Source organism: Micromys minutus, assembly GCF_963924665.1.
Source record: "Micromys minutus genome assembly, chromosome: 3".
In the NCBI taxonomy this organism is placed as follows: domain Eukaryota; kingdom Metazoa; phylum Chordata; class Mammalia; order Rodentia; family Muridae; genus Micromys; species Micromys minutus.
In genome coordinates, this window is record NC_137972.1 from 17585357 (window position 1) to 17657445 (window position 72089).

Genomic DNA, 72089 nt, shown 5'->3' on the forward strand with positions numbered 1-72089 from the left:
GCTTGCATGTCTAGCACTCTCAGAAGCCAGAAGAGGGTATCAATCCCCTGATAGTGAATTTATGTTTGTGCAGTGTCAAATGGGTGCTGGGAATCAAACCTACGTGCTCTGAAAGAGCAATCAGTGCTCTTAAATATTGAACCACCTCTGCAGTCCCTTTACTTTAAAATTTTAAATGATCAAAGTGATTCTAACATATTCTGTAGAATTATCATTTAATTTGTGTCAAAATTAAAAATGTGTTAAAGAAATATGTTAACGAAAATTTATTCTTAGATATTTGTGAAACTGCACTAAGAGAATTATTGTTGTACTGTGAATTTCACGATATTAATTTTCTTTCCAGGAGTGTTTTCTGGGCCCTGCCGTCCTAATTGGATCATGCATGTGAAGAGCTGTTATCTATTTAGTTACTCAGAAAATTCCTGGTATGGAAGTAGAAGACACTGTTCCCAGCTAGGTGCTCATCTACTGAAGATAGACAACTCAAAAGAATTTGTAAGCACACACTTGTTATTACCTGTGGTCTATATTCATCTGGGTAAGAGAGATTCCTGCACTAACAAGGTTCATATCATTCCATGCCATTGCAAAACTTGCATGGTCTGGAGGGTACATAATGCATGATTTTATTTTTAATTAGTTGATTTGAAAATGAGTCACATTTTACTTTAAAATAAGCAACTTCAGGGCTTACAAAGTAGCACTTGGCACTAAGCTTGACCTGGATTTGGTCCCTAGAACCCGTATAATAGAAGGGCAAAAACGACTCCCACAAATTTTTCTCTGACCTCCACATGAGTACTGTAGCATACCACACAACCCACAAGCACAAAACGAACGAAAATGTCAAAGCAAGTACTTTAAAGCACACTTTATGAAAGTCTGAATTTTTTGGTAAGGGCTCTTCATGTTTGTATATTTGTACTTCAGTTTTCAAAGTGGAAGTATAGGAGGAAAACTGCCCACTTGTTACCTTAATAGCAAGGAAGATATCAGCAATGACATCAAACACCTGCCAGTCTTTTTAAAATATTGAGGAAGCAAAGAGGTCATTTTTGTTTTGTTTTGTTTTATTTTGTTTTAATTCTGATATGTAGTTTTCATCTTAGCCCATACACATCTGGAGCAGAAATACGTTCTAAGTGGCAAAGAGGATTAAAAAGTAACCCTTTTATATACAGTTCAAAAGAGAAACAACAGTTGTTAAAAGTTGAATATCAGATATGAATAACAAATAAGCCAAAAGTTTAGAAACCCCTATTATATTAACGAGAAATTGTACAGAAACAGGGACTACAATGCCTGATGAAGGAAGGGCAGGTAAAAATGACTGAACCCATCCCACAATACAGGTCTAATTTTTACACTCTGTTCTACCCTCACTACTGTTTTTATCCATCTGTGACTCCATACTCTATAACTGCAGTTCTTGTCAGAGTTAATAAAAGCAGGAATACAGACAGGGAAGACAATCATATTAGAAATTCACATGGCCTTTGATATCAACCTAGAATTGGCAACGAATCATTCCATTTTTGCAACCAATTTTCAAGAGTCTTCATTGAAACCCGAATTGTTTTAATCACAAAACAGGCAGTGCAGAGCTGGGGGTGTAGATCTGTGGAAGAGAGCCTGCTTGCCACCTGCCAGGCTCTGGATGTCATCTACAGCATTGTGTTCCTTTGTAAAGCTATTGTAACTTTATATTTGTCACTTGTACAAAAACTATTGGCCCATTTCCCATGAAACTTCTTGGGAGCTGGACACTGCTGGATTTTGTATAGTTTGTTGAAATACAAAGAATATTGATAATATAAGCCTATTTCCTCCTTTAGTTGTATGAGTGTTTCTCTGCATATATGTATGTATGTATGTATGTATGTATGTATGTATGTATGTATGTACGTATGTATGTATATGTGTGTGTGTGCACTGAACCTGCAGAACTAGGCTTACAACCACCCAACACATACCAAACGGGAGTTAAAGGCATGCATTTTAACACGGATATTGGGAATTCGAATCCAGATCCACGTGCGTGTGTTTGCAGCAAGCATTCTTACCCACTGAGCCATCTCCCTAGCTCACATCTTTTATTAACGTTATGAATCTGTCCTTGATGGAAAAATTGAAAGTGACTAAAACATCTCTCTAGACGTTAACTGACATTCAGTGATTGACAGTCCTCTCTAGATTGTCATCTTCCATGAACATCCTTCTGTAAAAGGATACAGTCAGCTCTGAATGCCTGTAGCATTGTTTCAATGCGCTTTATTTTTCATTTTTGTTTTACTACAGGAGTTCATTGAAAGCCAAACGTCTTCTCACCGTGTTAACTCATTCTGGATAGGTCTTTCCCGCAATCAGAGTGAAGGGTCATGGTTCTGGGAGGATGGATCAGCATTCACCCCCAACTCGTAAGTTCCTGTAGAGACAGGCAGAGGTGGAATCCAGCATGCAGTAAAAAACCTGTTTCTATGGTATGAGAAAAATGAGTCATGGCGGAGGGAGGAGAAAGGGACGTAGGGATGAAGAGAAAAGCTCTGAGGGAGACTGTAGAGAGTGCTCGGCTGGGGTTGACTAAGGGATTGCTGTGGCATCTGGTCCAACTATTCCAGTGGGAAGAGATGCTGCTATTCACTGCAGCCTTGGCCTTTAAGTCCATACCTTAGAGGACATGAGACATTAGACAAAACTCTGTAATTCTTTAAGAGCTTCGTTCTTTATCCAAATCTCGGAATAAAAAGAGTGGCTATCTCTTAGAATGGTACAATGAAGGGCACAAAGGTAAAATCATTAGCATAGTGTTTTATCACAGAGCACATGAAAAAAATGACATCTTATGTCATTATTTCAACAGCGTCTTACATTTGTGAGGTTACAATTTCTTCTTCATTGTGTACTGAAGTCTTTGAAATTTTTATTCATCTCTTCATTAATATTTTTAAATATGAAATTTTATCCCCCTTTCCATGTATATTCATGTATGCATGTGTTTATCTTTTCTCCCATAAATCTTAATGTATAAAATTCAATTTAATTAAATTTTAATTATTTAAAAATGTTGCTAATGTTTCTTTTTCTCCCTTATCACTTCTTTGACTAACATTGATCCTCATAATTATCAATACTTTCCATCTAGTTTCTCTTTTCCATCTAGTTTCTCTGTGTTTAACTGAATTCTTTCTCTAAGTTCTTACATTAGATGTTTAACTCATCATCACTTATCCTTTGCTTTGGGATCATTTGGTTCACATGCTTTCTGACTCCCACTGTGACATAGAAATAAATTTCTCAATTTTTCCATGCTTCTCACATTCCCACCTATCCTTTAGATTTCAGGCTTAGTTCCCCTGTGATCGGAGAACATACTGTGTTTGGTGGTGATTCTCTCTTCCAGGGCAGAGATTTGTATCGAAATCATCTACATGGGTCCTCCCATATTTATTTAAAAGTTTAAATAGATAATTTAAAGCCATGTTAAAAGGCCTTTGTAGATTTAGAATTCTTGATTTTGTAGATATAGAATTTAGTCTTCCTATTTGATCTTACCTTCCTTTCTCTGTACTTTATTGATTTTTGTTTTGATTTTTGTTCATGTCTCATAATTCTTCCAATATGTCTGTTTTGTTTTATATTTTAAATTTTATATTGGTTATTTTCTTTATTTACATTTCAAATGTTATCCCCTCTCTGGTTTCCTTTTTAATTCCCCCATTCCCCCCTCCCCTGCCACCATAAGGGTGCTTTCCCACCAACCCACCTACTTCCACCCCACTGCACCGGCATTCCCCTACACTGAGGCATCAAGCCTTCATAGGACCAACGGCCTCTCCTCTCTTTGATGCCAGGCAAAGCCATCCTCTGCTACATAAGAAGCTAGAGCCATAGGTCCCCCCCCACCCCCATGTGTGCCTTTCATTTGGTATTTTAGTCACTGTGAGCTCTGGGGGGTCTGGTTGGTTGACATTGTTAGCAATATACAGCAAAACAGTATCCAACATCAAACTAAATGTAGAGAAACGTGAACTAATTCCATTAAAATCAGGGACGTAGACAAGGCTACCCATTCTCTCTGTTTATTCAGTAAAATACTTGAAGTTCTAGCCAGAGCAATTAGACAACAAAAGGAGGTCAAGGAGATAGAAATTGGAAAGGAAGAAGTCTAAACATCACTCTTTTCTTCATTTTGGTTTGATTTTGTCACTTGCAACTCATTTTGCTTCCAGTATTCTCAATACTATTAACCCCTAGAGTCCACTCAGGACCGTTGTTGCAAAGTCTGTACCTGCTAACCCTGCGCATTCTGTTTTTCCCCATGGATCATTCAAGCTGATTTGTTTTCTTAAAGACCTAATTGTGTCTGACAACTGCTCGTCACCATTGCATCATGAAATACTTAGGGCTTTTTGTATCAACTTGAAGTTCGTAGAGTAACATCTCCTTTGCTTCCTGAAGATGCTGGTAGCAATGAACAGCCCACTCCCCACCCTCATGCTGTGTTAAATCAGCAGAACGCAGCTACCTGTCCTCTACTAACTCAATCCAAATGCATTCATTAGCAATCCACAGACCATACTTCTTTCTCTTTGGCAGCGTTTATTCACCTTGATTTGTTTTCCCATCATAACCTCACAATTAGATGAGACTTTGTAAATTTATAACACAGGCTTAACATTTTAAAATGTTACTACTCCTGTGTCCCAGGGTGGCAATGACTTAATCTCTGCCCTCAAACTACTTGAATGTGAGGAAAATTTTCAGAGATTAATAGTCAATATTCTCCCGGGTGTCTGGGTCAAGGCAGATTATCTTATGCCTATCATTTCAAGAGCAGATTTTCTCAGTCTATCAACCACGGGATCAAGGAAAGGCAGCCATTCAAGGTAGCGTTCAGTAGGTGGTGAATTTTGGACTATGACCCAATAGTATTCCTTGGGTGTGACTAATTAGCATGGATCTTTATTTAATGAAACTTTTAATACTAGCATTTCTTAGGGGGGGGGGGAGTGATTTTCTTACTTTACTTATAAAGACAAGTCTATTACCACTTGAAGATTCATACAATCTAAGTTAAAGATTTCTTTTAAAATAATTTAGATGCCTCAAAACTATTTTTATCAATGTTCTTAAACTTTCTAGTTTCATGAAAGACCTCTCTGGGTCTCTGATTGTTTGAATTGCCTCACCGTATTTCCTATTAACAGGTTTCAAGTCAGAAATACAGCTCCCCAAGAAAGTTTACTGCACAATTGTGTATGGATTCACGGGTCAGAGGTCTACAACCAGATTTGTAATACTTCCTCATTCAGTATCTGTGAGAAGGAACTGTAAAATGTAATGTATATGAGAGTGTAAAGATGGTGTGGGCATGCACACACACACACACACATACACACACACACACACACACACACACACCACCACCACCACCACCACCACCACCACTACCACCACCACCACCATCACCAACAGCAACAAAAACATCAATATCAACAACAACAACACAGAACAGAATAGGAAAGATGAATATTAAAAATCAGAAAATCAGACTTTAACCTCAGCTGAGAACTTGGCTGAAAAAGATAAGATTTTTGTACTTGACAGCTTCATAAAGAAGGCAGCGTTATCTTCCAGTTAGTAAGCCACTGGATGTGGAGAGAAGAAAGCTCAGAAATACAGATAATATGTGAACGTGAGGCACTCTAACCAAAACATCACAACCACAACAAAACCCCCACACAACAGGAAATGTAGAGAAGGAGGGCTGAAGATTCTAAAAGTCAGAGGACCAGCATGCCTACCGCTAGTGTCTTCTAGACAGGGCATGGAGAGTGTACCTAGGAAATAACAACAATACAGTTGGTATGCAACATAGATGTACACATTTCATAAGGTCCCATTCCCCACCTGAAGGAATTAATAATTCTCAGAGGAGGGGGGACAGAGCTTTCTCTAGAAACAAGCCTTCTGATAGGTTACTGAACCCCAAGCACTGAACACATGTACAGGACAGTATCATTAAATGAACTAGTAAGACATACATATATGTTAATCAAAAATCTCTACTGAAATACACACTGTGTTTGCAGTATCATTAAATGAACTAGTAAGACATACATATATGTTAATCAAAAATCCCTACCAAAATACACACTGTGTTTGCATGATTTGCTCAGTGTCTAGCGTTAGACACAAGGAGAAGGCAAAATGCAGTTCTAAATTGAGAAGTGAAGAAATGAGGGAAGAAAATCTTCACTACAAATAAAGCTTTTATCTTCATCCACCTGGATCGCTATTAAAATGATCATCACCTCAAAGTATTAACCTAAGCTTCTTCCTCAACGGAATAACCCAGACAGTCTGCCCACCTTTTCTGATAGCAAAATCTTGTATGACTAAGGTACTGCCCTTACAGGAAGCATTCTCCTTATATATTGTAGTGAGAAAAATAAATCATATCTCATAGTGAGTATATTAAAAGTACCCAGTCAGGATTAGTGCTTTAGATCACTGAACATACTTCATCTTTTTATGATATACTACTTTGTAGTTAACAACCAATTTTATTTTGTAATTTCTTTACAAATGTATGACTAGAATGTGACTCTGTTTCCTAGTGTGACCCATCATGTTAACTTCTAAGATTGTCTATTATTTCTCGTGCAGATTTCCAAATTACTGGGATCTGTTTGTAGCTTCCTCAGATTAATCAATATGTGGGCAGAAATTGTGCTGAGTCCACTGAATTGTTCACTTGAAAATGATTGGTTTTGTCACTTTCATCTCAATTGAAAAACTGCTTATTAAAGTCTCTTTGGCCTCTGAATAACCTGCCTATATGTAACAACCACTAACCTAATTTTCCTTGATACTACATAGGGAAGATGTATACTAGATAGTTTTTCACTGAAGCACAAATTTCAGTTCTAAAGATTTTGAAACTTCTCTGAAAATACAATTTTGTGACATTTGCTCTCATCTTTTAATATGCAGATTTGAAGTGTCACGTCTGAAAATACAATAGAGGAGAAAATGATCAATATGCGAGAAGTATGACTAATTAGCTCCAGTAGTTAAAGCACAGGAAGGGATTTCGAAAGACATGCACTTTGTGTGTGCATATGTGTGTGAATGTGCCCAATCACCTGGGCACATCTGGAGACCAGAAATCGACAGACAACCAGTGTCATCATCACTTGCCATCTCCTTTCTAGTTGAAAACGGGTCTTCCATTGAACTAGATTTCACTGTGTCCTTATGCTCTCCAGCCAGCTGTCCCTTAGCCACCTGTCTCTCCCTCCCACCCAACCTTGGGAGAAGTAGAACACTGTAAGTGGCTTCCAAATAGATGTGATAATCCCACACTGGATTCTAATGCTTACACAGTAGCTACTGAGCCACCTTCAGAGCCTAGGGTGTGAATATTTTAATTTTAGTTTTGGTTTAGTTGACTCTTGGTTTCCAGAATTGAACAGGTAAGTTCAAGCAACCATCATCACTGAAAGAAATCAATCTGGATGCTGAGATCAAGATTTCCTTCTAAGAACAGACAGCTGATAAATCACTGTGTGTGTAGCTTAAGGAGCAAGTAGAACCAGTGTGATGATATGAGGGCTAGTCCAGGGTGTTCTGTTGCCTAGCATGCTGACAACTTACATGGAAATGTACATGTAAACAGAAACCCATACATGTGTTCAAAAGAATGGGAGGGGATACCAGCTGTGGAACTCAAGTTTGGGGGATGAATTGCAGATGGCTAGATTTGAGAAAACACCTAATGAGGGGCTTCTATAATCCAGTGACCTGGGCATAGCACTAATTTTGAGAGTTGTCTCTTATCTTTATCTCTACAATGTCCTTCTATAATGTGTCTCAGACTTAGCTCTGTTGAATTCAAAAACACACATGTCAGGTCTCTACTAAAAGTTCTCATTGACTTCATAACATATTTCAGAGTAAAACCAAAACACAATAACAAAAAAGTGCTTAAAATTAATTGTCTCTAAGACCTCATGTGCTCTAAATCCCTTTATTTGTCTAGGTACCACTGGCCTCTCTACTCCTCCAGCAAGGTCGCTAGCCTTACTATGTAACTCAGCCCCATCTGCATGTTTCCTACTCAAAGTCTTTGTGATTTCCTTCTTTAAACAAGCCTGTCTGAGATGGATGCAGAGCATTCTCTCTTACTTCCCAAGTCTGCACACATATCTCCTCTTAAATGAATGAGGAGTCCTCTGGGTACTCCGTTTCAAATCCTTCCATTATTTTTCTTGGGCTTCTTGGTCCTTTATATATTTGCTTCAACATTTACAGCAGTCACGAGGTTTTAAAAGAGTCAGGGACTTCTGTGCTCAAAGCAGGCACCTACTGCATAGCGTACTTAAAAAAGCATTTCACTGTTGTTGAAATGAATGGTTAAGGAACATAGTACAGGTGTCAATATAGATGGTCAAAAGTTAGCAAGGATCTACTTGAATGACTGCAGTAGGGCAAACACTTCTGGTTACTGTTTTACTGAGCTTTGATAAACTTAGAATTCCTTCTGTTTTCCCACCCTATTTGTAATTTCTCTCCTCCCCTCACACAACTCCTCACATTTGCCCCCTCTCTTTACCTCCTTCTTCTCCCTCTTCCTCTATTCCTCCTCCCCTTCTTTTCTCTCAGTCTTCTCCCTTCCTCTTTCTATCTTCCTTCCTTCCTTTTGCACAGAGTGTATCTATATAATCCAGGCTGACTTTGAATTTGAGAAGCACCAGCTCAGCCCTGTGAATGCTGGGGTTACAAATGTGTGCTATCAAAGCTACTCTGTAATTTTTAGAATTGTCTTCTTAATACATCATTACATTCTATGGATCACATACATTGACCTTCAAATTTCTTACTAGTCCATTGCCTCTACAGCACTCTTATACCCAACCTAATCCAAACAGAAGTATTTTTATCTTCAACTTTAAACAAGTCATTATTCAACATATTGTTTTTGTTATTTCTTATGTCAAAATTATAATAATTGGATGAACAACTTTCAGCTCGAAACACACATGAATTCAAAATCTGTGGTTTCTGGTGGTCTTTTATATGTTCTGGCTGCTCAACTGTTTTAACATTAGCTGGTATTTAGTGTGCTTGTTTTAGCCAGGCATTACCCATGTCGAACAACTTTGGTAGAGTGATCAAAGTACAAGAACCCGTGTGTGTGTGTGTGTGTGTGTGTGTGTGTGTGTGTGTGTGTATGTGTGTGTGTGTATTGTGTGAATTAGATATTTATTCACACAGATAGATGATTAATAGCTATTAGATATATACATACATAGATAGATGACAGATAGATAGATAGATAGATAGATAGATAGATAGATAGGTAGGTAGGTAGATAGGTAGGTAGATAGCTAGATGATAGGTAGATAGATAGTTAGATAGGTAGGTAGATATTTACCGGCCTGACAGCATACCTTCCACTATATGATAATACAGTATCTCCCTTAGAGGACACATCCCTCTCCTCACCAATGAATATGTCAACGCCTTGCTCTTGAGCCAGAACTATGAGAAATGTTTTTTTTTAATTGTGTATAAATGATCTTGTCTCAGGAATTCAGTTGTTGCAACATACACACACACACTCACACACACTCACACAAACACACACACACACACACACACACACACAAACATGGTAAATAGTAGAATTATATTGTACTGGTTCTGGAGTAAGGCTGGACATAGACTGAGACAAATTTCTCATTTCTTATCTTAACAACTGTAGGAACAACTAGTTGTCCTCTCAAAGTTGCACAGTGGTTAGCGTCAGCACTGTAAGTCTGGACTGCTGAAAGAGCATGGGATTGTTCCTGATCACAATGTTCCTGGTGTGTTATAAAATGTTAAACCAAGTCTGGATACTGTGAGAAGAAAGGATATGAAATTGCCAACAGGGGTGAACTTTCAGCTAATCGGACCCTAGCCAGCTCTGCGACCTCTAAGGAAATCTCTTCACTTAGACGGCTTTCAGTTTCTTTTTGAGTAAAATCAAAGAATCAAATCGATCTGAGGCTCTCAGGGGGTCTGCTGCTGGAACGCCCAGTGAATGACGCTTTGCACTCTGCCTTTGGAAACAAGAGGAGTCTCCCCTCCTTCCCAGCTCTGATTATGCTCTGGAGTCAGACCTTCAGTGTTACTGGGAGGGTTAATCATTCCCACCTCGCAATTCTAAAAGACTGTAAACAGATGCACACAGCTTCTGAAAGAGGCAGATATTTTAGTAACTGTTCACGGACCGCCCAGCCAGAAAACACATGCAGTTTTTTTCCTCAGCCAAACTAACTTGGCATTCTGAATACAGGCTCAGAGAGGAGGGGCCGGGCCTCTCCGTGCAGGAACTGGAGTCAGAGGCTTCCCTGGCAGCCTGCAGGGTGAGACCATTAAGAATGCCTCTCAGTGCCTGGTTTCCTGAGGTATCTGAGGATAGACAGGCGGCCTCCAGGAATCTGAGCACACCTCGCCGGCATCTCTGCAGAACTCAGGATGCAGGCCAAATACAGCAGCACAAGGGACATGCTGGATGATGATGACACCACCATAAGCCTGTATTCTGGAACCTCCACTGTCCCCAGACCTGCAGAGCCCAGGCACTCAGGTACTTCACTTCTGTCTCCTTGACTCCAAGCAGATCAGAGCCCTGGAGAAATTCCCGAGATAAGGCACTTCTCCTAGGCATGTGCGAGGCAGAAGGAAGGGAGGGAATCTTCCCACGGCTTACTTACAGTGATGGGTAACTGCAGTGTCCACGACTTGTCTACATGCTTGTAACATGTGAAAAATGGAACCAGCATGCACACAGGGGTCTGATTCTGTGCGCTGTATTGCTGGCTTAGCAGTTTGCAAGGAGGGAATGTGAGCTTTCCAATTAGGTAAAGCAGGGAAAGGCGAGGGGGTAACTACCTTAAAGCAACATTGTTTCCTTTTCCTTTCTCACAAAGGCCAAATCAGGCCAGCTTGTTGTTGTCCGTGTGGACTGTCACCTGTGATGGGATTTGGACGTTTAGGCTTAGAAAAATGACCATCTCATTTTGTCAGTTTTGAACTCTTGACTTTAAGGGAGAGATGATATCCAAGGAGGCTCCGGTATTAGTTAGAATCTTAGCATCCTGTCCTGAATCTGGAAGACCTTGGAGGAGCCATGTCAGAGTCGGGTATTGGTTTTACCCCGTTATATCAGTGTCATCGGAAGTAAATCCTAATGTTTCCCCTTGGGTCTGAAATGCTGTGATTTGGGGCTAAGACTGAACCTAGGGTTTTCCTGGTAGAAAACAGCATCAAACTGAGCTACGCTGTAGCCTTAGCTTAATTCAGCGGGAGACAGTTGTTCGCTGGCTTCAAACCTGCAGTCTTCCTATCCCTGTCTCCTCAGTAGCTGGATTATAAGGATTATAAACTGGCACCAACATGCTCTGTCCCCTTCGCTCTGTTGATTTAAAAACGTTGAACTGATCAATCATATTTAGAAGATATTTATTTTAGTTTATGCCTTAGCTGTTTTTGTTACGGTTATTTGTCTTACCATAAGGTAGGATTTTCTAGTTCTACCCATTTTTATAAGCCACCGATAGAGAGCGGAGCTTATCTGCTTGGCTTATAGCGGACACTCGACTTGGTTCTAGAGCTATGACGCCACTTGCATGCTGTATGTTCAAGTTCTGATACCAAGTAGGCCACTTACCACAGCGTGACCTTAGTGTCCTGGGGGTCAGTGCCATTGCTTATAATACATTAATGATGGGAGGTATGCACTAATCCACATGTTGTGCCTGGCATTGCGTTAAGTGCGAGAGGCACATTTGTTCCTATTAACTTCAGCTAACAGTATACAGAAATAACAAAAGCCCTTTTCCTCCATTCCATACACTTTCTTTTTATCAGTGATTGTCCATCTGAGGTTTACTGATATGGCTTCTTGTTTTCCCACAGAACTACCCAGGGAGCCGTATAAAGGTTATTGGGGATTTCCAGCTTCCTTCATCTGGAGCTGGCTGCAGGAAAAAGGGTGGATGGGGCAGGAAGTGGGTAAAGCAGTTGGGTAGGCCTTCCTCCAGCCGACTCCATCAACAGTCAGCGCCCAGGACCTTAGTTCCAAGAGGACAGCATGCAATTTCAGTTTCTCACCTTTGCCTAGGGAAGGGCTACTGAACTCATGAGCAGGAACAGTGTGTACAGATGAGATCCTGGAGACTGAAGGGAGGAGACAGAGGTGGGGTGACATGAAACATTTGGTACAACACTTGGCAGCCTCCTTGTAAGAAATGGAAATTGGAACAGTGGGAGGGAAGGTTACAGGGAAGTGGCTCAGAGGCTAACATCTGGAAAAGGTTTCCTCAGCCTCCCTGTGTGATATCTTGGTCTCTTCTTGTGATACGCAAACATTTAAGGAATATCATAATTTTTTTCGTAAGAAAACTTTTTTTATGCACCTCTGCTGTAGAAATAACAGTGGAAATCAGAATTTGGGGCAATTTCAGATTTGATATAATATGACAAAATACAAGTGTGGGCATTTTTTTAAACTGTTTCTTTTGAACCTTTAGAAATAAATACCACAGGTATTTTTGTGATTTTTTAATGTTATCCATATAACAACTGTGCCTATCGAAAAATACAAAACAGTTATGGAGACAGAAAGTCAGAAGTCCAAGAAAGAACTGTACACCCGGTTTCCATAAAGTTAGAGTAGGTATACCAAGGACTGGGCACACAGTTCCAAACATGGCAGACCATCCGCTAGGAGTTATGAGAGAAGCAGGTTTACAACTCAGCTTCATATAGAATAACATCTTACTTTGGAGCACGTGCAATCACATGAAAGCCTGGTCATCTGTGTTTAGGGGGCAAAAGAAGACCCCAAAAGATTTGTAGCCAGTGGCCATTGCATGTAGTTGATTTTAGGATTTTCCGAATCATAAAGAAGCAAGAGTGGGAGGTCCAGGACTGAGGATGCTCTCCAGAGAGATTAACGGGAGGAGATCTTAAGGAACTCTGTGTTTTCAGAGAACTCTTTGCAGTAAGTATGGCTGAAGCACAGAGTTGAGGGGTGGTTATGAGGAGCAGGTCTGGAGAGCTAGGGAGGGTCTTTGGGGCTCCCTGGAGTGTTTTAGGTCTGTTCTAAGTGAGATCAGTGAAGAAGACAAAGATGTAGGGAGACAAATAATTTGTGTTAGAAGCATCTCTATGCTATGGTGATGGACTGAAGAAGAATCCACAGACCTGGATGAGTCAATGTCCTGTTTCATCTCTAGTCCAGGTCCTTCCTCAACTGCGGCGGGGAGAGTAAGAAGAAAGGGAAAAGTGGTAGATATCAAGGGGAAGGAGCTTCAAGGATTGCTTCAGGTTATTAGTGAGACGACGGTTTATGTGAGTCCAAGGCTGACCGAGTACTTAAGTATGCCATAGGTGCTGCTGTCAGAGCTTGTGTAGAAGGTGCTGTCATGACCTGCAGGGAGATGATAGGCTGATGAATTCAAGCCTGAGGCCGAGGGTCTGGAAGGTGGGACACATTTGGAACTTTCTAAAGACACATATATCTGAAGAATCTGAGTTCAAGGCTAGAATTTTTGGCTAAATGTAGATGTGTTAAGAATATGGGATCAGGGTAAGAATGTGGGGCTGGATACCTGTGTAGCTATCATATCTGAATACATGAGAAATGAATAAATTGTTTAAATAATATGAATAGAAATTAAAACTTGCATGAATGAATAAGATCACTGAGGGAGGATGTAGAAAACCAGAAACCTACCAGAGAAAACCAGCTGACAAGGAGACAATGCAGGGAATACCAGCCACAGCCTGGAGGACACAAAGACCCAATCAGCGGCCGTTAGAAAGGCACGGCAGAGAGTGTGTAAGCAGGACCTGGGTACAAAGGACTGTCTGGAACATTGGAAGAGCACACTCAGCATAGTGGGAGACACAATGGAAGGCAAGACTGGGATGTGAGAAGTAACATACTGCAGAACATTTACGAGGAGACTAAACACAGCTCAGTATTTCAACAATGAGGAGAGAAAAATAGAAGTTTAGTTACCTTCATAGTCATCATGTATTAAGGATGACACTCCCTGCCTACTCAGAATGTTCCTCAGCACTAAACTTTTCCTGTCTCAGGCTCCCAAGAGTCAGGGTCCCTGCTGTGAGCCAGCACGCCAGGTCAAGCTATTGCTTAGTTTATAGTAACATCTCAAAAAGAGGCTGATGATAAAGTAAACTAGTTATAATTTTTATCATCTCATTTCTTTATCTTTTTTTTGTTTAAAGATTTTTAAGTGATTTTTTAAAAAGGGTTTATTCTGTATACAGCAGTCTTTTGCCTATGTGTATGCCTGCAGGTCAGAGGAGGGCATCAGATCTCATTACAGATGGTTGTGAGCCACCATGTGGTTGCTGGTAATTGAACTCAGGACCTCTGGAAGAGCAGACAGTGCTCTTAACCACTGAGCCATTTCTCTAGCCTGTTTCTTTATCTTCTTTGTAAAAAAGTATAATGTGTTATGGCCAAGGTGCCACAAGATTGGGTAAGGACATTTTAATTTATTTTATTATTATTATTATTATTATTATTATTATTATTGAGATTGGAAAGAGTTGAATCACACTGCAAATTAAAAAGAAGCTCAGGATGGCCAGATTACCTGAACAGCATCAAGAATAGGGCAACAATGTGAAAGAAGAACGAGAGTCCTGCTGCAGTAGAAATGCTATCCTACGGAAAGGATACTTATGGCACTTCCATAAGTAATAATTTGAAAACCATATTTAAGATTCAATTCAGTTTCTGTTTTGTCCTATTCTAATTAAGGCAGTACTGTTTCATTTTTCTTTCTGCTTTTTAGTTGCATTTCTACACTTCTGTCAATGCAGCAATAAGGCACAAGCCACATTCCCACAGTCTCATAAATCTTTCAGGCATACCTACTAAATATTAAACACCATGGCATGCACTGGGGAGGTGCTATTTTTCAAGGCATTAGAAAGCACAGAACAATCTAAATCAACAGTTTGCTCTGCACATCCCAAGAGAAGGTTTCAACTGTTGCAGCTCTTACAAGGCTCAGCCTGGAGTGGCTGGAAAAGCAAGATGGAGCACTGGGTGACTTTTCCACTCCATGGCCGACTGTGGAGAGGACATCAGAAAAGAACAAAGAGCCTGGTGCATAGTGCAGAGATAGTATTATCATGAGGCAAAATAAAGTCAAATAAGGGTTTGGAGGGGGAAAATGAGATGGTGATTTGGATTGGGATTTAGATCACTATAAAGTGGTTTTGAAAATCGAAACAGAACTTATCAGGAAGGATAACCACGGGGGCTACTATTTAGCTGAAGATGGGCAGTCTTCATAGGAAGAAATGGAACGCACAAAGTACAGAGCCAAGCTCTACCACAAGTATCCAGGGTGGTCTTGCACCAGTTTGTTTCAGCTTAAACTCTGCATCTCTTCTAGCTTCTAAGGCCCCTCACCTTCCAGGGATGTCCTCAGGAACCTTGTTTAGTAATGCCTATTTTGCTTTTGATGCGCTCTTGCTTTGGGAGAGTGTGGAGTTTTCCTCTGCTGCCTGATGAAGAATAACTCATCAAGTATGACAATACTTTTCATCCGCCAAGTTTCCTGTAACAACAAAAGTGTTTGTATTCAAAACTTGACACTGCCATTCTAGCATTTTACGGCATAGCAGTATTTAGAGGACACAGGAAGATGGTGTTCTATATATATCCCAGCATTCCTGGAGATGTTTATATCATTCTTTGGCCTATTTACACCCCTTCCTAAACATGCCCCAGGAGACAGCATAGGGATGTTCTTTTAAAACCCCCAAACTACAAGAAAGCCAAGCCAAAATTAAACACCTCCCAGGCAACTTGTTTTTGTGAAAAAAAACAAATCTTTTTAAGGTGGAGATGGTCCCTAGAGAGATAGTTCAGCATTGTTCAGAACATTTAGGGCAGAATCAAGAAACTTTAGGCTCACAGCAAGAAGAAAAGCATCCAGAGGGGTGGAAAACATCCAGGAAAAAAAGAAACTGCCATTCTATCAGGAGAGCTTGGTTGCAGAAGCAAAGGCAGGGAGAAGAGTGGGAACAAAGGGAGAATTAACTTTAAGAGCTGCACAGGCATAGAAGAAGGGTTCTGTGAGGAGAGCATCAGAGCAACAGCACCATACTTGAGAAAACAAGAAAAGGACAGGTAGGGTTTGGTTAATGAAGAGTGTGTTCTGGATCCTTCCTCTCAAATGCAGGAAAGCTACTGGAAGTCATTAAACCAGGTGGGGTCATAATGAAATTGTTATTGACGAAAAGTGCTTGGAAATTTCTTCTAAATAGAACGTGAGCTGTCTATTGAGATGACTGTTAAGAAACATAAGTCACATTTTAAAATATAAAACAAAATATACTCACATGGCTCCTCTCTGAATTTTGGCATATTTTCCTTACTCTGTGTAAGTTCAGGTACATAGGCGTCATATTTCTTATGTCCATGCTAACTTTCTTGCTTAACTCAGGCAATGGCAGCTAGCTCACAACATTGTGCCTAGAATATATCATATAAAAGGTCTCTCTTGAAGAAAGTGTGAATTTTTTTCCTATTGTGATTTTATTAAAAGTGGATTTTTTTTCCTCATACAATATTTCTAATCACAATTTCCTATCCCCCAGCTTTTCCAAGATTCTCCATTCCTTCTGTCCCATCCATATCTATACTCTCTCTGTCTTCAACTAGAACACGAGCTAGAACCTAAATAATAATATAAAATAAAAAATAAGAAAAAACAAGATCAAAAAAACTGGAATAGGACAAAACAAACATAAGAAAAACAACCAGACAAAAACCATAAGAATCACATATAACGTAAGAGACACATACACTCACACAGAGAGAAAAACATAGAACTGGAAGCTGTAATGTACATGCAAAGGTCTTTTAAGCTAAATAATAACAATGATAAAATTAAAATAAAGTTAATGGCCTGACTAAACATTATGAGACTAAGAAATTCCAAAGTTGCTATTGAGTTTGTTTTGTGTTGGTTATCTATGCGGGGAATGAAGCCTACTCTTAAGAGAGCTTTGTTGCCACAGTGAGATTCCATTGGGGAAATTTTTCATTTGCAGAGGTTGTCAATTGGAATCAGCTTCTTCTGGATTAGGGGTAGGGGCTGTAGTCAGTTCCTATCTCAGTGCTGGAATCCCAGCTGATGCAGACCTTTGCAGGGCCTGTGCCTTTTGCCAGTCTGTGAGCAGATATATGTACTGGTCCAGCTGTCGTTAGAAGTTCATGCTTCTCATTGGTCTCCATCCCCTCTGGCATTTATACTCTCCCCAGCTCCTCTTCTGGAAGAATTCCTGACCCTGAGAGGAAGGATTTGATGGGGGAGGCATCCTATTTATGATTAAGAATTCTAAGGTTTCAATCTCTGCACATTGGCTGTGCGTCTCTTTTTCCATCTGTTACAGGAAGAAATGTCGCTGATGATGGTTGAGTGAGGCACACACCTCTGAGTATAACAGAGCATCATTAGGAGTCATTTTATTGCCATGTTCCCTCAGCAGAAATGTCGTATTTAGTTTTCCCGTAGATCTCTTGCCAGTCTAGTCTCAGGTTCTGAAACATCTGGGCATTGTTGAGGATGGATTCCATCTCATGGAGTGGGCCTTAAAACTAATTAGATAGTGGGTAATTACTACAACTTCATGACATTTTTACATTAGTGAATCTTGAATGAAGGTCATCATTTCATACCAAAGTGTTTATAGTTGGACTATTGGTCTTTATCTTTCTTCTTTGGAAAAGTGCAGAGTACATTTCAGTTCTGTGAACACTAATCAGTAATGGTGAAGGCTTTCAGTAGGCAACAGCCCAATTTCTGTATGATCAATGAGTTGTATGGGTATCGCCTTCAGTGATAGGAGTTTATGGAGAGCAACCAATAGTATATTGGTACCCAATTTTTAAATTGAATTATTTGTTTTTTTGACTGGGTTTTTGAGTTCTTTATAGAATTTGAATATTATCTCTCTATTGTGTATTCAGTTGGTAAAATGACAGTTTCCTTTGCCAGGCAGGAGCTTTTCAATGTCATGAGGTGCCGATTATTAATTGTTCATCTCAATAATTGTGGTAAAGGTTTTCTGTTCAGAAAGTCTTTTCTTGTGATAATTAGCTCAAGATTATTTCCCAATTTCTCTTTTATCAGATCTGGCCTTAGGTTGATGTCTTTGATCCATGTGTAAAGTTAATTCTTATGCAGAGTGATAAATGCAGATACATTTGGAGTCTTGTCCACCCCACTTTCCAATGTGACTAGCATCATCTGTTGAAGATGCTGTGTTATTTTTTTCAGTGTGTATTTCTGGTTTCTTCATCAAAAATCAGGTGTCCACAGATGTGTCAATTTATATCTATATCCTTGACTAGACTTCGTTGACTGATGTGTTTGTTTTATGCCAAAATCATATCATTTTTCCTCCTATAGTTCTTTACTACAGTTTGAGAGCTCTCCTGGGCGTTTTGCATTTCATATGAAGCTGAAAACTGTCCTTTCATATTCTGTGAAGAATTGTGCAGGAATTCTGATAGGGATTGCACAGAATCTATAGAGTACTTTGGCTAAGACTGTCATTTTTACTATAACAATCTTACAGGGTCATTGGAGATCTTTTTATCTTCTAATGTCTTACTCAGTTTTTTTCTCTTCAGTGTCTTAAAGTTTTTATTATATGAGTCTTTTGTTTTTCTGGTTAGAGTTACCACAATATGTGTTATGCTTTCTGAGGCTGTTGTGAAAGGCACTGTTGCCATGATTTCCTTTTCAGTCTGTTTTTTTTTTTTTTTGGAGATAGGAAAGCTACCAGGTTTCTATATCAATTTTGTATCCTGCTACTTTGATAAATTGTTTATCAGTTGTAGAAGTTTGTTGGTGGAATTTTTAGGGTCACTTATGTATACTGTCATATTATCTGCAGATAAAGATGCGTTGGCTTTCTCCTTCCTATTGGTGCTGATCTCTTTCAGTTGTCATATTGCTGCAGCTAAAACTTTAAGTACTGTGGTGAGCAGACATGGGGAGTGGATAACTTTGTCTTATATCCTGTTCTAGTGGAAATGCTTTGATTTTTTTCTCTCCATTCAGGTTGAAATTGGCTGTGAAATTTTTATAAATTGCCTCTATTATTTTGAGGTATATCTCTTTTATGCCTTCCCGAGTCTTTCCAGGACTATGCTCGTGATGGGGCGTTGACTTCCATGTAAGGCATTTCTGCATCTAATGAGATGGTGTTGTGGGTTTTCTTTCATATGATGGATTGCACTTATTGATTTATATATGTTGGACCAGCCCTGTACCTTTAGAATGAAGCCCATTTGATCATGGCGAATGGTCTTTTTTAATGTGTTCTTAGATTCTGTGGTGATAACATTCGAAGCTATGCACATTGGGATAATTGGTCTGTAATTCTCATTCTTCGTCGAGTTTGTCTGTAGTTTACCTATCAGAGTAACTATGGTTTTATAAAAAGAATTTGACAGTGTCCCTTCTATTTCTATTTTGTACAATAATTTAAGGAATATTGGAATGAAATTGTCTTTGAAAGTAAAATTTCATGCTTCTGGATCTGGCCTTTTCATGATGAGAGACTTTAATGAATGCTTCTATTTCACTAGAAGTTATAGGTCTGTTTTCATTGCTTATCTGGTCTTTATTTAACTTTGGTGCATCATATATATTATATATCAAGAAAATTGTCCATTTCTCTTAGATTTTCTAATATGATGAGGTGCACATTGTTAAAGCATGTCTCTATGATTCTCTGGATCTCCTTGGTGTCTTCTGTTATGTTGCCATTTTGTTTCTAATTTTGTTACTTATGTCTTTTCATTCTCTGGGTTCAGTTAATTTTGATAAGGGTTTGTCAATCTTACTGATTTTCTCGGGAACCAACTCTTTGTTTTATTGACTTTTTAAAATATTATTTTTATTTCTATTTTATTGATTTTATCTTGTGTTTAATTATTTCTTGTCATCTACTCCTTTTGGATGTTTCTCCTTCTTTTTGTTCTAGAACTTTCAGCTGTGTTACTAACTTACTGATATCAGATCTCTGCAAGTGTGTTTTAACGTAAGCACTTAGTGCTATAGCATGCCTCCTAGGACCAACCACCTTTAGCATTTCTCATAAGTTTGTATATGTTGTATTTTCATTTTCATTCTATTCTAAATGTTTTTTAATTTCTGTCTTGACACATTTTTTTTAATTCAGTAGTGAGTTGTTCAGTTTCCATGAGTTTGTAAGCTTTCTATTGTTTCTGTTGTTATTGATATCTAGCTTTAATCCATGATGCTCAGATAGGATGAAGAGTACTGTTTCAATTTTCTTCTATCTATTGAGCCTTGCTTTGGTCCCTGATATGTGATAAATCTTGGAGAAAGTTCCATGAGCTACTGAAAAGAAGCTTTATTCTTTATGTTTGGTGAAATGTTCAGTAATATCTGTTAGGTTCATTTAGCACCAGTACTTCTCTATTTAGTTTTGTCTGGATGACCTGTCTATTAGTGAGAGTGGTATATTGAAGTCTCCCACTATCAGTGTATAAAGGTCAATATGTAGGGGTCAAGGAAGGAGAGACTACAATTTGAGGTCTGCTACTGATCTGGGAATAAGATTGGTGGTTGGAATTGGAGAATAGAGGGGAGAGGGAAGATGGCTTGCCTAATTCCCTAAAACCCTTGTGGGTTTCCAGTGAGTTGGAAGTGAATTTGTATATGTGTGTTCTTTCTGATTTAGAATTTGATTTGCTTTCTTATTTAAATGGAGCATAGAGAGGATAAAATGTACAGGTTCTGCTTTGGTTTTGTTTTATCACAAACTCCACATATTATCTGCACTGAGAAGAACTCAACTCTGTCTGTTGCCTTTGGTCATAACCCAAATAGATGATCTCACGGAGAGCTGGGACTCCTGTGACAAGCTGCTACTCCAATGTGACAGGTCAAACAATAAAAACACAAGTCACGAAGAAGATACTGTCTATAGTGTTTCTGTCTAATTTTATATTTTGTTCAACTGGTGTGACGCTTGATATTTTTGTACCCATTTCTGAGAAACTGACAGTCATGTTCCTTTATAATTTAGTTTGGATAAGAGATAAATCCAGTAAATGAATAAATATGTTAACACTCTTACAAGTTATGAGTTTCATGCAGGAGACTCCAAAAAATAAGCAATAAAACCATCATTTCTTGTGATAAACATATCATTTGTTTTCCTAAAGACACATAGGTGGGACACTGAGGGCAGGAGATATTTTATAAAATTAAGAACAAATGACTTGATGCTTGGTAATGTTTGAGATTTTTGGGGTTTTGGGGTTGTTTCTTTGCTTGTTTTTTTTTTTTTTTTTTTTTTTTTTTTTTTTTTTTTTTTTTTTTTTTTGTCAATACTGGTTGGTCTCTAACTCCCTAATACATTTAAAAATGACCTTGAACTTCTGATCCCTACCTTTTCCTATGCTGCTGGGATTATGGGTGAGTTCTGCCTAGCTTTGCATTCAGGATATGTAACAGTTGTTCACAGTCATCATTTTTATTGGTGGTTTGTTTTTTGGGTGTGTGTGTGGGGGGGTCTCACAGTGGAACCCTGATTAGGCCTGGAATTTTTTATGTAGACCAGTCTGGCCTTCAAACCCATAGAAAACTTCCTGCTTCTGCCTCCTAAGTATTAAGACTAAAGGTCTGTACAACCACACTTGGCTTCCACAGTAAAAATTTTGGCAAGCATAAGGTTCTAAAAGCAACCATTTAAATGTCATCATAAAACATTACATAGACCACGAGGAGAAGACAGAAATGGCAGGAGTGTGAATTAACTAGATGTACGAAGTGAGACTTAAAGGGTTTTGTGGCCCAGTCTCTAAAGACAGAGGGCAAAGCCCTGACTGCCTTTATTTTGCATCTAGAGGGTGCTCCAGCCTCTGTACCTGATGACAACTGACTGTAACCCAAGAGAAAGAAAAGGCTACCCAAACTCTCTCTTTGTTCTCTACAGAGAATGGGACACCCTCTTCAGTTTGGCGCCCAGTGGCCCTGACCCTGCTGACCTTGTGTTTGGTACTGCTCGTAGGCCTGGCAGCCCTGGGCCTTGTGTGTAAGTCTATGCTCTGTTTCCTGGTTTCTCAGTTGTTGCAGAACAAGAATGTCTAGTAATGAGTTTCCTAAAATCTTAATTCTAGAGCCTCGGCGTCTTTCTAAAGGCAATTGTTTAATTGACTAGGAGTTGACATATTGAAATACAGTAAGCATTTTTTAGCTAGAAGGAAACATTGTGTTTGAGATAAGTATTGTAACTGTTTATGTGTCAGTGTGTAAATCAGCACTCTAGAGAGCAGCAGCAATGCAGAGGAATATGGTTTCCACAAACATCCACCTTCTATACAAGGAGCATAGGAGTGTTCAAGCACCATTGTCAAAAAGTCTGGCAAATGATACAGTTATTGTGGCGGGGGGGGGGGGGGATCAAACTCGGAAAACAGCATGTGTAACACCTTTCCATTTCAAAGCTGCAAAAGAAAATTTCTTGATGGGCTGTGGTAAATTGGCTTCATTAGACTAAAAACATACAGCCCCTTCCTGAACTGCTAAAGGTGACTCCAGGCAAAAGCCCCCAGCAAAGCAAATCAGGGTCACAAGTTGATTCTGCTAAAGTAAATGTTAAATCTATGAACTTCAATTTAAAACCTGAAAAGAAATCCCATTAGCTCTATTTACCCCCCAATTTACATAATCTTCATATAGCTGCATTGTCATCACCTTTGCTCTTAGGAATGTAAAATAACTTCCATGACTTATGATTTATTTCTTGAGATTTAGAAAACTGAAGTTCAAGCCTATGTTGAAATATTTTTAGTTGAGCGACATCAAAGCAGTGACTTGTCCTCACGGAGCCCAACTGCAAACCCACAAATATATAAACATTAGATTGGAGCATTTCAATAATGGAATGAGCACACAGCAAATACCCAATAGATGGGTAAATTCATAGTTTTATATTTTGTTTTTAGGGGCATAAAATATTTGTTGAGCAGGAAAACAGATTGGAATTAAATTCTTAACTTCCAAAGTTAAGAACCACTATTATGGCTTCCCATTTTCCAAGAGAGGTGGACATATGGACATATGGATTTGCCTGGGAAGATGCAATTAACTATGCCATTTGATGTGGCAATATGAGCTCTCCATACTAAGCTGTTAAACGATACACTTTTTTGTCTCTCCGATGTATGGAAAAGGGAAACAGGCATATGAGCCGTGTAGTCTGACTTGGTCACATGACTTAGTTTTTCAGTTCTATCAGCTCTCCAATACCCAGCAAGACAGCATCATGGAAAAGAATGAAAAGCTGGGAAACATGTCCCGACAACTACAGTCTCTCCAGACCCAGAACAGAAAACTCATTGAAACTCTGCAGCAGGTAGCTGTAAAACTGTGTCGTGAACTTTACAACAAAAGTGGAGGTGAGCATGTCCCTGTCCCTCTGGCTTCTAGAAATTGTTCTATCTAAACCTGGATTTCCTATCTGGGTAATGAGAATCATGTATTTTGTTACAAGTACTTTTCCTGCCATCTCAATAAACAGGATGAGCTGCATCATCATGATCAGACATTGGGCTATAATTGCTTATATGAGTCTTTGTCATGGTGTAGGAAGGGATTCTTAAATATGGGCATTTAAAACATATTAGTCCATTTAGAGTAATCGAAACAGCACCATCAACAACTAAACACAGGGATATGCCTCAGTTATGTTGAAACATACAAATTCAGCACAACAAAAGCTTCTTTTCCTTTTTTTTTTTTTTTTTGTTGGATATTCTCTGTATTTACATTTCAAATGTTATCCCTTTCCTACAATCCCATCTCCCCTCCACTTCCCGTTGCCTCCATGAAGATGCTCCCTCTCCCAACCTCTCTCTTCCACCTCAGCCCCTTGGCGATTAATTCAAAGTTCAGAGAGCTTGAAATAATTTAATTGTGTTAGCTCACCATGGCTTATTTCTCAAAAAAGATGAATCTTACGAAGGACCAAGGGTAATGAGAATGACAGTAACAGGCAAGCCAAAACTATCACCGATGTCTGTGACCATCACATCAGGGTCCCCTCGACCTGCCACCATCTCTGCATCTCCCCATCTCACTCTTTAAAGCTGCATCGTAGAATACCACATCCACGTCAGCCTTCCCTTCTGCCCTCACTACTACACAAGCATAGGAAAGAACCTCAGTTTCATCATCATTGCCTCCCACACCACTTCCCCATTAGCAGGCGGCCGAGCAAGTGATTTTTCTCAGTAAACACTGTCTCAAGGCATACTTCTCTAAGTGATTGTTTTCCACATGACTAGTGACCTCATTTACCCTAATTCTCTCTTTTCTTGTTTCTCTGACAAGCCAGTGAACTTGTTTTTCCTTTGTAGAATTCTAAATCATCAAAGAGATAATCCAGTTTTCTCCTCTGGGTAGCACAAAAACAAACAAAAGGCAAATGAACTTTATGCAATTTAAATATAAAGTGATATGTAAAAGTTAGGAACTAGGGATAAATAATCTAATATGTTAAGTCCAATATGCAAGAAAGAAAGTCTGGGTCACAAATTAAATTAATACTCCACATGCCTATAATCTACTGCAAAAATCAGCCTAATAAAAAATGACCATGTATTTTTGGATAATGTGGTTTTCCCACATCATAAAATTTATTGATCTGCCTTAGAGTATTGCCTGGTTGAATATTTTTGCTTCATTGACCATGTTGTAGCTGTTGTCACATGATGCTTCCTACATAGACAGAGACATTGTAAGAGAAACTCATAGGAAACAACCATGTTTAGTTTGGGAACACTATACCCAATGTCTCACTAGCTCTACATGTCAGGAGCAAAATATCTGAAAGCAATATGTTTTCATGACACACATTCATCTAGCTAATCAAAAGTATACATTTCTCCTGAAACACGGCCACATGTATATATGTGCTGTGTCCTGGGAAATTTTCTTCCTATCTTGCGTCACTTAATAAGTCTCTGTAACTAAACAAAGGGTTAACAGAAAGCATGATCTAGGACTCAATATGTAGTGTAAACAGTGTTCAAATCTCTATCTCTTCCAGAATAAAATAGCAATGCAAACATAGATATGATTAGATCTCTCTCTCTCTCTCTCTCTCTCTCTCTCTCTCTCTCTCTCTCTCTCTCTCTCTCTCTCACACACACACACACACACACACACACACACACACAAGACTTAGATGCAGGTTCCTGACTCTCAAAGGCCAACATCCAGTCACCCATACCATGATAAACGTGACACTACCACATATTCATGTAAAAAGTATACACATATTCCATCTCACTCTCAACTCTTTGCACTTCCTTGTTTGGCTTGGAAGTGCCCACTCTCCAAACACACGTAGGTACAACATCCACAACATACAGTGTGGGTACAAGGGACCCACACCTGAGAACACCTGACAATTTGAAAAGGGGGAAGATTCATTTAGCTTCCAGCTTCAGACATGTCCGCCCATGATGGCAGTGAAGGCCACCGTGGGGCAGCTTCCATCACGCCATCCTTTAAGCAGGGAAGAGGGTAGACACAAAACGTGCTGTGTACAGTACAGCCGTAAGAACATGCTCCAGAGACTGACTTCTCACTTGGCTTCTGTTTCTGTCACCTCCCACTAAAGTCATCAAATTCAGAACCAGTCTAGGAATCAATCCATCAATGATCTCAAAGCCATCTGGATCCAATCATGTCCCCAAAGCTCGCCAGCTCAAAATTATGTCTTTGATGTTGATAAACCCATGGGAAGAATTTCACGTTCAAATCATAGTACAGTCATATGAACCACCTCATGAGGGAATGTTCTGTCCACATTCTTCATGGCATAGGCAAGGAAGCTTCATTCATTCATCAAGATCCAACACTGTATATAAGGACTGTCTGTTTTAATTTTCACTGGATGTTCAACTTGGATTATAGATCATGTCTGGTGTAGAGTGAGTAGTACAGGTGTTTATTCAAATATCTAAGGGATTTAAGTTACTTCTTGTAATATAAAATACTCTTTACTTCCAAAAGAGGAAGCATCAGATATGACTAGCCATGCAGAGATAACTAACCAATGTGTGTTTTCTTTTTTCTTCCTGTCCTTCCAAGGACATAGATGTAGTCCTTGCCCAGGAAAGTGGAAATGGCATGGGGACAAATGCTATCAGTTCTATAAAGAAAGTAAGACCTGGAAGAGCTGTGAATACTTCTGCCTGGATGACAATGCCACCATGCTGAAGATGAGCACGCAGGAAGAGCTGGTAAGTTCCCAAGTCATGCCAAGGAGTCCCCTTACCCACCCCAAAATAAAAGAACAAAAATCAGGAGAACGTTGTAAGGAGCCAAGGTTCTGACCCACAGACTTCCACACACGCTCACAACAAAGGACAAATCTTACTTCTTCTAATACAAGTGATCTCTGAAGTAGATACAAGCTGTGTTCTCCCCTAAATACTTACTGCCTTTTCAGCCAATGGACAGGCAGAAAAAGTCCTAATTTAATGTTTGGGATGGAGTGGAAAGAGAACAATATTGGTGCAATCTCAGAAAAAATGAGAACAGTACCCCTTGCCTTTCTGTTTAAAAGCTTGGAATATAAAAAATAGTCAAATAATTGTAATAAGTTACAAATATACATATGTACATATGTATGAATTTTATGTGTGTGTGTGTGTGTGTGTGTGTGTGTGTGTGTGTATCACTTCTGGAAGACTGGCCAATATAAAAATCAAGCTCCAAATTGACACACGTGTTCATGGGACTCATATAACCTGCATTCTATTTCTTTCCTTTTGAAATCTCTTATGGTTTCTTACTAGTTTCTTGCCTTCTAAAAGTACCTCAATTTAAACACACATATATAAAGACTCAGTCAATTGGCTATCATTCAAATATGAAAGAAGGCATAGACTTTTTTTTTGTACAGCTGCACACGAAAAAAAATGTTTCCATATATCAGTATATGGCTATATGTGTAGGTAAGAAACGCACACACACACACACACAGACACACACACACACACACACACAGATATTTATGAAAAATGTACATTTTGTTTTTTCTGCTTAGTGTGAGATCCATGTTATCCTATTTTAAATCCTTTTCTTTCTTTACTTCATAATTATGTTCTTATTCATAGTTTCTTTGCCTGATACTTGTAGGAGTTAATGTCTCCATTTTTGTATTTCCAAATTTTTCTATTGTTTGGAATAATTTTGCTTTTTGTGGATCCTTCTCTCACTTGTTTTCATTTTTAGTTCATTAATCAAGAGTAATAGTAATAACCTTTAATGTATAATTAATTACAATTAAATTACTTTTGGGATACAGGGATTGAACATAAAGCTCAACACAACTCAGGCAAGCATGCTACTAACTGAGCCGTAGGTATCCCAGGCTACCCATTATTTTTCCTCTGTCCCACTGACTCTGTCTCTCTCTCTCATCTGTGTTTTGAGACAGGGTCTTGCTCCTGACTATCTTGGAGTGGACTATGTAAAACAGGCTACCTGAAAACTCAGAGAACCACCTGCCTCTGCTTTCTGAATTCTGAGATCAGTAGCACACACACTACATTCAGTTTCTCTCATATTTCATGTCAATTTTGAATTTAATCTCATACTATAAGAAAAATGGGTCAGACATAGATTTTGGTTGATCCAATGCTTGTTTTGTAATTCTATACTTGTTAAGATGAAATATGTTATATCTATGTGTTCTACACTCCCTGGACAAACCTCAGAAGGACTTTATGGCATTATGGCAGGTGTCTTTCCCTCTTAAGTCTCTCTTTCTCTCTCTCTCTCTCTCTCTCTCTCTCTCTCTCTCTCTCTCTCTCTCTCTCTCTCTCTCTCTCTCTCTCTCGCTCTGTGTGTGTGTGTGTATGTGTCTGATTAGGTTTCCATGTTATTCTCCTAGAAGCTCTGCTGATCCCACATGTCCCTGTACTCCTGATGGAAACATCTCAAAGCTGAAGTTTTTCTTGTGTGCCTTTCACAGGATTTTGCCATGTCCCAGAGCTACTCTGAGTATTTCTACTCTTATTGGACAGGGCTCTCCCGCAATGGCAGTGGCAAAGCCTGGCTGTGGACAGATGGGACACCTTACTCCTTTGAACTGTAAGCCTTCTGGACATTCTGTGGGAGAGGTATTTGATGAAGACAGATTAGCTGTGCAGTTTGGCAGTAATTACAGAGCATCTGTTTTGTTACTGGCTTGCAGGAGGATGCCTAGAGGTGCTTGTATTGAAATGGCTTAGAAAAAGTAGTGGGAGCGAGAGACACAAGGAGTTTTCAAATAATCAGCAGATGGTTTCTTAAATGATTTCAACAGTGTGCATCTATGAGTCATTTTTCCAGGCGGTGGATGAATAAGAAGGGAGAAAATGTCTACTTTGGACTAATAATGAAATAGAAACCTAAGAGACTCAGATGTAATAGAGGTCATCCAAGGTCATTCAATCTGTCAATAGCCAGGGGTAGGCTATGGCCTCTGAGATGTCTTGTCTCTCCTAACAATATAGTGTAAACTTAAAAATTATTTATTACAGAGCTTTCAGATAGGGTGTGCATGAATGTAATCTCTTTATGAAAGTTTATTACATTTAAAGATCTGTTTGAGCAGGTTCCATTTTCTGTTTATAGGACATAGTAAAGTAACCATTTGTATTTTTAATTAAATAAACTGAATGGTAGAAAAGGTAGATAACTTTACATTGGCAGTACAATCAGAGGTCGTGTTTGCTCCAAGAATAATTTTTATTGTTCTGAATGGCCGTTTCCTTCTAAAAATGAGATGGAACCTGAGAGGCTGCAAATAGAATCGTTGGCTCCCATGTCCTCAGCCAAGGTACACTAGGGACTCAGATTTTCACACTTTTTGTTGTTGTCTCTTAATATGCCATTTTAGAAATAAGCTCTTTTCTAGAAATAAGCAATTAAATTATTTTTTTCTCTTTCTTAAGGTTTGAGATTATCATAGATCCCTCCAACCTAAGAAACAGAGACTGTATGACCATCGTTGATGGAAAGGCTTTTTCTAAGGACTGCGAAGAGCTGAGGAGGTGTGCCTGTGAGAGGGTGGCAGGAAGAGTGACACCCGAGAAGCTATAGTAGGTGACAGGTCAGCTCCAACCACCAACAAAAGGACTGTCAAAGGACACCAACATGAAGGAGATTCAAAGCTTTGGTAAACAGAGAGGCAGCTGCTGTGCCTCGTACCTGAGAGGTTCTCCTGGTTCCAGCTCAGCCTCATCCAGGCCTGGGCTTCCGTTCTTGCTCACATTTTCCAAATACAAAGAGAACCATGAACCACCAACTATCCCCAGGAAGCTATAGAGTTGTCCCTTTTGATTTACAGAACACTTTCAGCTCTCTCCCTTCTCAGGGTTTGTTACCAGCCTCTGCTTCGTGTCTGTCTCCCTCACTCTTGGCAAAGTGAGAAACATAAGAAAATGGAAGAGTTGATACAAAGCTGCACGCTGGGTGTGCTGGTGCCCACACCAGTATTGATGCTTTTAGAGTTAGAGCACTTGGATGGAAGAGGAAGACATGAGAAGGTAAAGGCCAGCCTCAGTTACATAGTTGGAGGCCATCCTAGGCTACACAAGTACAACTCCTCAAGTGACAGGAAAAAAAGGGAACAAAAGAGCAAGAACAAGATATAAAGAAAGGAAGAATTAAAAAACAAAATGTGAAAAGGCAAAGTGAAAAGACATGGTGGTTTCTTTTATCCTAGCAGGTAATCTAAGAAAAACTAGCAGAAGTCCTTCCCCTGTGCTGCTCTACACACAGACAATTCTTTTGTGTCTGGTTCACACCTGGCCTTTCCTAGGCTCTCCAAAGTGACTGCACCCACTGCATCTGTGGACAGCTTCCCAGGTGACACATTGCTCATTATGTCAAGCCACCCCATCAACTGCATCTTTCCCCTAAACATGTCTCCTAGGAAGGAGACCGTCTCGACTGTGATCTAAGTTAGAATTAATAGCCTTGTACTCCCAAAGAGACCAAAGCCTAGACAACACAGTACCAAGACAAACAACAAATAACAAAACACAAAACAGTCTCTGCATATGCGCAGAACCTAGCTCTAGTTCTTTTTCCATCACGTTTGAACAATGTTTATACCTTTCAGGTACTGAACGTTTAATAATAATAAGTGTAAATAATGTGAAATGGGGGAAGTGCTCGAGTGGATTTGTGATTTGGGACAGGGAATCAGCAAAGGAATCCTCTTCATAATATGGAAACAATCACTTCTTGACTACTTGTGCACTGTCAATTGGCGGGGCCACTATGAAGCTATTGTTTATAAGATTACTTAAGTATTAGAAAGTTTTCAAAGCATATTGTCTTCAAGAAGTTGGCTTTATCATATTCCTAATGTAAAATGTCCGAGGCAAGCTCAGGGCATTGAGGTTGGTAGGTTGACTAACCGAGCTGTGGGAGAGTCATGAGTTCTACATAGGCGTGGGCAGAGAAAGAGAAGCTGTGGCAGCCTCATAGCCAGACTCTGGACTAGACATGGGTTTCTCTGGGTGGTGACATTTGAAGTCACCACAGGGCCTTTGTGAATAGCATCATGCCAAGTGCTTTCATTGGTTAGAGATAAACCAACATTAGGGGTTGAACACTGGCAGGACCAGCCATAGATTTCACACTCTAAATTTCCCATGGTAAAAACTGGGAAACACTTGTTTTATAATTAAATTACAATTAAATGAGCACTTTGTTATGAAAAACAATTACATATTTATTTTCATAGGACTTAATTTTATGACTATCACTTATCTAAACATTACTGTGAGGATACTTGAGTTATCTTTTAGATTTCCTTCATGTTAGCTAGGGGTGTTTAATATTCAATATTGAATCCTATTCAGGTTTACTGGAACAAGCAAACAGAAGTGTGTTTATGGTTTTAATAACTTGAGAGATTTAGATCTTTCTTGTTTATTGAACCAATCACCTCACATCATGTAGCTCATTAAACAGTAGGAGTATTCATAATTTTTCTATAATGTTACTCAAAATGAAGTGTGACATTAGTCTCATAATATAAGATGTGTAGGAAATGAAGAAAATCTTCTAAAGGGTTTTATCATTCTTTAAATATAGGGGAACCCAAATGCAGCATCTGTATTCTCAAATATTCTCAAATAATTCCATAATTAACAAAATTATGCCTGTTGCTTCTGTTTGGTTAAATGGGCTATTATAATATTTCAAACTATGGGATAAAGACCAAATCCATCATTAAGTGATTGTTATATGAACCTACTACAGAAGAAGACAGTAGTCAGCAAAGGACAGCCAGTAACATTTTGTACTTGCAAACAAGGACCATGGCTCTCATTTATACTTTGACTTCTGGCATTCTGGGTTCCAGGAAGGTGACATGTGTCTCTCTAACTACCATTGATGAGAACAGTCTAGCTATCTAAAGGGAGAAGTGCATTCTTATTTGCAATCTGACACCTTAGAAAACTGCCATTTTAGGTGGAAAAGGAGAAACACAGTATTTATTTGATATATCTTCTTTGCATGAGATTATCCTTCATCATTATCCATTCCCCACCCCTTTCTGTATCCAAACCTTATAATATTAATAACATCATAGGCAAACAGTTCAAAGGATGAGAAAAGGGGGTGTGGTCCAATACTGCCTCCAGAAACACCTAAAAACAAGTGATCATAAAATGAATTTTAGAACGGGCTTTCTGATAATAAAAGATGAAAAGTACATGAACTGGCTTTCCCAGGACAAGAGGGATATGAGGACATTTTTATAGTCTCTGCTGTGTAGGTAATTGTGGAGAAATGGCAGGAAGAGTCAAACAGAGAACACGGCCTTTCCCATAGAATGCACTCTCTCGGGTACACAATGAGCTATTTCTTTTCCTGAGGATATTGGGCACTCTCAGGACTTATCAGCAGGAAGCAGGTCAGGAGCCCAGTGACAGCAGGAAGTTTGAGGAGGTTAAGGGGCTGCTTTTACGTGGGGGATACAAACAGATTACAAATGTGGTATAGTTTTTGAGAGGTTGTCCTGGGGCCAGCCTTAGTGTTTGAGAGTCCAGTGTTGTTTTTGAAACGTACAAAATAATAGAAAACAAAATGAAAATGCCATGTGACTTAAAATACGCAAAACTCACTCTATGAAGAGATCTTTATAGTCTAACACCAAGCTTACTATTCTATCAATATTTTTATTTCACCATTTTATTCTTGCATTTGGTGTACAGTACCATATGTATGTTTTCAAATACATAGGAATTATTATTTTTCTCTTTTTAAAAAATTCACTCATTGAGATGGATTAAAAATACCTAGTTCATCACTGGTAGGATTAAGACCTTAAACTGATCCTCTTGTAGCTAATTACTGGGCAGGTATCCTGGATGACTGACAACCTGCAGTGAGAACTCTCCCAACTGCCCCCTCTGAGTACTTGCAGCATGGCTGCCTGGGATATTGTAGGCACCAGTGCTAGCTGTACTGGCCACACAGCTGGCTTGTAAATACAGCGCCGGATGTATACAGGGTGGATGACATCAGCCGCAGGATGTTTGCGTTCGGGTTTCCTTGTGCTTCTTTGCTAGGGATTGTCCGTGTTCCCCATCCTTTCTCTAAGCATAGCCAGATGACAAGCCTTTGAAGAAGCTCAGAGACAAACAGTCTTCGCTGGTAAAAATCACCATTGTTCCTCCGTCTCTCAGAATTGTATATTTAGCTACCAGCTGCCAGCCGGGAAAGCCAAACAGCCTGCAACTTTTAAAGTCTGCAGGCTCTCTACTCTCCCAGGGTCAGCAGTGTGTGTGGGTGTGTGTGTGTGTGTGTGTGAGTGTGAGTGTGTGTGAGTGTGTGTGTGTGTGTGTGTGTGTGTGTCTGTGTGTGTGTGTATTGCTTCTACCTTTTAAACACCTCAGCAAGGAAATGACTAAACAAAGACAAGGTGAAGACATGATCACCTCATTGCGACAGGACCATAGCCACCGAGAAATGACCTTCAAGTCAATGGAAGCACAGTTTTCTTCAAATAATTTCTGCTGCTTCAGCTAATTAGGTATCATCATCATCATCATCATCACCTTCATCATTATCATTATTATGTTTATCTAACTTATGCCTCTTTAATGTGAAGGGAAGGATGAAAATATTGTACTTCTCAGCTTCCTTTTGTCAGAATAAAAAATTAAATACAAGCATATTGAATTTAGCAACTATTTATTAAGAGCATGTCATGTAGCATGATTTAGGTAGGGAATATGATAACAATAATTCACAAAGTTTTCTTCTGGTAAACGTCACACATTTTAATTTTACCTTTCCTATGCAAAATCTCATTTTCTATAGTTAGCATGTCGCATTTGGATGGCATTCTTAAGCAGTATTTTGAATTGAGTCATATTTCAGTTTCCTAGCAGGGAAGCTGAGGCACGGAGACAGGCTGTTAGAAGTGTTAGGTTGTTCATCTTGTCAGTGCAGACGGAGCAGGCTGATTCATGAGCAATACCATGGGAGGTCCTCCCTAAACATCCGGACCTGCTGATGTCAGGACAATTCCTTCACCTACGTGAAATTCTAAGAGACTCTGTCCCAGCAGAACTCTGTAATCTGAAAAGCACAGTCTAGCACCAGAGACAGAAGAGGCCCTGGTTCCTTCTGGGAGAGATCAGAGGGATTTAATGACTCTACAGCTTTGAGACAGAAGTCAAATCTTGTTAAATGTTTATTTTTATTAAGTACTGTTAAGTGCTGTTAGACTTGTAATACACTGGGGTTTTATTAAGTGTTTATTGTAAACACACTTTTAATGTCTGGGAATGAGCGATTCAGGCCATCAGCCAAACAGCCTCTTTACTCACAACTGGCCAGACTGCCCTCACGACAGTCCAGTAGTTTGGTCACTTCACTCTGAGGCCCCTCTGAATGAAGAATGCCACCACTCCATGGCTGAAGACAGACCCTACTTCTGACTGGTCGCACAACTGGAACAGCCCACGGAAAGTAACACTCTATGCAAAAGAAATCTTGGCAAACTGCACAAGACCCAGCCTATCCTGCAGTTGTTCTCACTCTGGCCAGAGGGGGAGCACTTCCAATCACAGCCCTAGGAAGGACCTGTCTTTGCTGTGATTGGTGCAAACAGAGCCCTTGAAGGGCTGCTGTGAAGGTGTAGACACCCTCATCACACCCCCTTCTTATCTATAAAATAAATTGCTTGTTTCAGATTTAGAGTCAGCCAGAACAGCCCCTCCTCTGGACTCCTGAGGCTGCAACATTAGGACCAATAAAAGACTTGCTGAATGGGCTTTTCTTGCCTCTTCTGCTCTACCTCATTAGAAAAGCGGCCTGCGCTGCTAACACAAAGGGGAGATGCAGAGGCACAGGATGGTGGTAGCAAAAGGCAAGCAAACTGAGCCAGCAGTTACGGTGGTGACAGCAGTCACAGTGGCAGCAGAGACACCTGAAGAATTCCAGAGAGGGCGGAAACCGAGAGACACTGAGGAATGGTAGAGTCAGAAACAAGAGAGAAGGCAGAAAAACAAGTGTGAATAAAGACGGGAGGCTGTGGCAAACCAGAGAGGAGAAACATGGGCTTGGGGACCAAGGATCCCAGAAAACCTAACCTGACAGCCAACAGGGGCTGATGGGAGATTCCCACATTCTAGACCAGAGGACTGTAATAGCAGTCACTGCAGAGTTAATGTCGGACACCCTACAGCCATCCAAGAACTATAACACTAGTGGGGGCTGCCTGCTGCTACTGTCCGCTGTCTGAAGCTTCTGCTAACGGGATTGTGGAAGCTGTCCAGACCTGGAGCCGCCAGTATGATTAAAACAAAGCGCTATAATTCAACCTGAGCATTCAGATCCTGAAGCAATAGACCCCTAGCTCCAAGGGTGAGAAACTGTAAATCACTGTATCTGTGAGGTCAGCCTCCTAGGCCCTGTGGCTCAGAGGAAGATTAGCAACACTGGAGGCCCCCATTCGGCTCATTTCTATCTAGAGCCAAAGTAACTCGCACACGATGGGTTGGTAACACTGCGGTTTAGAACTCCACCTCTCTCCTCTCGGTGTGTGATCTTATGATATATAATTACTGTGATATGAAGATAATTCTGTCACTTGTAAGTATTGTAGACAGAATTGTTTACTATATTAAAAAAAAAAGCAAACCAGGGAGTAGTATAAAAACTCCCATTAAAGACGGCTAGATTTCTGTATGGTATGGATAATCACTTTGAACATTCAAACAGACAGCAAACGATTTTCTCTTCTCTGTTCTCAATGAGTCAGGTCTTCTGTAGCTCTAAATCAATTTTCTCCTGGGTACAATGGACAAGGTCAACTGGAATCTGCAAAGCATTACAGAATATTGCCAAGTGAATATGAACAGCAAGTTTGCCTTCGTAGGCCACACACCAATCTACTCCCACATTTGCCCTCTGACCTCTGTATCTTTCAGATGCAGACTCCAAATGCCTTCTTCTCACAGATAAAGTATTTCCAGTGACTGCAGTTATCTGACATGAGAGTCCGATCTTTGAGATATCCACAGTCCTGTTTGGCTGACCTCTGTCTCTCTGTTGGCAACCTGAAAAAGAAAGGTAGCTTCCCACGTTAGAGGTTAGATTTGGAGATGACCTTGGTATTTGAGAGGAAAACTCTCCAGCGATGATGTTGAGTTTATTTTAATTTGCTTTAATGTGGCACCCTTCTCTGGTGGTTTTATTCTCCTTCAAATAACATCTATTAAGTTTCAATAAGAGTATGTTGATAGAATAAAAGTAGGCGATAGCCTTCTTTCTCTCCACTCTGTTTTTAAAATACTAAGGCACTTGATTGTGTCCACAAAACTTCATTCTTATCTGGAAAGCTCGGTATAGAAATTGATCAATCGTTATCACAGTCTTTTGACCAGAAGGTTCTCTCAGCATTAAGTTATACAAAGAACTAACATTTCATTGTCCATTTAGACATTTGGATTATGATAAAAAAAAAACTTAACAAAGGAATGATAAGAAGATTTAGAAGCTGTTCAGGATAGTTTTATGTTAAGTTGACACAAAAGCTGAAGTCATCTAAGAGGAGGGAACCTCAGTTAAGAAAATACGGGCAAGCCTGTAGGGCCTATTTTTAGTGATTGATGGGAGTAAGCTCAGCTCACTGTGAGTGTTGTCATGCCTTGGCTAGTAAGTAGTCCTAGATTCTATAAGAAAGTAGGCTGAGAAAGTCATGAGAAGCAAGCCAGTAAGCAGTACCCCTCTATGGCATCTTCATCAGCTCCTGCCTCCAGGTTAGAGCCCTGCTTAAGTTCCTGTTCTTAGCCCCATTGGTGATGAACAGCAACATGGGCTACTAAACAAAATAAACCCATTCCTCTGCAACTTGCTCTTTGGTCTCAGTGTTTTATCATAAGCAATAAAAACCCTGACTAAGAGAGAAGCAATAAAACCAGGTCTTAAGTATATTAGTCATAATTCCAAACAGGAGCTTGTAAAAGAATCATGCTTTTATATCTTCAGGACATAGACAAAGAAAAGTAAACTTAAATTTTATTCACAGTCCTAGTTTTTCCTTGCAATGACTCTGTCATAGACTTACAAGTCAGAGAGAGGAGAGGAGCCATCTTCCCAGAACCAAGATCCATTGAGTCTATCTTGAAACATTCCCACCCAATATCCATTTCCTCTTTTGAGCTTTGACATACTGCGGTTGATAAACTCCTATAAAAAATAAAGACACAAACTGTAAATGATGAAAAGTAAATACATGTGCAATATAAAGTCTGATATTTTGTCTAGTCGGGAATTAATGAGAACTTTAGGGTTGAAATACAAGAGGAGATATTAAAATAAAATAGACACATGCACACGCACATACACACACACACACACACACACACACACACACACACACACACACACACACACCACACCACACCAAACACACACTCCACATATCACACCAGACACACATGCATAAGTACACATGCCCACACCTCCCACACCACACACACACATACACACACAGACTCACATATTGCACACACACACACATACACATATACTCACACCATAGCACTCACAGTACACATACACACATACCACACCACACACACCATACATGCACACATATATACACTCACACACACACACCACATATACACACACCACATGTACAAATATATACTACACATGCACACCACACACACCACATGCACACATTCACACACACACAACACATGCATACCACACACACATATACCATATACTCCACCCTACACATATGTACACCACACATGCCTACATATCATACATACACACACATACCACAACACACACACATACATATACAATTCATTTGTTGTATTGTCTGTATGCTATGTAAAATGCTATAAAAAATATATGCTTCTGGAATTAAAGTTTTAATAGATTTCAAGTCAATCAGATAGTATGTTAAAGCAAAGTAAGTTTTATATTGTTCCTTCTCCACCAAAAGGAAACCTTAGCCTACTTCATTCACTATGTGGATCATTCTTCCCACTCGTATATTTTAATATGTGAAGTTTTGGAGATTCCAGCCACTATGAGGACATTTTGTTAGATAAAACATGTTTCAATTTGTTGTCTAATTTTTACAAAATATGTTTTTAAATAATTTTAATAATGAAGTTTAAATTTTCTTAGTTTACTGCATATTCTTAATATTTCCCATTGTTCTTATAAAATGAACTTCAGTGAGTGACCATTTTGTTAGAATGAGAAACAACTAATTATGAATCCCATTTCAGAGAATCTGTTTAAGAGTAAAATTCCTTCAAGAGACATTGTACTGTTTACTTAATCCGGATCATGGTGAGGTAGGTTAGTAAGCTTAATCAGTTTTCAAATGCTCACTCTTATTAAGCGGATTCATTTCATGACATTAATTCTAGTTTAAATCTCTTTAACTGTTGTTTGTTTCTGAGGCAGGATCTTGAAACACAAGCCTCATATTTAAGATCCCCCTGCCTCAGCCCTCTGTGTACTGGATTTACACATGTGTCAATATATACAGATTGGGACTTCAGTTTTCATACTTCTTTTTCTCCCTGTGCATTATAGATTATTTTGTTTCCTGTAGTATCAAACACAATACATTTAAAAACATCCACAGTTGGGATGTATGTGGGAGTATGTTATAACTCAGTAACCCTCTTCCTCTTCCCTTTGGGTTAACTAAGGCATAAATAATCTGTGCGCCCTACTTTCTGGAAAACCAACCTCATTTTCACTTCTCCAATTAAATGGGAAAAACCTATATGAACCTCTACTTTGCCCCTTTATATTTTTTTATACAAAAGTATACCACTTCTATGGAAAATGAGGGAATTCTATTATGTGAGAATCTGTACTTCATTTTAATGAGTAACATCACATTTTCAGAATGAGATGAATTCATGTAACAGTCTTTACCATTTCTTCTTTGCTGTCTATTTGAAGGAGACTATCGCCCTCATTTAAACAATTCTTCTTACTGTTGTTCCATGATTCCCAGCGTTCAAAGACATAGTAACAACTTTTTCCATTCTGAATCCAGTTGTGTGGACAAGAGCTGCACTTACTACCTTCGAAATATAAATATTTTCTTAATTGTCATCAATGCACAAAATTGGAATCTTAACTCCCTCAAAATAACCAAATGATACCCATGAAGCAGACTCTATCCATCCAGCTCCTCTGAGGCTGAGTGTTGGGTTTCAGACTCATGAAAAGGTGCTGAGGTTCATATTTTAGCATACCAAAGCAGTCCTGGCTTTCAGAGTCTAGAGCATCCTTCAGTCCCTACCTGGCATACCTGGCCCCAACCCTGATTTTTCCAGCCCAGGGGCTGAGGTGCCCTTCCCCTATAGTATCTCTGTCTCTGTCTCCGCCTCTGTCTGTCTGTCTCTCTTTCTCTCCTCCTCCTCCTTTTCCTCTATCTTCTTCTTCCCCTTTTCCTCTTCCTCCTCTCTGATCACATACATCTTCTCTTTCTCCCCTCTCTTCCTCCCAGTGTTGACTTTCCTGGCCTCAGCCTCAGAAAGCTCTTAGAGAGCAGCTTTCTGATAAGTCTGCATTTATATTTTTGATTTGGTTTGATTTGGCTCATTTCACCAGCGGAGAAATAACTTATCATCGGGTACAATAAGACTATATAATTTCCACCCAAAATAGCTCTCTAATAATTAGTTCTAGTTAAATTCAGTGTGGAGATTGTTTTTACCCAAATCTTTTCTTCTATATGAAAATTGATTTTTTTTTTCTTCTCCTGAGGCATGCACTAGGATGAGAAGTAAGCCTCGAATTGATGTTTTAATTCTGAGGCTTAACCAAGTAAACATTTCATGTACAAAGGAGAGAGTAGTTAACGCACAAAAAGAACAACTTGAAAACAGGCGAGCTGGGCATACAAAGAAACAACATCTCAGTACTTCCCCATAACTAATAATCAGGCCTTAATATTAACGCTTTTTAAGGAACATGTCTTAAGGAAGAATCTATTCAAAACAGCACAGATTTGACCGAGGGCTTCTAGCATAGTTTTAAGGAGGAAGACAGAGAAACTCATTGAACACTGGTTGCTATAGAGCACCATTCCATGTGGGGTGGGAAACACTTCATAAGTGGTTTTCCAGGGTGAATACTGACTCCTGAAGGCTTTTCAGTAGCCTGTGTTGGAATCAGTGCTAGCCAGCATGCTGAGCACCGGGAAAATCACAGGGGAGTTAATGCTGAAATGGTGTTGGGAAGGTTAGAAAACAGGATGGATTAGCAGATCTCCAAAACAGGTTAGCAGCTGTATTCAATGCTGATAGCTCAGAAGAGGGCTTGATTCTTGTTATAACAACCTGTTTTATATGAGAGCACTGTAGACAGTGACTCTGCGAACGTTTTCTTGTTGCTATTCTTACTTAAATGTTCAATTAGAAGGAACTATGTGAACTACAGTGATGACTCAGAGACTAAAAGCACCTATTGCTCTTGCAAAGGATCCAAGTTTGGTCTTAGTACCTCTGTTTGGTAGCTTACAGCTACCTGAAAGTCCACACAGGGGGATCTGATGTCTTTGGCCTCATCTGGAGCTTGCATTCATGTGTCCATACTCCCATGCAGATGCCCTCTCACACATACATACATTAAAAAATAAAACTTATCTTAAAAAAATGGATTTTTTTTTCATGGAGCTCAAGAACTCAAATGAGATCTTCTAGAGAAAATTTAACATTCTAAATAAATATTAAGTCAACCACTGAGTATTTAACAAACTGCAAAACAGGTAATAACACAAAGTGTGGAGCAGAGACTGAAGGAAGTGCTGTCCAGAAACTGGGGATTCATCCCACATGCAGACACCAAACCCAATCACTATTGCTGATACCAAGAAGTGCTTGCTGACAGGAGCCTGATATAGTTGTCTCCTGAGAGGCTCAGGCAGAGCCTAACCTATACAGATAAGGATGTTTGTATAGATTAACTATCAGACTGAGCACAGGGACCACAATGTAGGAGTTAGGGAAAAGACTGAAAGAGATGAAGGGGTTTTTAACCCATAGGTTGATACAACAGTATCAACCAACCAGTCCCCTTAGAGAGCCCAGGGACTAAACAATTAACCAAAGAGTACACAAGAGGGCAGGGTTACCTATGGCTTCATCTGCATATGTAGGAGAGGGTGGCCTTGTTGAACATCAATGGGAGAAGAGGCCCTTGGTCCCCAGAAGGCTCAATGCCCTAGTGAAGGGGAATGGCAGAGCAGGGAGGTGGGAGTGCATGGGTGGGAGGGGGAGCATCCTCTTAGAAGCAGGGGTGGGGGGATGGTAGTGGGAGAGAGGGAAAGGGAAAGGGGATAACCTTTGAAATGTAAATACATAAAATATCCAATTAAAACAAACGTAAATAAGCAAAATAACCACTAAAATTTAAAAGATACTTGTAAAATGTAAAACTAAATTTTATAATCTTGTTAGAAGAAAGTGAGTTTTGTATGTTAAGATAAATAGTCTGATTTCCAAGATCAGTTTTTATGTTTAACTATCTACAGAAAGAGTCTAAAGCAAGAGCCCAACTAAATGAGTTACACAGTTTGGAGCTAGAATTGAAAATGGGCCTAGATCTGAGTGAGCAGATGAAATATACTGTTGATTCTTAAGAGCCTAGCTTAGGAATCACATGGAACCCGTTTGACCTCACTATAAGCTTGCTTAGCTGAACGATGAGGCATGCCAATTGTTTCAACATTTCCCAGGAATATGTACAAGACCCTGAACTCCAGAGCAACCAAAGTTTGTCACACCAGCTGCAAAGGGCCAGAGAGGGTTCATTGCTACAGCCCTCAGCAACATGAGGCATTCAGCTGATCTTTCAGGGACCTGACCTCTGGCCAAATTTGGATTGATTGATTGGTTGGTTGGTTGGTTGGTTGACGGACTGATTTTTAATCTTTTTGCAGAAAAGGTAACAGAGCAAGAGATTATGAAAGATACTTTAATATAGACTTTATATGCATGAGAGCGAAAAGTAGGAGTGTCACTAGGAGAAAAGTAAGAGTCACTCAAAAGCATGGCTGTCAGCTTCCCTAAGGCTGACTGCTGAAAGTAAAGCATATCCAAGTATGGGTGCAGACTTCTCAAAGAGAACCACAAGCAATTTTCCTCTCACTGACCCTGTATGCCATTCTGCTGGCTCTCTAGAATTACAGCCCATAACATGTCTAAGAAATCCTCAAGTTTTGATAAGTGAGACTATCAGGTAGCTCTGGAGACGCCTTGGGTGGAATTACAATCTGATGAAGTAAAGCCTGATACCATGAGGGTTTCACATAGGGTTCAGGATGAAACTTTTCCCTGTAAATATGATTTCTGGTCAGGTTCCTAGAAATTTGCAGGTTTACAGATGAAGGGAGAATAGCAGTAGTTAATGGCCCTGGAATCCTGCTTGCCCAAGGTGGAAGGCTTTTTACGAGGTCCCTGGATATAAGCCTCTTCTTCTTTTCCATCTCATTATTGTCCGTCTTCCAGACTTGTCTTGGAACCCACTCTAAATCTTAATAATCCATAGAGGAAAGACTAGAGAATCGTTTCTTTTGAGCAACTGCTCCACACAGCTGGATTTACTATCTGAGTATTATGTCTCATGACCATCATCCCAGGACGCTGAGGCAAGAGAGTCACACATTAGGAAGCAGCCATGGTGAGTTCTGGCCAGCCTATGCTATATGACAAACAGTGGAAACCAACTGGTCTTTTGTCAATTACCTGAACGGAGAGATCTTTGTAGGGAGGCCTGGCAGCTTTTCAACTGCAGTATGTGGTCCTTCTGCCACTGTGTGAGGTTCAGCAGTGCTGCGTCCTGTTGAATGAGTCTTTCCTGCTGCTCCATTACAACAGAGGACACCTGGAAGACTGTTCAAAGGGTGAGCATTCTTCACCCAATATATAATGGAAGTAAGCCCGCAGCTCAGATCAAAAAAAAAAAAAAAAAAAAAAAAAAAAAAAAAAAAAAATCACTGAGGGGGAGGGCATAATTTGCCTGCATTTGGGTTTTTATTTAAAATTTACATTATGCAAAACATCAAGTGCTGCAAATTGCTCACAACACTGAAACAGAACAAAAGCATTCTTAGCCATCTCTTTCCATTATTCACCCAGCCTCACAGAGAAATTTAAGTTTTTTTTTAACAGACCCTTTTTTCCCAGAGATATTTTAATTTAAAAAATATCAATATAAAACTCTGTTCAGCCTCTCATGCAAAGAGTAGGGGCCTGTTTAGGTGATGATGAATACTTATGTATATCTGAGTCCTCATTCCTGTAAGGACACAAAAAGGTCTCACCCATTGACTCCTTATTACAGGGAAACAAATGAGGTAGGTTCACTCACTTTACACAGTTGAAAGCAATTTTTAAGATGGGTGGCTAGATTGAAAGTTTTGGACATTTAAATCTCATTCAGTATCTCTAAGTCCCCGCTTCCATGTATGCCTTTGTACATAGTGCTTCAAGGGTATCTGCATTTACAGAGCTCTCTCTGTGCGAGATTGAAATTCCCTTCACAAACATCAACAGTTTGGATGCATATTCTTGTCCATGTGACAAGAAAATTATAGCCTTTGTGAATGCCATACCCTCCATTGGCTTTCTCTTACTGCTCTTTGTTCCCTTGGGTTGGAATTAGGCTGAGTTCACACAAGGCATGGTGTAAGCAAGTTAATGAGGTTGCTTGTAACTGTGGGGCTGAGTATTTGGGGACCAGAATGTAACTAACTGGTTTTTTTTGTTTGTTTGTTTGTTTGTTTTTTGTTTTTTTGTTTTTTTTTTTTTGTTTTGTTTTGTTTCAGCATTGCTTATTGACAGTATGCTGGATGGTTTGCCCTTTCTTTTAATGAGACCCTGAGAGATGCCTTGTGCTGAGGCAGGTTGTCTAGCCTCAGCAAAATATTGTCTTTTTGATCAGCAAAATATAAAAATCTCTAAGCAAGACTCTCGTGCTTTGTAATCCCACAGTATCTTGTGCAAACATCAGCAATTCCTGCACTAACAGAAAACTGTGTCTGAGTAGAAACAGGCAGGGAAAGGTACCTGCCTTATCTGTCCAGATCCCTGCCCACTCTCTTGTTCCCCTATTAACTTCTGACAGCATCTCATGTACCTCAGGCTGGTCTTAACCTCATGCCCAGCCAAGGATGACCTTATACTCCTAATTCTCCTGCTTCCTCCTCCCATTTGCTGGGAATGCAGGTGTGGGTCACTACTCCTCCTGGCTCCATCCAGGATCCTTCTAAGGAGAGGCTTTACTGGCAGTATCCTTACTTCAGTGCTATTAAGTTGTATTCATATTGTGTAATAAACTAAACTCTTTAAATTTCAATACACTAACATGCTGAGGCCTGCTGTTTAGACCCTATGAGTCTCTGTTAGCAACCAGCGCTGTGCCTAGAGAGATTTGTTGGCATATCACCTGCTTCAAAGATTGGTTTTGGTAAAGTTGTAAGCTATTATGTATATTTCATTGGACATTTAGCTTGATTTATGGTGATTTATTTACATAGCTGAAAAATATTTGTCTCTTCTTGGGACACCACCATTTAAAAAAAAATTTAGGGCATATAATCTACATAAAAGACTAGAAAGGATACATTTTGTAGTGTAGGAGTTAGGACGGGAAAAGCTATGGGGTTGTTAGCAGAAATATTAGTATAAGTGTAGTATTAGCCAGTAGTATCAATTGAAAAATTATAAATAACTATCATTATGCTAAGACTGCTGGTAATTATAGTTTTGCTTGTGAAAGAATAGTAAATGTGAAACAAAAAAATAGTGGTACATTTATAATTTGACATATTTGGGATTATTGCCATTTTGATTATGAGGAATTATGTCAATTTTTGCCCATATGTTTATGCAGTTATGGAAATTAATGACTTCCACCAACACTCTCTTAGTAGTCACTTAAAATGGCACAGTAAACTTAACTCATAGTGAACTTCTAAGGAACTGACAAAGGAGGGAATGGAGGGACAGAATGGGTTACATCTCAACAGTCAGGAAGGAGGAGAGAGGGCTGACACTGAATAGTTCTCTTCATCTCTGTCCACTACATCCTAGGTGATACGGCTTCCTACATAATGGGCTCACAAATAGCCAGTCTCTTCAGAAACCCTTCACTGATTTAAGTCTAATTAAGTGGGCAAAATTATACATTGCAGCACATAGTCTAGTCCTCTTTGTATAATTGTTTTATACTCATATTTCTGTGTTTTGCTATATTATTTTTCATGCTTTTAAATATATACAGATATATTTAAATATATAAAAATATATATAATGTATATCTTCTACTTTATCTTCTAGTTCACTGAATTTTTGTGGTGGTAGTTTTTAGTGCTAAATTCAAAACCCAGAAATCTGTGCTCACCAGGTAAGAGCTCTACCACCGAGCTTCATCCCCAAACCTTCACCTATTTTTTAGTTAAGTGGATATATTTAACTCTTGAATGTGGGGAGGCCAGGTGACTATTGTTACAGGTTGTTAAAACATATACATTAGGACAGCTGCCACACATCTCTGTTGCAATAAATATTAAAAAAATAAAAATATATTATCTCTTTATCAGCTCTGTTGTCTCTCCCCGAAGGCCCAAATCTAGAACTGACCCCTGCATGCCTCTGTTGCCTGGTCCGAGCCACCAGCCGGGTCTCACTCCATTCACACATCTCCCTCTTCTTGGTGGTTTTCTTCTGCCTTCCCTATTTCCTTCATCCTGGGGTGTTTCTCTACCACAAAATTCCACACAAACATAACTCCATAGCCCAATTGCTTTTCATACAGGTTTATGTATTCAATTCTCAATCCACAAACCCTCTACACAACAAGATTACATCAAATAGACAAAGATACAAACTGTTCTTCTATATGAAATATTAGACCTATAAATCCTTAATGTTCATAGCTATTTATTGCCAATTAAGCCCACCTAGATCTAGCTCATCTTTATGGAGGTCCATCTTGGAACTTCTCTCCCATCATCCTCCCTCCTCTGACCTCTCCTCCCTGGTCCTCTCTCTCCACTTCCCTTACCTTGCCCAGTCACTGGCTTTCCTTTATTTTACCAATTAAAATGGAAGGTTCAGATGAAGTCACCTCTTGAGTACGTTGCTAGGCAGACTTTCTTGGGGAAGTGAAATTAACATTAAACTATAAACAGCTTTAGGACAATTGACACATCTCTACAATTTGAATGGTAGAGCCAGCTATATTTTCATGCATACATTCACGTAATAAGCCATTTTTACAACTGAGATAATGGGTATAACCACTACACAAGCTTCATGTCTTAATTTCTTTTAACTAGAATTTTGTTCTGAGGCAGTTGAAGTTTTGTACATAGCTATAAGAAATAATAGATTCCATCAGCTCTTAGCTCAATTTCCACCACAAGGAACCATCTTTAAAACTGAAATTCAGTGTCATAACTAGGGTATCAACACTAATGACATTATAGCATGGCATTTCTTCATCACCATGTAGATCCAGTAGATTTCTCTTTTATGAAGGTTGTCCATTCCCCTCAAGCCCTTACATGCTCTAGTTCAGTGGTTTTGTCATTACAGTGATATTATAGAAACGAGATATTACAATTTTTATAGTCCCCCCCCCCTCTCAGAATGCTTTCCTGGAGATTTACTGGACAGTTGGATAAATTCATAACTAATTGCATTTTTATTATTGAAAATAATTTTGACCTTAATTCCTACATTCATAACCCATTTATGTTAACAGGTATCACTGAAGATGTGCATTTGTACTTACACTTGATGCCCAAGAAAATGGATGCTGCTAATAAGCCCACACTGACCACACAGGAAATCACTGTCACAACACACCATGTTCCTAAATGTGGGATCAGACAGTGACATGAGTTAGAGGAAGTAGTTGCAAGGGATGGGTAGAGATGATGTCAGGATGAATGAAATAGGGATGGGTCCTTTCTATTGGAGAACTACAAAGACTAGAAACTCTAATAAGAAAATCTTTGCTTAAATTCTCTCAAATGAACCTTATAGCATGTGATGTATCTGAGTTGTAAAATACCAAATTCAATAGACTTAATAATACCTCTAATACTATTGTGATTTTTTAAAAAGAAATTTATCTATTTGTCTATATGTCTATCTTTCTAGTCTTTTTTAATAATCTCAATAATACCAGCCAGAAAACCTTGAATTCTTAACATAAAATCTCTCTTACCTGTTTTCAGCATCTCTTGAACATGATTTATTGAAGTATTTTTAATTTTAATGAGTAATTTAGAAAACGAACAATAATTTTAAGCTAATTTTACAACTCTTCCAGGAAGAAAGGTGAGTAATGTGGCTTATGACATTCTTCATACTAATAAAAACAATTGTTCTTACATATTGGGATAGGCATGATAATGTCTTGCCTGTGATGACTCCGGGTCATCCTTGGAACCTTGAAATGGTGCTTTATGTGACAAAAGATATTCTGAAGCTAATACTATATAGGACTGTTAGCTTCAATTAGTTAATTTGTAACAAGTCAGGACTAAAGACTATTTGATGAAATTACTTGGAAAAATATAATAAAATTCTTTTTAAACCCATCCAATTATTTGTATGGTATTATGAGTGACTTCTAGTTGATGAATTAAAGACAATAAAAGGACAGAACAACTTATATATTTGAAAATACTTTGTACTGTAGAGTTGTTAAAATAAAAAACTTAGCATAAAATGCAGAAACAATTATCAAATACTAAAAATGTAACTGCATTGGCATGAAGACATTTTGTCCTAGTTTTTCAACTTTGCCCTATGTGTTTTACTATTTTTCAGATTATTTACTGACTGTTTTTCACAAAAACTAAAATAATTCAAATAGTATAATCTATTTCACTTAACGCAAATTGAGAGAATATATCACATTTCCCGAGCCCGGGGGCCCTCCATGCTGGTAAATGTTTCAGGCACGTTAGAATACTCTAAAGATCTCAGATTAGGAGAAGCACTGCGTTTTATCACAGAATACAGACAGAAACAAATGAAAGTTTTCTACTAAGCAATTTGAATTTATTACCTGAACATTTGCTAGGGGAAGGACACTTCTGCGAGGCCTCTGAGGTTGGAATATCCCACTGAAGAGAGGTGTATATTTCTTCCTCATGCATGCTGAAGGTGCTTGGAGTGTTAAACCCTAACAAAAAGAACTTCGGTTATAGTTAGGAGTAGGTTGGTTAAAAAAAAAAAAATGGAACTGGCTACTTTTTTTGTAAAACGCAACGAAGATTAAGATGCATCCTCATCCTCACCCAGAAAGTGGAACTTTTGAGGCTTAACCTGAAACATAACTCTGTAAATGAAGAAATGAGAACCTATGGAATTCAACATAGCTACGATCAAATTATATTGTTGCTCTGATTTCCACATGGCAGCAGATGCTGAAGATGAGGTGCAGCATACGATACTCACTTTTGTATAAAATATGAATCACAAAGAAGATTCAGGGAATAAAGATAAAGGTCATGAAATGTAGGCAAACCAACTTGTGCATAGCTTTGGGATTTCCAAACATAAAAGCTTAGGAGAGATTTCATCCTTAAATTTATCTCCAATCAGTCAGCTGATTAAGGTAATACTGACTGTTAATATAAGTAAACTTCAAAATACCAATCAATACTGGCAATATTTAGATTTCCCTCATAGTTTGTTCCCAGAGGTCCTAGTTAGTGAAGAGCTGTCTCCCAAAAGGTGCCTGGGTTTCATCTTCTGTAATATTTGAGCCGTAATGGGAAAGGGACAGAGAAGGTGAAGAACCCGCATTTTCTTCTTGAAAGCCATGATCTGGGAGTGCTGTGAATCATAGCCACATCTATCCATTTCATTTCCATACTGGACATGAATGTTGGGTTTTTCCAGGGAAGCATCATCCAGAAGTAACTTTGCTCTTGAAGGAAGAATTAATTATTTAATGGATAGATGAACATTTTCATCACATCCTGTGACTACAGCATTGATACTGAGAAGTTTGATCTCTTACACAACCACTTATCTTTATGTCCAAAGCAAAATTGCATGTTCTTTTTTTTTTTTTTTTTTTTTTTTTTTTTTTTTTTTTTTTTTAGACTCACACTGGATCAATTATTCTTCATCACACTCAAGAGATGACGTAAGGGAATTCACTGATAGAACTACAGTTTTCGAAAGGAAGAAGTGGGTCAGTGATGACACAGCATTCCAGGGTTGATGTAACCCCATGGTCTAAAGCAGTAAGAAGGGTGCTCACTGGGATTTGGTGGTCTGTCTCACTGCTGGGATACAGAACATCAAGCTTTATCAGACCAAGACACATAGGAGATCTGAATTTTATTTCTGACCATACTCTATGTGTCTCAGGGGCAGGCTTTGCTGAGGAAAATGTATTCATGAGTGTTTAGCTTCCTGAGATACAAGGAGTAGCTGGTGGGGTCATTAGAGACAAATGAAAAATGACCAGCACATTCTGTCAACATTTCCTGCAGTGTTCCTGGCATGAAAGCAGGGTGACTGAACTCCAGATAACCCTCTGCATATGCTAAGCTCTACCAGAAGGAGAAAAGAGGAAGAAACCACGCCACCAAATAATATTGCAACTAACCTCAGGAGTCAGACTTCATCAGCTGCAACTACTCAGTCCAGTTTCTCTTCTCATTTAATCAACACTGAAACCAAAGCTTGAACAGATTCAATGTTTTCCCAGGAAAACCCACTCTGCGAAATTTCTACACGGGAGCCATTGGTTTCCCCCAGCCAAAGATCCAGATGCTACATATAATGTACTGCTTTTGTTTGCTTTAAATACATACTGTTCATTATTCATTAAATTCTTAACAACTATTTTTGAAGCCAGGTCACAGGTATTACTTCCTTACTATAGTTCTGTGAAGCAATGGGGTAAGTTGGCTGTAACTCAGGGCATAGAAATGTCCTTTTGGCTAGTTCCATGCTAAGTGTCTGAAATGGAGTCCTCTGATCACAGAATCTGGGTTGCTTTTATTTCACTACATGCCTCAGGTATGGGTACAAGGGGAAAAAGAGACTTTGTAGGTACTGTTTGGTTGTTGAAGATTCAGTTTGGTCTCACCTTCGGTGTATGTTTAGCTGGGGATTAATTATGTTCCGTCGAAAGCCATGTATTGTAATAACGTATAAATATGCTGAAGAGATGAAGAACACTAATATCCAGGCATAGGGCTGATCTTCGAATAGTTTCTGAATTATTTGTCCACACTTGTTTTGTGCATAGACAGTTTCATATAAGAAGTTCAGTCCCAAATCCCCATTTCCAAAGTGGGGGAGGGGGAAGCCAAGACTTTCCATATTGCTAGGCCAATATCTTGTTGGTAAAAATCCAAATAAATACTGTTGCTTTTCTGTAGCTCATAAATCTGTTCCCTTATGAACAGTCCAAAATAAACCAAAGTGCAGGTTTGTACGTCTGTACACAGAGCTGTAAAACTAACCTTTTTTAGTATCACACAGTTGGTGCTTTGACCAATATTTTATATAACTACATTAAAGATCATCACAACTCTCCACTGGATAGGATACGCTCACTTCATAGCCAAGGAAATGGTGTTAGAGTCTAAACCACTTGCCCCAAACCACATAGGGAGTAAGTGCTAAATCAATGTTAATGAAAGGTCTTAAGAGTAGACCGCTTACACCAGGGTCACAGGGACTGTGGGTTAAAAACACAGATTTCATATTTTCTCAGCTTTCAGGGTTCCATTTCACTTCATGCTTTTAACATCTTCCGTTCTCACCAAGTCCTCGCTGAGATAAACTGTATTCAAGACCCCGCTTTCCCACTGGTTAAACAAAGGAAGCTGTGGGGGATGGCTCAGGGAGAAAGTATGACTTTTGCCTCTTATCTTGTTAGAGGTGCCTCCCCACAGGCCCTATAAATAACTTCTGGGTTACTCAGCAAGCACCAAACATAGATCCGCCAGGAAAAGAAAAAAAAAAAAAAAAAGAACCAGATAAAAAGAATTCTGCTTCTTCTGCCTTCAGGACACTGCTTGGTCAAGAAATAGTTTATGGTTTTGCCATCCCCGTGAAGCCTCTCTCCAATCCAATTCTCTTGTGGTGTATGGAAGGTGACCACTGTTGGCTGTGAAGAGAGTGAACTGGAGCAAGTCGGGATGAAAAAGCACATGGTTCCTCATGAGTCACAAATGATGCACAAGGCACTTAGGGATTTTCCATGGCATTTCTGCTATAGTTAGTACTCATAAGTTTTCTTGTAAGCATATGTTATAAAAAATTTAAATTGTATGGTCATTGTATAGATACCATACAAATAAACTCAAAAGTTTATTTTTGTTGGGGTATATAAGATAGGCAACATCATCCCATTTATTTATTTATTTATTTATTTATTTATTTATTTATTTATTCATTCATTCATTCATTCATTTATTTATTCATTCATTCATTCATTTATGTATTTATTTATTTATTTTAGTATTGTTATATAATTATAGAAAATATATTTCATATATTTTCATTTTTTATTCACACATTTCATATTTGTTTAGTATTTTTATATTCATATATATACAACTACACACACTTTGGTTTATCCTCCAACCCCGAATTAGCATATTTTAAGTATGAGAAAATGGAAATTAAACAAAATAGAAAATTGTCTCATTAGTGAGGCACATGTCTTTAATCCTGGCATTTGGAATACAGAGGAAAGAACCTTGTCTACATAGTGAGTTCCAGGACAGTTAGTGCTCCTCTCTCAAAGATAGATAGATAGGTAGGTAGGTAGGTAGGCAGGCAGGCAGATAGATAGATAGATAGATAGATAGATAGATAGATAGATAGATAGATAGATTGATAGATAGATACATAGATAGATGATAGATAGATAGATAGATAGATACATACATACATACATACATACACACATACGTACATGCATACATACATATACATAGATAGATACATAGATAGATAAATTGTTTCATGTCTGTCTTTCAGTTAAGAGGTCATGGCATTTTGTACAAATTCAGATCTGTATTTTTTCTGCTATCCCATGATGTCTTTCTTAGCTAAGATATTTTGCTCAATGTTAACTCACATAGGCCCTAATTTAATTTTAATTTAATGTGTGTTTATTTGAAGATGCAATGGATTACAGCTAGCTAAGAAAATGAGGAATGGATAATAAGAATAAAGTTATTAGAAAAGTTTGAGATTCGTTCACATGCTAGTTTTTTTTTTTTTTTCTAATATACAAAGAAAGGATCAGACTTATTGTATAAGGACAATGTAAAAACCAAAATAAGTGCTTTATGAATGCGGAATTCTTTTGTCCAGATCTTTTATTGCGTGATCAAGCACTTATCTGGCATCCTGTCCATCCCTCTGCACTAAAGCAGTTGGTCCAGTCTTGTCACACCAGCATTTCTCTCACATATTAAGTAATGTCTCTCTTTACAGGAAGCCGGATGGATTTTTCCATTGTGAAGATAGGCACAATTCATGTTTTCTTCTGTGTTCCCAGAGAGATCAATTCTACAAAAAAAGGGGGTGGGGGAGGCAGATTGCAAGACTTTTAGAAATACAAACAGACGAGGAAGAAAAGACATACATATCTTGTTCATCAACTTAGAGGCTTGGGGTAAATAAACAGCATTCTCACCTTTTAGAAACTCTTTACCTGCTTCTAAAAAGACAGTATTACACATAAAAGCTGTTACTGATAACAATTTAATACAGTGTAATCAAGGAGGAAGTTAATCCTTAGTACCTGGGGGTCCAGAGGAGAAGGCACATCATAGCCTGACATGCCAAGCAAATCTTTATCTACAATTCACCTTGGGCCAGTACTGAAAGAAGAATAGGTTTAAAATAGAGAGGGAAGGAGAAGTTCTTAGAGTCAGCAGCTAGCTGCACAGCATGGAAAAAATCTCAAGGAATTGCAGTGTGGCTAAATACAACAGAGCTGAGTTGAAAGGGCACCAGGTAATTGATTTACGCTAGACTACTGGATGGTAACTGTCCACAGGTTTTCCTCTGTTCTCTGAATCACTGTTTACAATGACAGACAAGGAAAATACGCTAAATCTACTTGGCTGACACCTATAGATTCCAACTAGTTAGCAAATGATTGAAGTCTATTCTGTTTGAATACCCAAATTCCAGTGAGGAGAAATCAGTAAGACACCCACAGATAAGCAGACAGAAAATAGGCAGAAAGTAGTAAGAACTGTGAAGAAATAAAATGGCGAAGAGAAAACAGAATGGTTGTGTGCTGAAAGGAGCCTAAGGGGATACGTTTATTCTCAAAGCAGAAAAGAATCAGATTAAGTTACACACACACACACACACACACACACACACAATCATACACAGGGTAGGCGTGTGCAGAGAGAAAGATTAGTCATTGGAATGAATGGGTGTGATATAAAAATGAATCACTACTTACGTAAGAGGAAAGGGAGGAGAGAGTAAGGCTGCCCATCTCTAGGGCACACAGGACTGGAAGCTACAACGCACGCTAAGCTAGAGGCATCTCAACTCTCAGGCCACTTATGTTCACCAAGAAAGATCTGGGAGTCAAAGCTTTGAATATTGCCTTCAAGCTGAGCTAACAGGGACTTACACACTCTTGTGAAGAACCGAGCTGTCTTCCCACATCCAGTCTTTCCGAGAGTTCTGGCGTGACAATCCAATCCAACGGACTGAAGTAATCCTGTCTGCGATGTATTCCTGTTGCAAGCGTAAATCCATACCGTGGTAAGGCCACCGCACTGTGCAGTGGGGGGGCCTTTCACAAACAACCAGAATTATTCATCTGTGTCAATATGCTGGATTGTGTCTCATGTCTAAGATTTTGCTAGTTTGAATTGTTTTGAGATACTGAAAAGTATTGAGCAGGTAATATGCTGGTCTTCCTAGGGTATTTACAATGTACGTTTTTATGCCCTAACTAGTGAAGATTTGAGTCCCAGGAAGATTTCAAAATATGATTCAAGTGGGGGGGGGAATGCATAAATTACAAATGGCAGCAATTATGTTGTTGACGAGCTTTGCAATCCCTGAAATTAAGTTTTTGGATTGCATTGATTATCTCATACATGCAGATGTTAATTTGTTTTAGTTGGATGGATAAAAAGAACGATGGATTTCTTTCTCAGAGGACTTAGTAAACAGCAGGCATGAAGGTTTCCGATTTACATTTTTGTATGCTTTCGGGCTTTAGATAGATTCTCACTGTGTAGCCCAGGCTGGCCTCAAACATGGTCCTCAGCTATACCTACATAAACATGCACCTGGTCATCTGGCTCTGGTTTACTTTTTCCTGCCTAGTTATAATTTGCTATTTGTTTGTTTGTTTTAAGTTAGGGCATTTCAGTTTTACAGTGTCCTGCGGTGTTTCTGGTATATTGACTATTAGATGAATGGACAATCAATCTCTTGGAAAGAAAAGCAAAAGGAAGTCATGTGTTTATAATGCCTTTATGCATTCTGGATTAGCAGGTAAGAATCCACATATGAAAGGCAACAGCAGTTGGTTTGAGCTTGTGGACAGACATGTGACACTCAGAATAGCACTCCACTGGAGGTACTGTATGAATCTCACTTCTCTACTGTGTGAGCCACCGTTCCACTAGTCCATTGATGGCTGATCTGTCATTTAAAACATACCCACACAGATGTCTATGTACACTGCCCAAGATGCCTCTCTGTGGGACTTGATAAAAAAAAAAACAATATTTAACTTTGTCTTCTCAAAAAGATATTACTTCTTAACTTTAATCTCTTCCAAAAATTATATTACTTCTTTGTTATATTACAGATTTTCAAGTAGTAGGGCATGCTTCTTGCCTCCTGTTGATCGCTTTATGAATGGAGCTGATGTACTAGGGCACACCCCTGTTTTGACTGTTTATTTAGTTAATTTAATTTTTAAACTTCTCTGTGAGCCTGGGCTTACAGCAAGGGACAGAGTGTCACGCAAACTGGAACATGAGTGGTGACAGCATCCGAGGCAGACTCATCCCGTGTTTCACTCAGTGTCCACGTTCACTGTTAGGATGGTCTACAACAATCCAATGTTACTGAAACACTTTGGCAATATTCTGTGATAGGACTGGATTGAATATTTAAGCTCTACAGTTCTTAGCAAGCTTCCTGAAGTTCTGAGAGGAGCACACAGCGCAATCCATTAAGAACCACGTGAAAAAAAATATAGTAGATGTTTAGGGTTCCCAATGTTTGACCTGGGACCCTCCTTACCAGGGTGCTCTGGCTGCCCGTCTTCACGAGCGTCGCATTCTGCTCGATGCAATACTGCTTGCTCTCTTCCCATGTTAGGTTACGCCTGAAGAAGCCGTAGCAACTGTCTCCATGGTATCTCCACTTTGTGGCACAGGGGCTGCACTTGTGCTCTGGAGGTGAGACCAAGAATGGAAGCCTGTCAAAAATCCAGTCAAAGCTTTTCCCACCCGCAGCCTTCCTGCTCAGGTGGGCTGCCCTCCAGGTATCGTGACGGAGGTGCATTGTGTACAGAGGTAATGTTTCTAAGGCCAGACTTACCAAAAGTGCTCTTCGTCTTAATTTCTGATTGTCTAATCAAGTCTTGGCAGAATTTCTTGGCCAACTGTTGCAGAGTGGCTGAGAGAGTTTCCTTTTCGGTCAGTAGATATTTTTGTTGGGTGACTGCTAGATGTCGAGATGAGATAAATTAGACATGGGTCTCAAGGTCATAAAGTTGACGGCGGGATTCTTAAGTGAACTTTTGTTTCTATCAACCTGTCAGGAGCTCAAGAGTCCACCAGATACACAAAACTCAATGAATACTGAAAAGAAAATATGAAGGACTGTGTAGAAAGAGTGTGTGAACCCACTGGCTACGAGATAGTCCCAAGGAGAAATCTCGTGACTAGAGCAGCAGTTCCTATATTTTCTGGAAAGGCTTCTAAGTGGGCTTTAGAGAGATGAGAAACCTTGGATTTTGTATTCCGTTCCACACATAATACTGAATTAATCTATCTAACAATGTATGTTTGGATGGCTAGTCTAACTGTTTAGAACAGTAGTTCTCAACCACTTTTACAGTTGTTGTATATCAGATATCCTACATATCAGATATTTACACTACGATTCATAAAAATAGCAAAATTACAATTGGGAGATATAAATGAACATGATATTATGGCTGGGGGTTATCATAACGCGAGGAACTGTGTTAAAGGGTCGCAGCATTAGGAAGGCTGAGAACCACTCCTATAGAAATTCAGGTAGGTACGTGTACAGACTTTTTAGTCTGGTTCATTTTGCTGCGTGGTTTCTTATTTGCAAGTTCTTTATGAGACATTTAAATTAAGAAAAATAAAATGTTGACCAAAACATTGAAATGCATATTGTATTTTATGATGTTTCAAATGTTTTATATCCATTTACACAATATAAAGAATAATAGATTCTAAAATATATTAAAAAACAGAAAAATAAATTAGCAACATAAATTATAGCATGACCTCATAAAGTCTTATGATTTGATAGTTATGAACAGAAAACCATTGGGTCAGTAAATAAAATGGGATGGAGTAGATTTTATGTGTAGAGACTAGAACAACCAAGACTTCGTATGGGAAGACACAGGCTTTACTTTTGAAATTAGCTGAGTTCTAGATTGCTCAGGCCTTAGATTAGGCAAGGCAAAGAGGGAGAAAAAAAAGATAGCTTGGATCCATAGTGAGGAGGATCTTAAATGACTGAAATGCACCCTAAAGTAATTTTAACAAAAGAAAAAAAAAACCCTAAAAGTTATTTGAATCAGAGCACAGGGTCGGGGAGGTCTCTCCCATGAGGTTATGTCCACAGCAGGGTTTAGGACAATCAGAGTAGGTGACAAAGAGAGGAGCAAAAACAGTTAGGAAGCTTGGCATAATGTACCAGGAACTTGTAGCTATTGCTTTCCTCTGATCAAAACCCTGGCAAGGAGCCAGTACTTACACATGATCCCCAGAGCCACAAGTCCAGCAACCAGCCCCATGGATGAGATCAGAAGAATTAAAGTTGTCACACGCCACCAAGAAGAGGCAGGATCAGCTGTGGGGGCATCGAAAACATGCAAGCAGAAGACTGTTAAGGCTCTCCTGGGCTTCTCAGGAGTGTTTAAGTATCAAACAGCACTGCAACCTATGTGTGAGAGAGTCAAGTTTCCCATACTTGGGACACAGAGGCAAGAGGATCAAGAGTTCAAAGCCAGTCTTCGCTACAAATTCAGTGCCAGTCTAGACTATATGAGATCCTGCCTCAAAGCCCAACAAAACTTGGGCTAGTGAGATGGCTTAGCAGGTAAGATACATAAGACTGACTTTGAGTCCTGGAATACAGGGTGGAAGAAATGAACCTACTCTGATCTTACCTGCATTCCATTAGTGACCGTCCCCAATGAGAATGGTCTAATTTACACCACCCTTCCACTCCCATTCTCCATGGTTCATTCTCTGTCCATTCTAACATATAGCTGGCTGCCAAGACCACATGCATTTGGGGTTCCTTGTTGTTGTTATTTTTGCTTATGTTGTTTTGTTCTGTTGTTTTTGTTTTTGCCTCCCCGTGCCAATTAGTAGCTTTGGCATCTGGGCGGTGGGTAAACTGAGGCAGGCAGCTGATGGGAGTCAGTGCTTAAGGCTGTCAACAGAGGTCAATGCAGATATTGCCAGAGGCTTCTACCAAAGGCAGCCAGCGATTCGAGAGATCACTCAGCAGACTTTTCTCTGAGGGAAGAGAGAGAAGGGGTTGCCGCTCCCTGTGGCCATTAGAAAAACGCTAAACTCTTTAATTCTTTAGGGTCAGCAAGAAAGAAAAGAAAAGAAAAAAAATCACACATACATGTACATATACATGTACAATGAATGGATGAAGCAAAAGACAGACTTCAGTAACTTTATACATACGAATGCATATGGACATGCAGACATACAAACAAAATATACATGTTCACACACAGAATGAATGGAACAAAGCTTCAGCAACCTGGCTCCAAGCATTTCATATATAGAGATACGTGAATTGATACACATAATTGGTGGATGGAGAAAGCTCCAACACACACCCAGACAAGCTTTACATATATACATATGTACAGATTTAATGGATAGAACAAACTTCCAACATACTCTAACACACAGTTTATACACATACATGCATACACATACACGTAGACTTATATACTTGAAGGGCAGAAGAAACAACGTTCCAGCACACTCTTACACAAAACTTACACACAAAAATACATATGCATAGTGGGTGGGGGTGAAAGAAACAATGTTCCAACAACTTTATTCTTTCTCCTGTGGTTTATACATCCCAGCAAAATCCTTCAAGCAGTATAAAATTATAACATGATTACATTCTAGTTTTTTTCCCTAGTGAATTACTATGAAAAAAGTATGTTCTCTAATACCTTTACAAGGAATGTAATACATGCGTGTAATGCATTATGTAGTACAGGTAAAGGAACCAAATTATTCCCAAGAACCCATGAACATCTGTAACTAAGCACTTTGTCATAGATTAGCAAAGTGTGAGCAAGGAAGGTAGTTTTCTCAGCCAGTTTCTCTCACTAGCAGGCAGCAATTTGCAGTTACAAAGAAAAAAAAAACTCAATTATTTATTTTATTATTTATCTTTAAAAGTAATCTTATACAAGTCTTAAAAGAATCACAAATCTAAACTCTTATATAAAAATCAGTCGTATCCACTTTAAACTCTCAGAATTTATATCTGTTTAATAAAATCATATCAGGAAGCTGAGGGCAAAAACGGGCAGAAGATATCAATCCTCACCAGTCCAAGCTCAGTGAGAGCCACGTCAGCCAGTGCTACCAGTGCTCCTGGTCCCTGACCATAAAGGTCCCTGGCCTAACTAATAAGAGTGTGCCTTTCTCAACTTCAAACTGTTCCCCAAGGTTTCCTACATCAGAAGCAGTAGCAAGAATACAGCTTCACCAACATTTTTATTTTTACAAATATTTTCTAAAGGCAGTGGTCATTGCTAACAATTTATATCTCTAAGTTCTTTCCTAGGATAGTCATTGTATCATTAATCTGCTGGAGCAGAAATACCTAAAAGAGATCAAGAATTATTTGTAAGTGTTTTTACACAGTTCTTAGATTAAGAGAGATGTGAGGGCAGCAAGCATAACAGAACTCTGTATCAACACAAAATCCCCAGGACACGGAATCTTCTCTGGGTCACACCCATTGTGGCTGTGCTAACTGGTGGGCCACATTCCATGAGTCCTAAAGCCATTTGTCATTCCTTCTGCTTTGCCCCCAGCATCCCTGTTCTCCTCCGCAATTGCTTTCATAGGCAACTAGTGGAGAACTGTGTCTTTCTGGTGTTCATAAATCTGTTTTTAAGAGGATAAAACAATAATAATTTTATGTCGCATAAATGTTTATTTATGAAATGTTTACATATTGACTATGACCAAATGACTATATCATTTTAAACAGCAAAGAAAGAAAAGACTACAGATTATAAAACACTTCACTCCAGAACATTAAAAAGAAAACTCATTTTTCCTAAGTACATCATGCAACAAATGTATTCCTTTTACAATGTGCAGATATTTGTCGGATATTTGAGTTTTCAAACTGCCCTTCCCTTTGTCCCACCAGTTTCTAGTTCCCCAGTATTGCACTTAATAGCCTTAATACAATGTTCCCCTTCTATGTTTACTGCCACTAATCTAACTATGTCTGCGGTAGCTTCTGTAGGCCCCACTTGCCTGTTCTAGAGAAAGAATATCATTCAGGAAAACACAAATAAATTTAAGCACCCTGTCACCAGGAGAGAGACAAAGAGTAGGAGTGACCTATTTAACTAATGTCCAAATTGCTGAATGACCTTCTTACCTGAGCTGAGAGCTTGTTTCCGGGGCTTGATGTTTAAGGTGATGTACCCATCTTCATCTTGCATGGCTCCCTTTGAACTGCAAAGAGCTCAAAGCTCAGTGACTTGCGGAGCTGGCTCGGTGTCCACTCTTAGGGTTTTGGTGCCTGCCAGCGTGGGATTCTTCTCTCCCGGTGCTGTGGAACCATGTGCATCAGAACACTCGGGTTTTGTTTGGCTTTGTCTTGTTTTCCAGGAAGCCCTTTCATGGATGTTCAGAGATACGTGGTCTTGGACCTAAAAACAAAAATAATAATATCTTGTGGTGAAAGAGTAGATGCGGGGCTCGTTTCCTGCTTTCTTATCTTTAACTCCGAGCGGAGGGATGTTCCGTTGTGAGAGTATCCTGTCGAACGGCAAAGTTCACGCTTCATCTTAACCCTAGGAAAGCTCAAAATATATCACTTGAGCGAACTGATTCCTCATAAAAGCTCACAGAGAAGTACGCCAGTAAGACATACAGCCTATACTGTGACTTCAAATCTAATATCACTTGATTGGCTCTGGTGCGAAATTAGACACTTACAATCCTACATTAGAATGCGTGTCTCCTCTTTTATGAGCCAAAATTCCCCCAAATTCTTGCATAAAATGTTAAGTCATTTCATTAAAAAAAATTTTTTTTGTGGGCTGCACATGAGGCAGACCTCAGATTGCTTAGTTCTAGACCCTGAAGGGAAAACAAAATCAAGTAAATACAAAACTCATGACAATATGCTTTTCTTAGATAATATTAGTACTTTAAAATAAATTTCTTAGGTTTAAAAATAAAACTAGATTTCAAAGACACTTTTTGAGTTTGAGAGCGGTTTTGCCCAGCAACAGGACTGTTTGCAGGAGGGGGGATGCTGATTCTTTTCAATCACAATGTGATAAGTACTCCATCATTCAGCTCTATAGAAATGGGCTTTAAATAGTTGTGCTGGCTTACACTGACAGCAGCCACAGGAGCGCCATGCAGCGCTAACTAGGGTGATTATCGTAGGAATGTTGGTGTGGATGCTGCCTGTCTTGGCATGAGCTTGGCATTTATTTCATTTTATAGCAGGTAAATCTTCTAAATCTCCATCGCTGATGAAACACCCTCTTCCAAAGCTCCTGGCACCTGGCATTTGTCTCGAGAGTGACCATAGCACTGCCCTTCTGCCTTGTTAGGAGAATCCAGTTTCCACATTTCATCATGGTGACCATCCAGGGCCTATAGCCAGGGTTTTGCTAGCCTCTGTTCCTTTTGGTGTCTTCTGCATGGCTTTATTTCTTTTCCTACTAGCTCTCTACTTCACTCTTAGCTTTTCATCAATTCACTGCAAGGATTCTGCATTTTGAAATGCCTTTCGCTCACACCTCCAGCAGTTTCACAAAGCCAGCAGAGGACTCACCAATGGCTGCTGCTGTTTGCATAGCTTCCTCTTCAAAGATTCTCCATCTTCCTGCCAGAAGAATGTGCTAATAGCCTTCCAGCAAAGGGATCAGTTTGATCTCTTCCTTCCTTTACCCATATCCACCAACAAACTGAGATCAAACATGCTTTCTTCTCCTACTGTCTTATTTCACTGTCTTTACTTACCTATATATAGAAATGATACAATGTAAGCAAATGCATAATTTCAGCTTAAAGAAGAGAAAAGGGGAGAGATACAGAATTTATAATTCTAAAGACACCTTTTCCAGTAAAGTTTCACTGCATTCTCTTAGAAATGAAACAAACCCAATTAAAAATGTAATCAGTGAATTAAATTAAACATGTAACTCTGAGCTCCAATGACATAGGGAATTGGGGTACATGTTTTTTGTATTAATTAATGTAAACCTCAAGAAGTAATTAAACTTAATAATTACTTTGCTTAAGTTTCCAGAGTTCCTGAGTCTTGCACAAAAGAGTTCATTATTAAAGCGTCCTGTTTTCTCTTGTAAACCAGAAGGAGACCAGGCTTACTTTGTTTACAGGTCTATTAGCGCATGGAACTGTATTTTTAGTGTCAAAAGATGCATCTGAGATGTGTAAGCTGGAGCCTCAGAGCATAAGATGACACCACTTTCTACAACCAGGGTTAAGGTATTTCTGTCATAACTACTCTTTGGTGCCTCAGTTACTCTAGCCACAATCTTTTTCTCCCTAGATAGTATAGTCCACTAAATAGATATCTGTCTCTCTGTGCATCCTACTCTCCAAGCATAGCATTTGGTGTTATGATCATAGAACACAAGTATGGGAGAACTGCAGGGTCAAAAAGCCTCTAATAACATTGCATTTTAATTTTGCTCTATTACTTATGCTACGAATGTAAGCTGGGTTCTGTAAGAAAAAAAATAAAACTAATGTTCTTGTAATTGACAAACAGTTAACACTCAGTTAATATTTGTTAACTAAATAGATGACTGTACACACAAAAAAACTTTTTAAGACTTTGGAAATTTTCTATGGTCATATTTCATTTAGAAAGTGGCATCCTGAGTGAGGTGACTCAGACCAAAAGGACATGCATGATATGTGTTCAATAATAAGTGAATATTAGCAAAGAAGAAGAAGAAGAAGAAGAAGAAGAAGAAGAAGAAGAAGAAGAAGAAGAAGAAGAAGAAGAAGAAGAAGAAGAAAAGAAGAAGAAGAAGAAAAGAAGAAGATAAGAACAAAAGGAAGGCAGGAAGAGAGAGAGAGAGAGAGAGAGAGAGAGAGAGAGAGAGAGAGAGAGAGAGAGAGAGAGAGAGAGAGAGAACAGAATACCCAGGATACAGTCCACAAAACTTAAAAAGATTAACAAGCCAAAGGGCCCAAGTGAGGACAAATCCCACTTGGAAGGGAACAGAAAACAATCACAGGATGGGAGAGGGAGGGAGAGATCTGGGTGGGAAATGGGACAGGGAGGGAGAGAGGGGAACATGGTCAGGAATTGGGTGGGAGAAACAGGACTGAAGCCCTGAGGGCCAGTAGAAAGAAAGAATGGAAACATGTAACTTCTGGAAGTAGGAGATTGAAAAACCCTCCAGAATGTACCAGAGACCTGGGACATGAGAGACAACATATCCAACAGTGGAGAGAGAGAACTTATAGAGCCCACCTCCAGCAGAAAGACAGAGCATCACCTGAGGAATGGGGTTACCATCCCACAGTCAAAAACTCTGAGCCATAATTGTTCCTTTCTGAAAGAACTGCAGTGACAAAAATGGAGAAGAGCCTGAGGGAAAGGAGGTCTAGTGACAGGCCCAGTGTGGGATCCAGCTCAAGGGAGTCCTCAAGGCCTGACACTATTACTGAGGCTATGGAGTGCTCACAAAAAGGGGCCTATCATGACAACCCTCTGAAAGACCCAACAAGCAGCTGAAAGAGTCAGATGTAGATATTAACACCCAAACAATGGACAAAAGCTGCTGACTTCTGTGGTTGAGTTAGGGAAAAGCCAAAAGAATCTGAGGAGGAGAGCAACCCTGTAGGAAGACCAACACTCTCAAATAACCTGGACCCTGAAGATCTCTCAGACACTGGACCACCAACCAGGCAGCATACACCAGCTGATATGAGGCTCTCAACACATATACAGCAGAGGACTGCCTGCTCTGGGTTCAGTCAGAGAAGATGCAACAAACCCTCAAGATACAGGAGGGCCCACAGAGTAGGGAGGTTTGGAGGGGTGAGGGATAGAGTGGGGGCATCTTCACATCTTCACTGAGACTGGGGTTGGGGCAGAGGAGGTATGGAATGTGGAACAGTCAGAGGGTGGACCTGGAGAGAGATAAAATCTGGAGTATAAAAGAAAAAGATTAAATAAAATTAAAAAGATAAAAGAAAGTGGTAGCATTTCTGCAGGTTTCAAATTCTTTCTGTTCATTAAGACGTCTTTCAAGTTTCGCTGTTGTCCAACAGCATCACCTGTGTTCATGGAAGAAGAACATAGCAGATTCTGGGATCTGAGTGACGATAACTAGAGAGGAAAGTAGCCCAGTAAGCTTGTGGACAGGACTAAGATACAGAGGCTGCATGAGGCTGTTGGAATGAGAAAGGCAATACACTAGAAGAAGTGGGCCCTGTGGGCACTGCTGCATAGTCTCCAAATGAAAATAAAAAAAGTGCTTTGTACCTGATGATGTGTATTTTCACTGCAAAGTCAACGTCATTTTACCAGTATGTTCTGGGAAAGCACCACCACCACCACCTCCACCACCACCACCACCTCCACCACCACCACCACCACCACCACCACAACTACCACCACCTCCACCACCACCACCACCTCCACCACCACCACCACCACCACCACCACCACAACTACCACCACCACCACCATCACCATCACCACCACCACAACTACCACCACCATCACCACCACCAACATCACAACTACCACCACCTCCACCACCACCACTACCTCCACCACCACCACCACCTCCACCACCACCACCACCACAACTACCACCACCACCACCACCATCACCACCACCTCCACCATCACCACCACCACCACCACCACCACCTCCACCACCACCACCACCAGCACCACAACTACCACCACCTCCACCACCACCACCATCACCACCACCTCCACCACCTCCACCACCACCACCACCAGCAGCAGCACCACAACTACCACCACCACCATCACCACCACCACCACCACCACCACCATCACCACCACTTCCATCACCACTACCACCACCACCTCCACAACCACCTCCACCACCACCACCTCCACTATCTCTACCACCACCACCTCCACCACCACCTCCACCACCACCATCTCGACCACCACCACCACCTCTAGCATCATCACCACCACCACCACCACCACCTCCACCACCTCCACCACCACCACCACCACCCTATTCTCTACTCCTCACCCCCACCATACCTGCCCTACCACCTACCCCTCACTTACTGCACCACCACCACCACCTAGCCCTGCCCTTTGCCCCTCATGCCAACCCTGATTCCAAACGCTTGCCTCTCTACTTCCAGCTCTAACATTGTTGGTTCAACTTTGCTTTTGTAACCTCGTGTGCGTACACACGAAATGCTGATGATCTTGGGAAAATGACAGGATATCCTGTGTGGGAAACAAACTGTAATTAACTTCCATTCCTTCATTTTCAGAAATTGCAAACGTGGGTTTTTAAGAGATGAGTTTTATCTAATTATCAGGCAACTGAGTCAAAGCACATGTTACATAAAAGTCATGAAGAAGACAAGCATGACCTGCAACCATCACATTAAGGTTACCTGGAACACACCTAGAAATGCCAAGTGAAATGCTAACTGATAAAAATCCCAAAGACAGGAAAACAATCCCAAAGTATAGGAAGAAACGGGGAGTGATCGCCAGTCAAGGTAAGTATCTGGATAAAGGTACCAAAGGTTGAGCAAGCATGGTATACTCCAGTCAACAGTCTGGTCAAGCATATGTTCAACAGTGCTTCTCATGAAAGCTTCCACTGAGACTCAACGTGTTACGTCACAGTGAAAGCTGCATTGCAGAGATGATTAACCAGTGCATGATCCAAGCCTGTATGTATGTATGTGTGTGTGAATGTATGTATGTATGTGTATATATATGTATGTGTGTGTGTGTATGTATGTGTGTGTGTATATGTGTGTATTGCATGTGTGCTGTGAATGTCCCCAGCACTTTTCTGTTTTCTGGGGTCAAATATAACACAAAGGTTATGTGGAGGACAGTGAGTACCCTAATAAACAAGCAGAGGAAGCAGAGAACATTTCCCGTCTCTTCATCATTCTGTGAAGGGGAATGGGGAGGTGGTTCAGTGAGTAAAGTACCTGCTGCACGAGCATGAGGACCTGAGTTTGATCTCCAGAACCTGCTTAAAAACCAGGGGCTGTGGTGGTGGACTGTTGCAGTAAATATTAAAAAATAAAAATAGGTTTATCTCTTTACTGGCCCTGAGGTCTCATTCCCCAGGCCCGACCCTGATACAGAGCCCGACGCACCTCTGGAGCCCAGTCTGAGCCACCAACACGGCCCAACTTGTCCATGCAACTCCCTTCCCTTGGCAGTTTACTACCGCCTTTTCTCCATCTCTGTCCCGGGGTGTTTCTGTATCCCGAAATCCCACACAAACACAACTCTACAGCCCAATAGCTTTTCATACAGGTTTATATATTCAACTCTCAATCCACAGATCCTCTACACAACAAGATTGCATCAAAGATACAAACTGCCCTTCTGTATGAGATATTAGACCTATAAAATCCTTAATGCTCATAGCTTTTTAACACCAATAAATCCCACCTGGGTCCAGGTGGTCCTTGGGAAGCTCCATGTTGCCGTGATTTCTAACATCTGTCATCTGACCTCCTTAGAGCTCTCAGCCCTCTCCACCTACCTCACCCCGCCTAGACACTGGCTTTCCTTTATTATACTAATTAAAATGGGAAGGTTCAGTTGGAGTCATGTGACTAGGCAGCCCTTCCTGGAGAAGTAGAATTAACACTAAAATACAACAGCTTCAGGACAATCTATAGTGGATTTTTGGGTAACTGAGAAGAGGCCAGACATGTCATATCTCTAGAGCTGTCTGGCCAGTTAGCTCTATTATAGCTCTTATCTCAAAAGATGAGGCAGGGAGCTACTGAGGAAGATGTTGGATGTCAGTCACCACCACCTTTCACCTGTATGCACATACACATATTCACACATGTACACATGCTCATATGAACACACCCATGTACCTAGCAAAGAACCACACACATAGTGCCTTGAAAGAAAATAAATCACTGTGATAGAATGTAACTAGTTGAAATTCTTGGTTTGGTTTCTTCAAGTCTCACAGAACTTCAGCAACTGTTTATAACAACTTTTTCAAAGACCATAGTGTGAATGTTTCAGTCCTTTGTAGAAGGGAGAAAAAAAATACTCACAGGAAGAAATGTAGGGACAAAAATGGAGCAGAGACTGAAGGAAGGGACATCCAGAGACTGCCCCATCTGGGGATCCATCCCATATGCAGCCACCAAACCCGGTCACTACTGCTGATGCCAAGAAGTGCTTGCTGACAGGAGCCTGATATGGTTGTCTCCTGAAGGCTCTGCCAGAGCGTTACTGATACAGATGAGGATGCTTGCAGCTAACCGATGTACTGAGCACAGTGACCCCCAATGGATGAGTTAGTTCAAGGAAGGACTGAAGGAGCTAAAGGTTTGCAGCCCCCATAGGAAGAACAGCAGAATCAATCAATCAGATCCCCAGAACTCCCAGGGACTAAACCACCAATCAAAGAGCACACATGGATGGATCCATGGCTTCAGCCTCGCAGGTAGCAGAGGGTGGCATTTTCTGTCATGTATAGGAGGAGAAGATCTTGGTTCTGTGAAGGCTCTTTTTCTAGTGTAGGGGAATGCCAGGGTCATGGGGAGGGAATAGGTGGGTGAGAGGGGGCGCATCCTCATAGAAGCAGGGAGAAGAGATAACATTTGAAATGTAAATTGATAAAATATCCAGTAAAAAAAAAACATACCCACATTAAATCAAACTTGCTTCAGCTATGTCGAGAAAGGGTAATGGCATCTTTTATAGTTTTATCAATTATCTTTATTGTAGGGATTCTATGTATACAAATTTTTAATAATGAGAAAATTAGACAAGCTTGGTAATACATGTCTTTAAGTAGAGAAGTGAGACAGGAGGATGACTGTGAGGACTATCTGAGCTTCACACTGAGATCTTGTTCAAAACAAAATGTGTACAGCATTAAAAGGTTAATTGGCACACAAAAGATTGCAGCATTAGTAGCTTTGAGTCATAATTTATGAGTATACCTTGACAATTCTTTATCTAAAGAAAGACACAATCAGGTTTCTAACTCAATTCCATTCTCCATTTATCCTCTGTCTCCTCCTTGTGGCCATTTTCACTTCTTTCTGGTTTTATTTTGTCTGTGTTTCCTTTGGGTCGTTGGCACCTCTGTCTTTGAAATTAAGTTTTTCTTACATAATTCTGAATGATTGTGGGCACAGACTGGGTAAGTGCTAGTCTAGTCTGTTTCCAGCAGTGTTCCCTGCTGAAAACTCAGCCTGTGGGAGCAGAGAGACTGCCCAAGAACACAGAGAGGAGAGCCCTTCCTGTCACACAAGCTCAGCATTTATTCTTTTAATGCAAATCAACTTCTACAGTTACATCCAAGTTGTGCTGCTTCATGCATTGAGTAGCATTTTATGATTGATTAAATTTACATAATAGAAGCAAGACAAGTCTAAATCGATTCCGAGTTGTTTGGGGTTTTATGACTGTGTGTGTGTGTGTGTGTGTGTGTGTGTGTGTGTGTGCGTGCACATATGTTCAGGAGTCTATGGAGTCTATAAGAGGATGTCAGATCTCCTTGGACTAAAATTTCAGATGGTTGTGAGCCACACAATATGGATTTGGGGAACCAAACTCAGATCCTCTGGAAGAGCAGCAAGTGCTCTTAACCACTGAGCAATCTTTCTGACCCTCTGGCAGAGTTGCTTTTAATTAAATGTGTTCTTTGAGTAATTAATTTATTAATATATAATTGTTCATTTATGTATTTGTTTATTTCGAGACAAGGTTTCTGTGTGTGTGGCTCTAGCTGTTCTGTAACCTGTTCTATAGACCAGGCTGGTCTCAAACTGACAAAAACCTGCCTGCATCTGACTCCTGAGTACAGGGAATGAGAATGTGTGCCAACACTGCCCTGCCATTTAATAGACATATATAATGCATTCTATTATATATATTAGTATATATATAATATATTCTAATTACCCAAACTCTCACATTGTATCGTCTCCTTCTCAGCCCTGTCAACTTGGAGATCCTTCTTACAGATCCCTTTCCCAAATTCATGTCTTCTTGTTTCACTTCATGAGCCACTCAATTTAACCAGGGCCAGCGTATGAGCATAGGCACTTTGACTGAGGATTTGTAAGCATAGAGCTCTTGTTTAATAAGGTGGAGAAAGACACTGGGGAGCATCATTCATTTTTGAGACATTAAGTGTGAACTCTTATAGCTAACCAACTTGTCGATAGGCAGCAAGATATTATTAATGGCTAGTTGGTTGGAGATAGGCATCAAGACATGGTCAATGACTGAATGTTTCATCCCTTCTCATTGATTGGGGAGCCTTAGTTCATCGAAGGCTGAAACAATTAGGGCCAAGAGCTGAATGGTAGCACATAATATACCCAACCAAGGATGTGTCTTAGTTTCATTCCCTGGTAAAATAATCTGAGAAAAAGAAGCTTAGATCATAAAAGCTTTATTTTGGATTACAATTCCAGATGGTAAGAATCCGTTATGGTGGGAAAGGCATAGGAAACGAAAAAGATCTGGCAAGAAGAGGAAAAATCAGGCTGGGCATGTTTCGTCTGTGCAAAGGAAGCAAAGGACAAAGAGGAAGTGGGGCCTGACTTTACAGCTCAAAGCCCTCCAGCAAGACTCCACCTCTCAATACTTCCAGCAATAGATGTGGAGCGAGGGGAAAACTCCTTTTCTGCTGGTGGGATTGCAAACTTGTACAACCACTCTGGAAATCTGGTGTTTTTTCAGAAAGTTGGAAATAGTTCTACCAGAAGACCCAGTGATGCTGCTCCTGGGCATATACCCAAAAGATGGTCTGCCATACCACAAGGACACGTGCTCCACTAGCTTCAAAGCAGCTTTATTCACAATAGCCAGAAACTGGAAACAATCCAGATGTCCCTCAACTGAAGAATGGATACAGAAAATGTGGTTCATTTACACAATGGAACACTATTCAGCTATTAAAAAACGAAGACATCATGAATCTAGCAGGCAAATGGATAGAACTAGAAAATATCATCTTGAGTGAGGTAACCTGGATCTGAAAGGACATGCATGGTATATACTCACCGATAAGTGAATATTAGACATAAAGTACAGAATACCCACGATATACCTCACAGCCCCAAAGAGGTTAAATTAAAAGGAAGGCCCAAGTGAGAATGCTTGAATACCTCTTAGAACAGGGGAACAAAATGGTCATGGGTGGCAGAGGTAAGGAGGTACCTGGATAGGAGAGGGTGTGGGGAAGGAAATAGAGGGGTGGGATCAGGTATGGAAAGAGGGAGGAGAGAGGCCCAGTGGGCCAGAAGAATAATGGCTGGTCTGAGGTTAGGGGTAAGGGGAATCTCTAGGTAGTCCCTGAGACCTGGGATGGGGAAGGCTCCCAAGAGTCAATGCAGGTGATCTTAATGGTAATGCCTAATAGTGGGGACATGGAACCAAAAAGTTCACCTCCTATAGCCAGGCAGGACCGACCTAAAGTGGAGCGATAAGAATACCAACACACCCACAAAAATTTGACTTAAAATTTGTTCCATCTAAAAGAAATGCAGGAACAAAGATAGAACAGAGAATGAAGAAGTGCCCAACCAATAACCAGCCCAACTTGAGACCCATGCCATGAGCAAGCACCGGTTTCTGACACCATTAATGATACTTCAATATGCTTACAGACAGAAGCCTAGAATAATTGTCCTCTGAAACAGGCACAGATACCACAGCCAAACATTGTGTTGGGGAAAAGATTGAAAGCCCTGAAGGAGCTAGGAATCACACAGGAAAAACAACAGGGTCCAAGACTGAGTCACCAACCAAAGAGCAAACAGGGACTAGACAGGATCCTGGCACATATGTATCCAAGGGTTGCCTTGTCCTGCATCAGTGGGAGAGCCAGAGACTTGATAGGCCAGGGTGGAGGAACTCTCAGAGTGTTAAGCCCTCTCAGAGGTGAAGAAGAGGGGACTGGAGCAGGGGCTCTGTAAGGAGGAACCAGGAGGAGGCATCTTTTGGGGGTATTAATTAGTTAATTAATTAATTGAAAAAAATCTTTCCATAACCCTTCCAAACACTGCCATCAGCTGGACACTAAACGCATAGATAAATGAGCCTATGAAGGACATTTTACTCTGCAACCACCACATAGGGAGAAGTGGTGAGACCAAGGAGGGGTGCTGCTAGTGGGTGACGTAAGAAAAAAAAATCAAGTGAACAGTATCTGGGCAATAAAATGTTTGAAAAAGACTTTAAATAAAGAAAATAATTATTCCACACGCTACCTATGTGATCAGTAAGATTTGTCCCATTCAATACTCACCGAGTATATTTATCTGAAGGTTAAAGACAACATATTCATGTCAGAGTTTATTTATATAAGAAATTCAGGAGCCCTAAGAGAAGGAAGGCAGAGACAGTTTCTTGAACCTTTCCATTGTTAAGAGCATTAGAAAAATAATCTGTTCATATGTAGAAGGTATGAATGAGATTTGCTGTTGTTTTGGAGATGAAAGGTATGTTCTGTGTATAGGATAGGGTACATGAACAAGTAGATATGAATAAAACTTGAAAATCTTAATGATGAATTAGAGGAAAAAATCACACATTCAAAATTCTTGAATAGCTTTGTAAATGAAATAGAATTTAAAACACATATGGAGAGTTGTCAATGATAAGAGCTGGTGTAGTGTTTTGTTTCATTTAAAACAGCAGAGAAAAGACCATTATTTATTTCTAAGATACTTTCAAAGTAGATTATAAGTGAAGTGTAAGGGGAAAGAAAGCAAGTTTGATAACTGAGAAACAGAAGTAGTGAATGATTTTCTTAGCATATATAACACTGACTACTCATAATTTTGAAGTCAGCAGTTATTGTGCTCACATTTGACCACCATTGTGCAAGAGACGTGCAAAGAGAGGGCGTTGAAGCTATGTCCCATATTTGGGTGCTGATGACAGAGGAAATACGCAAGGAGGTTGTGGCTGTGTGTCAGAAAATGGTTGCTACCATCATTCCCGGTACAAGGCCTGAGCAAAGCTTAGTAGGCGGCAAGAATAAACTCTGACAACAATAGAAAGGCAGTCGGAGCTTGAACTTCATATCCCAACAGACATCAAATTCTATGGCCATAAAACTGCTAACAGGGTGGGCTGGGGAGACTGAGGTTGGGGTCAGACAACATTGGCTCACATATACCTAAAGAATAACTTTCTAGTGGGCAGCTGATTTGTGGTTATAGATGATGTAACCGGAGATGAGACCCAGGGTGTGGAATTATCAGCTCCATAGACATTGAACTAACTGAGTGTCAGAAGAGCAGTATAGGCCAACTGGAGATTTATGACATCTGATGAAGTAATCAGGGGGCCAGCAGGTAGGACATCTGATAAATAATCAGGGGGCCAGAACGTAGGACATCTGATGAAGTAATCAGGGGCCAGCAGGTAGGACATCTGATAAATAATCAGAGGGCCAGAACGTAGGACATCTGATGAAGAAATCAGGGAGCCAGCAGATAAAGATCAGTAGAATAGTTGCTTCTCTAAAATGCTCAAGGTGCTGCATTACAAAACCTCAAAATAAATAATCATGTCAATTAACAAAGGAGTGAGAAAGGCTATCCTAGCACTTGGTAAATGACTGCACAGCATGTTTTGA

At 39.8% G+C, this 72089-nt stretch overlaps 4 protein-coding genes across 7 annotated transcripts in view; 2 read left to right on the plus strand and 2 right to left on the minus strand.

The window, feature by feature from the left end:
* CLEC7A (C-type lectin domain containing 7A) overlaps positions 1 to 5337 on the plus strand; it is a gene marked incomplete at both ends in the record, with an annotated part of 9020 nt that extends 3683 nt beyond the window's left edge. The window contains 3 exons of one of the 2 annotated variants that reach the window (XM_080914341.1): positions 350 to 498; positions 2302 to 2420; positions 5211 to 5337. In XM_080914341.1, coding sequence (XP_080770467.1) covers positions 350 to 498; positions 2302 to 2420; positions 5211 to 5337 — 395 coding nt within the window. Of the gene's footprint in view, positions 1 to 346; positions 499 to 2301; positions 2421 to 5210 lie in introns of both variants that reach the window. The other variant, XM_080914342.1, reaches the window with a different exon arrangement.
* A 5104-nt stretch (positions 5338 to 10441) lies between these two features.
* Positions 10442 to 33342, plus strand: CLEC1A (C-type lectin domain family 1 member A). Of its 2 annotated transcripts, none has more exons than XM_080914289.1 (6): positions 10442 to 10642; positions 22093 to 22191; positions 23381 to 23557; positions 26259 to 26410; positions 28150 to 28268; positions 29114 to 33342. In XM_080914289.1, the coding sequence occupies exons 1-6, from the start codon at positions 10531 to 10533 to the stop codon at positions 29259 to 29261; spliced, it is 807 nt and encodes a 268-aa protein (XP_080770415.1). In that variant the 5' UTR covers positions 10442 to 10530; the 3' UTR covers positions 29262 to 33342. The 2 variants fall into 2 exon arrangements, with proteins under 2 accessions (XP_080770415.1, XP_080770416.1); XM_080914290.1 differs by having other exon boundaries at positions 28202 to 28268; positions 29114 to 29271.
* Positions 33343 to 35619: 2277 nt separating this feature from the next.
* On the minus strand, positions 35620 to 47868 carry CLEC9A (C-type lectin domain containing 9A; the record flags this gene model as incomplete). The annotated part of the gene is made up of 6 exons (XM_080914109.1): positions 35620 to 35752; positions 36763 to 36884; positions 38616 to 38767; positions 42437 to 42583; positions 46491 to 46571; positions 47778 to 47868. The coding sequence occupies 6 exons, from the start codon at positions 47866 to 47868 to the stop codon at positions 35620 to 35622; spliced, it is 726 nt and encodes a 241-aa protein (XP_080770235.1).
* Positions 47869 to 52119: 4251 nt separating this feature from the next.
* Positions 52120 to 59693, minus strand: CLEC1B (C-type lectin domain family 1 member B; the record flags this gene model as incomplete). Of its 2 annotated transcripts, XM_080914888.1 has the most annotated exons (6): positions 52120 to 52264; positions 53355 to 53461; positions 54992 to 55143; positions 55292 to 55417; positions 56714 to 56809; positions 59630 to 59693. In XM_080914888.1, the coding sequence occupies 6 exons, from the start codon at positions 59691 to 59693 to the stop codon at positions 52120 to 52122; spliced, it is 690 nt and encodes a 229-aa protein (XP_080771014.1). The 2 variants fall into 2 exon arrangements, with proteins under 2 accessions (XP_080771014.1, XP_080771015.1); XM_080914889.1 differs by lacking the exon at positions 56714 to 56809.
* Between the last annotated feature and the right edge of the window lie 12396 nt (positions 59694 to 72089).

Bases quoted from the DNA above. Each gene is read 5' to 3' on its own strand.
- CLEC1A (XM_080914289.1), top strand. From the start codon at position 10,531: ATGCAGGCCAAATACAGCAGCACAAGGGACATGCTGGATGATGATGAC. The intron at 22,192-23,380 runs GTAAGTCTATGC...CACATGACTTAG, and splicing joins GGCAGCCCTGGGCCTTGTGT to TTTTTCAGTTCTATCAGCTC. The intron at 26,411-28,149 runs GTAAGTTCCCAA...TGCCTTTCACAG, and splicing joins TGAGCACGCAGGAAGAGCTG to GATTTTGCCATGTCCCAGAG.